The sequence below is a fragment of the Primulina tabacum genome, chromosome 17, assembly GCF_025594145.1.
Source record: "Primulina tabacum isolate GXHZ01 chromosome 17, ASM2559414v2, whole genome shotgun sequence".
Classification (NCBI taxonomy): domain Eukaryota; kingdom Viridiplantae; phylum Streptophyta; class Magnoliopsida; order Lamiales; family Gesneriaceae; genus Primulina; species Primulina tabacum.
The window spans coordinates 25,462,065-25,534,153 of NC_134566.1; the positions used below are offsets into that span (position 1 = coordinate 25,462,065).

Genomic DNA, 72,089 nt, shown 5'->3' on the forward strand with positions numbered 1-72,089 from the left:
TCAAGCTTTTTTACCTAACAAATTTTGGGGTGATTGTATCCTCACTGTCTATTTGATTAACCATCTACCAACTCCTTTATTGTCAAATAAAACACCTTTTGAAATGCTCTTTCATCAACCACCTTCTTATTCCCACCTTCGAGTGCTTGATGCCTCTCCTATGCATATATGATATACTCTTCCACGAAATGAAAAATTTGCTCCTCGGGCAACCAAATGTGTGTTCCATAGGTTACCCAAATCACAAAAATGTTACAGAGTTCTTGATCTTGCTTCAAATAAATTCTTTGTTTCACGATATGTTTCTTTTCATGAGTTCATTTTTCTATTTTCCAGTACCACACCAACTCTTCCCATATTCAATTCTCATGTACCTGACACAGAACATACTCTTCCTCACCCACCTTCAAAAATTCCTTTTCTTCTTTTCAATGAACCATATACTTCTCTGGTGGTTAGACGTTCTTCTCGATTGTCCAGGCCCCCTATCTGGTAGCATGATTATACATGCCCCACCATTGGATATTCCCACTCCTCGGCCTATCCTATCACCAATTAATTTCATACTCTCACTTGTTTCCATCACATCAAGATTTCCTTTCATCCATTTCTCACATTGAGGAACCCAGAAGTTACCACGAGGAGGTGAATGATCTCGATGGCCACTGGCAATGAATACTGAAATTGCGGCGTTAGAAGCTAATCGAACATGGGATATTATCTCGATGGCCACTTGACATCTTGGAAAACAAAAAAGCAATCTATTGTATCAAGATCATCCACTGAGGCTGAATATAGAACAATAGCTATAACAATGTGTGAAATTGTCTGGATGATTGGGATATTAACAGACATCAGAGTAAAGATGAATTTGCCAGCTATAATTCATCATGGTAATAAGGCAGAAATGCAAATAGCAGTGAACCCGTAGTACCGCGAAAGAAAAAAACATATTTAGATATATTGTTATTTAGTAAGAGAGAAAATCCAGGGGAAGCTCATGAGAACAACTCATGTTTCAACATAAGACCAAACAACATATATATATTCACGAAGGTTTTGGGAAGAAACCAACATCATTATTTATTGTCCAAGCTTGGCATATTAAACTTACATTAAGCTTGAGGGGGAGTGTTAAGAGTAAATGGATGTATATGCTAAAATCGTATTTTGATAGAATCACGTGTTTCTTTCTTTGTAGACTTATGTATACATACCCAAGTAACGTACATGTAGTTAGTTTTTAGTTTTAATACAATGGAGAAAATTTTCCCTAGTCCTCTTGTTCTTTGTTTACATTTTCAATTCTCAACAATGTTTTTGTTTTTTTCGTCTTTACTTGAATATGAAGCCATTGATTCCTGCGAGAGCGTGATTTGTGAAGGGTGATTTTTTTTATTAATTACTTTTTAAATACCAAGTGATGCAAATATATATATATATTTAAATAAATGAGGATATATAATTCTCTACTTTGTTCCACATGATGAAATTATTCCAAAATTTTCATGATATAGTATATTATTTTTATAATTACGAAAATAAAAAATTCTTATATTTCTTCAAAGAATACGTTAAAATGAAATATAATATGTGGAATTGAAATTAGCTCTCTCTTTTCTGAATGAATCTTAGAAGTATAAATAACAAGAAATAAACTAAATTTTTCCTACAAATTCGAAGTTAAATAAGAAAACGAAAACAAATCATTGAGATACCATTCATATCTTTATACTAGGAAATAGATAAAATTAATTTCTAAAAATAGATATGGAGCAATCCTAGCTTGGAATTGAGCTCTTTGAATGCTTTTGTCAAGTCACCAAATTTTCCCAAATATAGGTACAATATACTGAAGTAGATCGTTTATCAACAACGACATATCCAGCCTAATACGCATAAATGAAAACCTCAACTTCCTTGTGTGATGTATTTTTGAATAATAGACCTTTGGTGATTGTTTGAGCCCATACAATCTGTGAATCATTAGGGATAGCATAAGGATCATTGTTAACTTGTGAATTTTGAGTCTTTGGAGTTGGATTGGATTCATGGCCTTGATTTGATGGATAAGGTTATTTTTATTTTTTTTCATTTCTCTTTCTCTTGGAATAGATTCGATGTTCACTGGGTGTTGTAGGTTGCACCAGGGATTGAGGTTCTGATTGGGAAACACAAATTAAATTTTAACTTGTATCTGGTTGAGATAATTCAGTTCGATGGAAGGAAAGGGAATGTGACTTTGTTCTGGTTGGGATGACTCTACTATGTTTGGTATGAGGTTAAAAACTAGGAAACAAATGATTGATGAATTTTTGCATACTGCATTTATATCTCAAAATGAACATAAGAAAATTGATGTGGCATTAATTGAATCAAATTGGAAAAATGTCATGCAAGAATAATTAGGACAAATTATATAGAAATAACGTTTAAAATTTAGTTCCCAAAACATCGTATCAATCTGTTATTGGAATAAGATGATTTTTAGAAATAAACTTGATGAAAATGACACTGTGATTATTAAAAAAAAAAGTAAGACTAAAAGCAAGAATAAGGAATATATTTTGATAAATCACTTGCACCAGTAGCTAGATTAGAAGCCATCAGAATATTTCTTGCTTATGTTATGTTTAAGAACTTCAAAGTAATTCAGATGGATGTTAGTGCATTCTTAAATGGTTTATTACAAATAAATGTGTTTGTTGAAAAGCCTTCTATATTTGTGAATCATGTAATACCTAATTATGTGTTTAAATTAGATAAAGCATTATCTGGTTTGAAGCAAGCTCCCGGAGCCTGGCATGACATCTTATCCAAATTTTTAATTGAGCAAGACTTCACAATCGGTACGGTTGATAAAACACTGTTTAAATTCAGTAAAAGTGATCATACTCTGTTAGTTCAAATATATGTAGATGACATTATTTTTGGGTCATCAAACCCCAAAATCTGTTAGAAGTTCTCCAAGATGATGCATGACAAATTTAAAATGAGAATGATGGCCGAGCTGACATTCTTTCTCGGCTTACAACTTAGACAGCTTAATACTGGAATCTTCATAAATCAAGCTAAATATACGAAAGAACTCCTCAAGAAGTTTGGTATGGATAATTGCTCAGCAGCTTCAATACCTATGAGCTCCTCAATCAAGTTGGATAAAGATGAGATTGGACCACATGTTGATGTGTCACTATTCAGAGGATATATTGGTTTTTTATTGTACTTAAGTGCCAACAGACCGGACATCATGTTTGATGTATGCATATTTGCTATGTTCCAAACAAATCCTAAACAATCACACTAATTGCTACTAAACATATATTGAAATATCTTAAGGGTACTCAAAATGCCGGACTCTGGTATCCAAAAGATTCCATTTTCAATTTAATTGATTACTCTGATGCATATTATGCGGTTTGTAAAATAATTAGGAAAAGCAAAAATGGGACTTTTCAATTCTTATTTGACAGACTAATCTCTTGGTTCAGCAAAAAACAAATCTCAATTGCTACTTCAACAATTGAAGCAGAATACTTAGATGCCGAAAGTTGTTGTGCTTAACTGTTATGGATACAACAACAGCTCAGAGACTATAGTGTTCAAGCGGGTGATCTCCTATCTTCTGTGACAACATAAGCGCTATAGCAATTACTTGTAATACAGTACTACATTCAAGAACCAAGCACATTGACTTAAGACACAATTTCATACAAGACCATGTCATGAAGAATGACATCAAACTCGAACATGTCACAACAGATCAAAAAGTTGCAGACATTTTCACCAAGCCATCACTCAGGACTAAGTTTTTTTTCTTTAGAAATATTTTAGGACTAGTAGATTTAAATTGATAATGCATGATCTTAGGGGGAACTTTCAGATTAAGCTGATAAAACAGCAGTCGAATTCATAAGCTCAAATGATCTGCCAGCGCAAGTTGTTCGACAGCTCAAGCTGGTGATCAGCTTGACTTTATCATACAACCCTTATTTGTCAGCAAGTTACCCAATAGCAAACTGACAAAAATGGTCAATTATCTGCATTGTTATGACATGTATCTCATTTAATTTTACACGACACATTTATTTATCACCTTAAATGGTACGGCTCTGATGTTTCAGTTTTTACCTTTCAAATTTTAAAAATTCTCCACAAACATGCTGACAGGTGGACTGACATGTTTGTCTTACATGATCGTATATATCTGTAAGTTTTTCAATTCATTTTCTTTTATAGTTACTGATTATTGTCTTTTTTGTTGATCAAGATTACAAGAATTCGTATTTATCTCAAAGATACTCATTAACAATCAGAATGTATTCATTCGTCAGCAGCGCTCTTCAAATCGACTTCGATTTAGTTTGTCTATTTTTGGATGATAACATGATGACCATTTTCAAATTCTGGAAGCCACCATACTTTAGGGATTTCTTAGCTGCTCCAGACATATCTATGAAGAAGAGTTATCTTGGTTCTTTGCATCTGAAAGGATTGAATATGAAGTTGTAGTCTACACTTTGTCAAACATTTTCCTTTAATCAACAGCAGTTCATTTACACCTTCAGTCTGCCAACAGATGGAATCACATAGTTCAACAAATTGCCTGCCAACATAAGGAATCACATAGTTCAACAAATTTCCATATGCAACCATTGAAGTAATGAAAGTCAAGTTTTTCATTGTCGGGTGCTCCTCTCAGATCATTCAAAAAGAATAAAGATATGAAAATTGAATGCAGACTATTAAATGATATAGTGGCCAAACCCCTGGCAGCAAAGGCAGGCTCATTAGATGCATTCCCAGTGGAAAGATTGGAAATGATGATTGTTATCACTACAGTTATCAAAATCAACTGGTCTGTTATCTTATACAACATATTAGTTGAAATGGTTTCTCATTCAGACGAACAAGAACCAAGACTTGTTCAAATCTGGCAACTGATGGAAAGTTCTCAAGCACATCTTGGACTGTCAACCAATATGATTGTTGATAAGGTGCTAAACAAAAAGTCTATTGATGTTTACATATCAAAGAACCTGATCACTACAGATGATCTGTTGAAGGTCAAGAAAGAAGTTGATGAAGGAAAAGAGAAGAAGAAATCACCCAAGAAGGCACCTGTCAAAATAAAACTAATATTTGAGGTGTCTAACTCGAAAGACATTGATTTTGATCAAGAGAAGCTACCTTTCACTCAAGTCTTCTCGCGGATCCTCGGAAGAAGAAAAGAACCAAGAAAATCAAACTGATAAATACTTCGACAAACCTATCGGACTAGCTCTCATCCCAGGCTGTTCCGATCAAAAAGTTTATACCTGGCATCAAGATAGTGTAAACAAACATTGTTTCTCATGAATCGAGATTACCTCATATTGAACCAAAGCTAAAGAAAAGGGCACTCTTATTGAACTTGCCACGCTGCTCTCAGTTGTTCAAACAGGCATTAATCTGGTCATGCGCGAAGTGGAAAACATAGTTCAGATTCATGTGAAGAAGTTTGATAGATGGGAAAACAACATAATGTTTGAACATTATTCAAATATCAAGACTCTGAAGAAGTTTGAACAGATGACAGCTCAATAAAATCAAATTCTAGAATAGATTGAGACTCGAATCATTCCTGAAGGTCTGAAGAGAAGAGATTTTCTGGCAATGATGATAAGAGAGAGTAGTTTAAAGCTCCTGATAAGAAAAAAAAGACGAAATTTCAATCCTCGGGGACCTAACATATGGCCTTTTTTTCATATCAGGAGCTCTGCAATCATCAGTCAGTTGAAGATGGACACACATGGGTTTTTCATGAGAGTTAATCTGATGAGAACATAGATCCAACGGCCTCTATCTATTGAAGCAATTCATGAAGAAAATTCTTTATGGAACAAATCAAATTGTTCGTTAGAGAAGAAGAAACAATGACTCAAGCTGACCAAAGACAAAACATTTTATCCCTCCATCGATTAGATTCTCAAAGAGGTTTTGCACCAACAACAAGGTGAACAATTTAAGAAAAATCAGTGACCCTGCACTATTCAGAAACTCTTCCTCAAATTTCACAACTTAAAATAGCAGAGATCTGCAGACACTGGACAACACGATTATTCCTGAAATAACTCCATCATCTTTTACAGAAATTGATGCACTTATCACACTAGCCATACCACGACAATCGATAGTAATAATTGATCCCAAGTTTAATTTGCATCCCTGACAGAACAGACAGGTGAATAGCTCCTCAACATATCAATATAACAAATCAAACGAATGTAGCATCTTCAACTCATCTCACATCTTTCCAAACATGTTTCAAATTTTATCCATCATTACTCCTCAAAAGCTATCATCTCAAGAAGAAGATATACCAATAGAACATATCGTTGATGACCTTGAACTGCAAATACCTACATCCATTCAAATAAAAAAAGAAGCGCATGAACTTGAACTGGCACACACTTCTCCACCAATCTCACCTCCAAAATTCCAGGATCAAGATCAAAGATATAATCTAGTTTCCACAATTTTATAGAATGCATTTCATTCATCAATCCCTGATTAATATGCATAATGACATAACTTGATTTAGGGCAGATGAGATGGAATCATCTCTGGATCTTGATATTTTCAAGACAATATTTCTGAACAAATTACTGAAGTACTCAAGATTATGAATATGCACTTCATTCAGATATATGAACTTAAACATACTCAAAACAGGCATACTGCTGATCTTATCTACCGAATTGAAAAGCGAGAAGTTGTAATGGCAGGATATATTGAAACCCTCGGGACCCAGATCTCCGAGATGGTTACGTTTTTACAAGGTGGAAAGAGTGATGTCAAATCTAAACCTTCATCCTCGTCATTTACAAATCTAAACCTCCATCCTCGTCATTTCGACGTAGGAAGCCACATGGTGGAAGTTCTGGTGGTATTGGTCGCAGTCATCATCATAGCAGGTCAAGTAGCACATACAAACCAAGCCATACCCCTCATCAACTGTTCAAGAAAGGATAAATCACAAGATTTAACTTTCACATAATTTTCATAATTTATTGATGCACATTAAGATATGTTATTTTATCTTACTTATAATAGATAACTTAGTTTTGGCATCATCAAAAAGAGGGAAATTGTTAAGGCAAAATTTATATCTAAATTTTGATGCCCAAAAACTAAACCGATCTAACTCAAACTCATATTAATGCAGACTATTAAATTAAACTAAATAAGACTACAAGTACGATGATCAACCAACGTTGTCACCATCTAAATCGAACTAACAAATCAAGTTGTTAAACTATTTTGATCTGATAAAGTTTATTAATTAGCACGACTTGAATAGTAGATCAACTTAAAGACCAGTTTGTCAACATTCTCTGTTATATATGAGTTTATAATAAAGTTGTCAACAAAAATAAACATAAGAAGATCTGTTGATTACTTCTTTCAGCTAGCGTCCAAATATTTTTAAATATCTGATACTATATTTGACAAAACAACAAGAGCACATGACTGTTTCTGCATAAATTTCGACTACTTAGTACATCCGTGAGCACCAGATATATATATCATCATTGGGGACCAACATCTATAAATAAGAAATTTATCAAAATTGAAGAGCTCTCGAAAAAAAAAATATTGCTTTATCAATCTTCATAAAGCATTCAAATCGCACAACATCCCTCAAACGATTCATCTTTAAGTTGTTCTTGCACACACTCAGTTTCTCATAAGATTGATTAAGGATTAATATTGTGTACTTTGTATTCTCCCTTATCTTTTACGCAAGAGCATTGTTGCATTGTGATAATCAATTGTAACTGTCAGAAGATTGTTTCTGAATAGATCAACTTGAAGAAAATGGTGCTAGGAGTTTTAGTTTATTAGGGTTGTGGAACCGAGTTAAAGTGGGTTTGTACAAGTTGTTGTACATATCAAATCTTCTAGTGGAATCTTTCTGGAAAGAAAAGAAGGGGAGACGTAGAAGCTTAGCCTTCGAACTTCCATAAACAACTTCTTGCCTTTTTATTTACTTCTATTTCTTGTGATACTAAGACTATCATCTGTGTTGATAAGTGAGCTTAAAAAAATTGTTGTTTTTGTATATTATACTCACTAAGTAATCTGAGGAGTTTTCACACTTAGAACATGTTTCTATAGTTAAAATTAATCAATTTAATTGGAATATTGACTTGAGTTGTTAAACACAACTTAAACTTACCATTATTTGACATAGTTTGCATGATAGTTATCTTCGATCCTAACAAGTGGTATCAGAACTGTTTGTTCCAATATCTGAATATCTGATATATCAAATGGCCTCCTTTAACAAAATCCATATGTTCTCAAAACTAGAATATGATGGTTGGAAAAACGGAATGCAGGCACATGTATCAGCTCAAGACGATGACATGTGGTATGTCATCACGGATAGACCAATGAAGATTACGTAAGTAATACACTCGTTGTCGTGACATATAGTGCTCCTCAAATGGTAGAGAAACCAAGATAGAATGGACTGCCGAGGACAAAAAGAAAGCAAATCTAGAAAATGTGGCAAAAATATCCTTTATAAGACATTAGATAATATGTTCAATAAAATTAAAGAAATCTAAGAAAAACTAACTCAACTTTGTGAAGGAAATGATCAAACTAAGGAGAACAAGCTGATTGTGACCATTCAAAAATTTGATAATGTCAAGATGAAGGCCGTAGAAACAATTAATGAATTTGATGAAAGGTTCAGCATCATAGTATTGAAGTTGGCAGCTCTTGGGAAGGACTACAACAATAGGGATGTTGCAATTAAAGTGATGAGAGACTTGTCAAGAGAATGAGATGTCAAGATCATAGCCATGAGGGAGTCAAAGTGTTTGAACAAACTCGAGTTACACGATCTATTGGTTGATCTAAAGGCCTATAAATTCGAGCTGGAACCAAAAATGAAGAAGAACCATTTATTCCACCAGTTACAAAAGCACTTGTCACAATAGAAGAATCTTCATCCAAGTCAGCAGTGACGCCATGTCACTATTTTTCAAAAAAATTGGAAGATTCATGAGGAAGAAACGCTCAAACCTTCAAAAATCTAACAAAAATAACAATTATAAGAAAGAAGCAAACTTTTTCTGATCGATTTTTTTTTTTAATTATGACAGGGCATACCATTTCATTGCCCGTTGACTAGACCAAAGAAAGATGACAAGAAATCTTCTGACAAAATAAGAACAGAAAATGAGAAGAATTCTTTAAAAGAAAGAGAGAACAGAAAGTTTTGATATCATAAGAAAGTAAGAGCAAGTGGATAGATTCAGAAACCACAAGCTTAGATGATGACTCGAGTGATAGTGATGAGGAATCAATTAAGTGTCTAATTGCTAATGATGATCTGGAATCCAACCTTGATGAGGTATTCGATTCACTTCTGATGAATTCACACAGACGATATGATCAATGCACTAAATGAGATGGTAATGGATTACAAAAGACTTTTGCAAACATTTGAGAAAGTCAAAGCAGAAAACAAATGTCTGATAGATAAGTCTACCAGCTCAAGCTGTGAACAACTCGATGAACTGGAAAGTCTTAAGAAAAAAGTTAATATGCTCACAACTGAAAATGATAATATGCGGTCTGAAATCCAACTAATAATGATTGAAAAACAGAGGTGGACTAATTTATTCAACACTTGGACAAAGTCTTCTATTTTACTTGAAAAGATGCATGAAGATCAAAAGTAAGCTGGTGACAGATCAGGCTTAGGCTTGTTCATAATGAATGGAACTTTTCTTAAATAAGTTGAAACGGCTCTACTTCTAAATTCATTTAATTTGCACTAGTTTTTTTTCTAAATCATGCATAATTAATTCACCATAAATAAGCTAGCATAAATAATCAAATTAACAGAATTTCATATTGTCCAAAACCATTCGTGCAGAATAAGTAAATAAAACAATAAAAGTCTAAAATTCAACTCAATAAATTCTAGCATCTTAACAGTCTATAAATAAAAGCGATAATTCATAAAATCATCAAAAATATTTAACATATGCGTAATTTCTAGGTCCTCGGGTATGCACTGCGTCTTCCGGATGACTCAACAGTCCACACCTCACGACTCAAAATTGTAATTACCTGCAACCATTCAAACCTAGTGAGTATAATGACTCATCATGCTCAAACCTAATATAGAAAGTACATACATATACAATCATATGCAAAAAAATTACTTTTAATAAAAATAGTCTCTTTCATTCAAACATGAAACCTTCAAAATATGCGACTTTTGAATCATGCGTAGATATGAACATTTTCCATTTAAAATCTTCATCTTTAGGTAAGTCTGATCCTCAAAAGTGACAAAATTCATTTGATTGATCAATCTATAAACCATAGTACTAGACCGTCGGATTCAACGTCCAATTCTTCGGCGATCCTACCGACTATCATAAAAATAACTTCACCGTTCACTTTTTTAACGGATCCATTATCACTGAGATTCATGCCCCCGTTTTCGACGGTTTACTCCCTTTTCACTGCAAGTTCACCATTCCAATTTTCAACAAATCCCTTAATACTTTTTCATCACGATCGATTCACATTTCTCAAAATATTTTTTTTACTATATCATTTCGTAAAACATTCATGACTTTCTATATTCTTTTAAAATTTACAAAAAGATGTTTCATATCGTTCATATACGTCAAGATTGCTAAAAATAGTAAATACATGCAAATACGTTAAAACTTATAAAAATAGCATATATCATACATATATTTTAAAAATTCTAAAAATAACATTTTTCATGATGTGAAATTATTTTAGGAAGTTTCAAACCGCCCTCGAATTTCCTCGAATCCACCGCACACGATTCAACGCTATACGTACCCGGACGACCTTAAACTTTGACTCAAGGAGATGACTCGATTTCAAAAGTTTAAAAACACAAAAACAATATCCAGTAGCTTGCTGAAAATTCAATCTTAGGACCTACGTTTCAAAAACGACTCGATTCGCTTACCGGATGACTCGTTTACTACCGTTTTCGCGTTTTTGGCTAAACAAATGACCAAACTACCCTTCCGACTCGAACCAACCAAAGACCAAACCTTTCTTAACATCCTAAGACACCGTTTAAGCTGATAGAAGTCCCCAAGCCCAAGCCAAAACCGAAAACATGGATTTAAAATTTAACATAGGCTCACTTCGCCCCTTTTTTGTCACGTTCGGGAAATTTACGACTCCGAACGGACCACGGCTCGAAACGACCTTGAACCAGGCCCTAGACCCCTTCCTTAGACACTAAATATTACCATGGTCAGGCCCTTTTGGACACAGACCAGACGCTCAAGGCTCCAAACTCCCCACAACAGCAGCCAGCCGAATGGCTCTTCGCGTGCAGCCGAGGAACAAATGCTCCAGGGGATGGAGCTGCCATTGACTTGACTTTTGGCTCACCATAGACTCTCACAAGGACCCTAAGGCACGTCCCTAGTCCCTGGACCAGCCCTTGAACTAACCCCTCAGCCCCAGGAATCCCCACGCACCAAAATAGCTCCCCATGTGCATGTTTGTGGTGTTCCGGCTACAACTCTCACCCAACCCCTCCTAGCCCTGACCGAACTCTAAACCTTTTCTCAAGACCATGGCTAGGACCCCATGCAGCCCCCATGACCGATGGAGCCTCAAACCACACGATTTCCCCCTCTCGGCCTCATGCGATTGCGTGCGGGGACAGCAGCCCCATACGGCTCCCTATATGACTATTGTCCCTTCCAAAACTTACCCTTAACGACCAGATCCTCACTTGCATCTAATGGTTTGTATCCCTCTTTAGACAATTCCTCAAGACATTAAGAATCTTTGTAAAACATGAGATGCACATGCAATAAACTTTGAAATCAACATCCTCATACACTTTTAACAAAAAAATCAACATTCATGCAATAATATGGATTGAATGGTGCTTGAAAAAGGGTTTGAAAACATGTCTCGTTCCTTTATTCTTACGATATACAAGAGACGGCGTGACGAGAGATGAACGGGACGCAAAGCTTTCTCCCTTCCCCTCCTTCCTCTAGCGTTCGGCCCTTCCTAAGACTCTAGTGTGTGTGAGTTGTGTGTACTGCTGAAGATGAAAGTGACGTGAATGAGGGTGTAGGGTGGGTAGGTTTTATTTAAATAAGTTTTTAAGTTGTCAAGTGTGCTTAAGTTTACATAATGGGACCTATAATTAATTAATTAAATCATTGCTAATCTAGTCTCAATAAAAATTAATTAAATACTTAATTTTTCCACTAAAGAGTCCCATCAATATTAAGAAAATATTTGGTGCCACTTGTTTCTAGTATCTCATGCCCGAAACTACTCATTTTCTAGTAAAAGTTCGTTACCGATTTTAAATTCGTCAATAGATTGTCGTTTTCCTAATTTGGACTGACTAAATATAGAGTTTCTATTTATAACTTTATAAAAGTAGAAACTTTATCAAAATCTTCCCCGGTTCTCTCGCCTTTGCCGTTCATCGCGTATTAAACAGAAAGTTCACATTCATAACATTCGATTAAATGATCATTAAACCATGTAAATAATTAAACATGCTTCTAGACCACTCATTTAAATAAATTTCAAATAATTTTCATTCTTCCATGTGGTTAGTGTGTTCAGGTTTACGGGCGTTACATCAGTAATCAGTTGTGTCTAGAGAAAGTAAGTCTAAAAACATAGATTTTGTCAGCTCAAGCACAATATATGATCATTTAGAACCTGAAATTCAAGTAAGCAAACATGTATATCAAAAAAACAATAGAATGCATCGTGGAGTTGAATATGTAGAACTAGAGAGTTCTAAGTCAAGGTCGGAAACAGACTAAGAAAAATGGATATGATCATCATTTCAACTCAAGTTGTTCTTGTAAGAGTAATACTAGACAGAATTCTATTAAGGTTATAAATAATCATCACTACAATTACAAACCAGTTCAAAAAAAATATAGGATAACTTACATAAGAAAATGCCTAAACAAAGTTTGTAAAGCACACACCACACAATACAAGATTTCAGCAAAATCATACAGTCTATTGGAGACTCGCAATGCAAAATCTGACATGATAATTCAAGTGTGAGTCCCAAAAGGACTAATCTGTTCTGGAACTAAATAGATGTGGGTACCAAAATCATTTTTAATGTATGATTACATGTACAATATATTGAGCTGTTGAAGAAGTCAACATGGTGTCTAGACAGTGGATGTTCAAAACATATGACCGTTCTTATAAAAAAATCATTGACTACCAAGGTCTAAGATCATTTCTGAAGATGACTCCAAAAGTAAAACTGTGGATAAGAATAAGATTACTCATTGTAACATTGTCATAAATGATGTATTATTAATTGAAATTTATATTATAATTTAATCAGCATAAGTCAATTATGTTATAATGGATACACTATAGAGTTCTACAAGCACATCTGCAATGTCGAGACTTCAAAGGGTAAAATTTCAATTATAGATAACAGACAAAAACATATGTTTTCAATTTTTTGTCATATCTTAATAATATTTTTTATTTTTAAAAAACCATCCAAGTCTATTTTAGTATTTTTGTAAAATATATATAATGAAAGAAAAAATTTATGATTCATTATAAAAACTCTATCGATCCTATGCTTTTATGTAATATAATTATAATAAACATAATTAATTTTAATTATTGCATAGAATCTATCTAGTAAATGACTTGACATAAAACATATTTTAGAGTATTAATTAATTTTAAAGAATATTAATAATTTTTTAATAAATTTATAATTCCTACCCTAAATCATGATACCTTTAATTTTTTTATTTTTCAAAATTCTAATGCAATTCACAATACAATTTCAAATTTGAAAATTGAAAATTTCAATTTGTAATTTTAAATTGAATAATATATTTTTTATTTTTAATTATTGTATAAACATATAATGTAGATGTTCACTTAGAGTTATAATTTTTATGATAACTATAAGATATATATCATGTTTCCTATTTTACATAGTATGGTCACAGTAATTTAGTTTACAAAAGCATCACTTATTTTCTAGGGTTCTTTTTTAAATATATGCAAATCAAGGACATAATTGATAATTAATAATGTAAAACTTTGTAAATGGTCCACAAAACTACTCAGATACAAATTGAATCTAGTAACAATAAATAGATGTTAATAATAGTGTAATCATTATCAACATCATCGATATTTTTTTACCAATAAATTTTGTAATTTTATCATTATAAAAATATTAATATTCACATGATGTTTTCCGTTTATATATATATATATATATATATAAGTTGAATTGATTTTACTTTTTAGATATAGATATTAATATAAGTTTAATAATAAGTTGAATTAATTTTACTTTTTAGATATAGATATTAATATAAGTATAGACACATACACACAAAGATATTACTAATAAAAAAATTAAATTGATTTTACATTTATGTCCTCTTTTAGGACTATTCAAATATATATTATTATTTTAATAAATCTCTTGAGATATCTCTATTATCTCCAACGAAACATATGTTTTCAAATTTTTGTTCTTTCTTAATAATTTAGATTTATTTGTAAATAAACATCCAATTATCTATGCACATTCAAATATATGTCATTATTTTTATAAATCACTTCAGATATCTTTCTTTATCTCCAACAAAACATATCTTAATAATTTAATTTTTTTTAATAAACATCCAAGTATCTTTTAGATAAATTTATGCAATAACTAAAATAAAAAAATAAATATATTATTTAATATAAAATCATAAAAATTGTTAAATTTTTAGAATTTTAATTATATCGTGAATCATATTAGAAATTTGAAAATTTTAAATGTGTCGTTATTTTGAAAAATGAATTACCAATTTATTAAAATTGAATTAATATTATTTAAATAAAAATAACATTTCCTTAAATATTTCATGTCAACTTATTTGTAGATGAAGTTTAATAATTATTGTTGACACTAGGTTAATATTTAAATTACAAACAATTTGCATTGAAAAATACTTATAGCATCCTGTCATAACTTGAAAAATTATTGTGTATAACATGTTATTTTCTTAAAACATGATTTAATTTCTGTGGGATATTTAAAAATTAACTTATTCAATGAGATAAAAATAATATAAATAATAGAAAATATTTAATCAATAATAAAAGTAGAATCTTTATATAATAGTGTAGATAATTATTACAAAACAGGGTCAATGGTGTAATAATATTTTCTAGATTAGTTAGATTATTTAATAAATTTATAATTAAATATCGACATGTGAAAGTCGGTTCGCATAAATCCAGGGAACTCACTCCCAAAACATGTACATGAATAGAAGAATAATAAATGAATTGTGGAAACGAAAAATCTTTACTATTTTAAGGCCGTAGAAAAATGAGAAATATTTAATAAAAAAAGGGGTAAAATGGAGAGACCTAAAGGCATGGAAACTATGGTAGCATCTACTTAAAACTTTGGTATTTCAACAATTTACAACTAAGCATTAGTGCATATTATCAGGTATGCCACCCGAAATTACACTCTCGTCGACTGACTTTGGACCCCCACATGATCTTGATACCGATTCAAAAAGCTTCTCAATCTCAGGCGCGCACCTTGTAAAAGACCGGCTCCAGAAATTGTATCGGGGATTCTGTTCAACAGGTAAAAGGGTTGATGATCGATCAATGCAGGGTAAAGGACCGTAGTTGGAAATTCGGTAAATCATTTTTTTGGGTTTGGGGTAAGATGCGCAATATATGATATGAAAGTGAAGTTTTCAGGCCACACTAGGTTTGGTTCGCCCAAGTAATATATACTGCAGCAAATAAACAAAGTGTACCTTGATGAGCTCAATAAACGTGATTAGAAGTCCCCAAGGATGAGGCCTATTAACAATTAGTCGTTCAAGTAGGACCCGGGTGATTTGCTCCTGAATATTTTCCTGCTCAATGTAAAATGAATATATTCATCAGCACCAAATCATCAAATTTTGCCATCCCTAATTGAAGCACTTTCTGAGCACTTAATTTCAAGAATTGACTCTCCCTGTCAAGTATGGCGCAGAAACTATAACGCACCTGATTTGATTCGTTAAACAGGTAAAGAAGGATGAAAGAGAAGTAATGAGTGTGGTTGTTTGGATAGCGTAACTGGTTCCCGATAGCATTCAAGAACAGGTAACGGCCCTCTGAGTCCAGATCAAGTATCAATGTCAGGAAAATGTCAAGAGCAGCACTAACCAAGAAAGCAGTCATGCTAGCCATGGACTGCGGGTATGGTGAAACTCTGGCTTGCGGCTGATGGATGGCCTACATCAAGATTCCAGAAGGTTTTTTATTTTTGAAATGAAAATGGGTAGGTAGGGAGACAAGTATCAAGCATGACGACAAAAGATAAAAGAGAGTATTTCCATTGATATTCTTCTCATTTGCTTACCTGCATTTATAAGGGTAAAACGAAGAAATAGCATACCTGCACCCCAACATAAAGGACAAGAGAGTTCATGAGAGGAACATTGTAACGACTCCCAGACCGAGCTCCTTCAGACGGAGTAAGCAAAATCTTCTGCTTCAACTCAGTAAGAAATGAAGACCCTTGCTGCCTTGTCTGTACATACAAAGACAAAAGGAAAACTAAGAACATGGATATTGAAGCATGAAGTTACGAAACATCTGGTTTAACACTGATCAATGGACAGCTACAAAAAGACGGCATCCCCTCCTTGTTTCCCAACTTGAACGTCGATGATACTCGTACACCACCCAGTACCCACACACTCAAGTCTACCCTATCAATATTGCCTCAAAATTGTGTTCAGTTTCTTCCAAGTTTACCTTGAGATACTCATCCACATCATTCTTGATCTGCTTTGCTTTAAGAGCTGCATCAACCTCAGAGAGAATTCGTGGTGTGTGACTGATTTCCGCCAGTAGGTCAATCTGAAAATATATACTATAACTCGGTTCAGAATTTAATCTACAAGCAAAACAGAATGCATAAAGAATAAGATCAAGTACAGACCTTTAGGTTGGGGGTAGATGGATCCGGCAACCTCATATTGCGAGGGAATGCACTTAGGATTATATTTCGCATCTGTATGCAACTTGGTGGAATGACATCACAGAAGCTGAAATGATAATCACAAAGGAACTCCGGGAAATCATGGAGTAGCACCAACAAGACCCTGAGTGTCCCTTTATAAAGAAATTGTATCTGAATGACATTAAAAACAAGAATTACCAAAAAGGATCCAATGATATTGTCATCTGTCGATAGCAGGAGCACCAAAACAGGAAAATTGTCATATGTAGACCTACCGACTCTCCCAGGTCAGCAAGTCTCAGGAATGGCTCCATGAACTGGAACAAGTCTACAAGAAGTCTATGAAAATAAGGCCATCCCTTCTGTGCATTTACCATGAGTAATTTTGGCATGAAACTTCTATGACTCACTAACTCGAGCCAAGCAAAGCTGAAAGCATGTTACAAAGTTAACTGTGACTAGAAAACACGTGATTTAGTAAAATCTATATCCACCAGCTTGCAGAGAGTAAATGAAGTGACTAGTAACTTGAAACATATATTTCCCAAGAATATGCAGAAGATCAATAATGAAGTGACCAATAACTTAGAATTTGAAGAAAGTACAATAGGTATTGCTCTGAATTTGGAATCAAATAATGTTGGTGTTGTATTAATGGGTGATGGTTTGATGATACAAGAAGGAAGTTCTGTAAAAGCAACAGGAAGAATTGCTCAGATACCAGTGAGTGAGGCTTATTTAGGTCGTGTTATAAACGCCCTGGCTAAACCTATTGATGGTAGAGGGGAAATTGCAGCTTATGAATCTCGATTAATTGAATCTCCCGCTCCAGGTATTATTTCCCGGCGTTCCGTATATGAGCCTCTTCAAACCGGGCTTATTGCTATTGATTCGATGAAAACAAATATTTCACTAATAGAGTAATGTACATTAGTCATTATCTTCTAATAATTAGTAAGGTACAAATTGGTTGTATGTGATGAATTTTCCTCCTAATATTTAAATTCTACCATACATCCCGCACCTTGCACGTGAAATATATGATCTCCATGCACAGTACCACGCCAATCGCTTTTAATATGCATGTTCTAAACTAGAGCATAAACTGAATCATAAAATATGCTGATGTAGAACAAATAGAGAGACCTGAACCCTGGAATCTTGAGAGGCTGAAGAGCATGGAAAGCATTTGCTAAAGCAGTCAAAACCTGCGTAAAAGACAAAGTTAATACCAGCCGGAACTAGCAGACAAACCTCAAAGTTAACATTTTGAAGTATACCCACAATCAGAAACAGACATCAAAGTCGAAGTAAATTCACAAGTAGAATAAGTGATGAGGTGCATGCCACATGCAGGGTACCTGGAAATTTGTGCCATCAAAAACTGGGTCCAAGGAACACAAATCCAACAACCAGTTAATAAACAACCTAAAATATGGCCTGGCATTAAACGAGGATGTCTTCTCTGCAGCATCTTTTTGAATAAACTTCACGGTGACAGCAAGAATCTGCAAGAACCACTAATTGAGTATTAAACCTAGATAAGCAACTAAAACTTTGATTCTTCCATCGTTTGAGGAGGGAAAGATACCTTAAGCAAAAGAGAGAGTTTACTAGGCCCTTGCTCAACAGGGAAAAACTGGAAAATAGCAAGAAATAGTAGTTAACAAACACAACAAGTACTAGAAAGAAAAGTCAAGATAATGATAGAAAATGAGAAGACAGTCAATGAAGGAGAGTAATATATAACCGAAAACATTGAATTTGGATCGCCCAAGAAATTGATGCTACCTTCAGAATTGAGAAGACCAATTTCGCATAGATGTCAATAGCAAGGAATGACAAAGGTTGTCCCACACGTGACTGGGAAGAGCTAGAATTGATCACCTCAGAAGATAAGCAGTGTGACACTGAAAGTTCCTGAAATTGAAGTATGTTGAATTCAAAATTCTTAAATCCATTTATAAATATTGTGACTGAAAATAAGAGGAACTTCACCGTGAGCCGGCGGAAAAAAATGCTCTGAGGTATCATCGCCAGTTAAGCAGGCCCCTCTGCTGTAAGTGTAAGACATAACAAGCGCAAGCTGTATCATTCGCTCCAGGAAGCTCACATATTTGGTACCACTCTGCAAACAGCATGGAGACCTATGCAGACAGCATAACCCAAAGGAGAAAAACTCAGTGTAGAAATATTCTTATAAATGTAATGTATTGTAAAATCTAAGAAATTTAAAGAAATAGTATTGCCCACTCTACGCCAAGTCTTTCTAAAGTGTAATAAAAATTTAACTTTTATTTCTCAAAGAAGCTAGTCAATAAAGCGTTAAAAACATAATTTGATTTGCATATCGAAGCTTGTTTAAAGCTTCCGAAAGACAAGAAAGGAAAGCAACAAATGCCAAACTTCAGAAACAACCTCGCAGTTACACATCAACCCAAAAACAACCAGCTTTCTTGATAGCAAAGCATAAAACCGCATGCAGAAACGAGTCAAATTTTCAGCAGAAGACAGAAAAGAGTAAAGTAGCTTCATTTGTTCTATATCCCCCCATTGGGTATGTTGAGTTGATGAAAGCCACACTCTATATCAAGTATTCTTGTTTTGAATCTAGAAGACAGTTTGAGACTTTAATGGTGGAAATGTTGAACATGAAGTAGTTAATAATATTCCAAGAATCATTTGGCCATAGACGACAAACAAAGAAGATGATGCTAATGCCAACAGCACGGCATTGACAGTGAGATGAAACACTAGTAGGGATAACAATACAGAGGTCACATAGACGTGCTGTTACAATAGATCTCAAGCATGATTTTAAAAGTAATTGCTAAACCCTTGGACATTGTCACTATCACTATCCAGCTGAATATAGAAATGAACAGGGTGAGAAAAGAATAGCACCACGAAAATTGATGATTTTAGAGAAAATCATTTAAAAGGACAAATTATTGCTAGTACCTGCTCATGCAGACCAGCGGGATCTGGTTCCACGGATTCTGTGGCCGAGTAGTCTTCGTTGCATGGCCCAGGTAGCCCAGCGGCCTGTTTCAGAACATAAATTTAATGTATAGGCATAAATATTGATTAATTGAAGGCGAGGAGCTGCAAGAAAAAAACCACTTCAAAAACCTTTTTGTCTTTAGATGATCTCATATTGTCTTCCTTCCCAACAATTACAGTAGGCAAGGTCGTAGGATTTGCAGTAGGGTTCTTAGCAATCTCAACTAGCTGTTGCAGTGACTCGGGAGATCCAGGCCTTGCAGCAAGCTTAAAAGTGACAAGAAAAAAATTGTCAGGATCACATGAGTGATATGTAGTATGCAAGACAAAAATGCAATACAAAAATGGAGTAAACTGAGTGCCTTTGCCAGAGCATCAACAAGATTGTGTAGTTCTGATATCACTTTAGAATCATTGACAACTATTGTTTGGATAAGAGAAATGGCAAATTCCGTGGCAGCCTCTGCAAGATAAACAGTGTGTGTTGCATTAATGTCACTGATATTGCTAGTGGAATTAAGCAATCAGACACATACTATTTCTTCCTGTATCAATTAGCTTTGCCATATAGACGTTGTACTCAGCAAGATTTAATAGTTCACTGCCAATAAGACCAACAGTGATATCCTTATTGAACTTCCGGTCCTCATCTGAGTACATTACCTGTCAAAACACAAAAATATTGAAATAAACACTTGCAGAATGCTATGTTTTATTATGAGAATTCTGAAAGACTCATCTGGGGGAAATGCATATTTGGTTTTGCTTTGGGAAAATTAAGTTGTTACCATAGGTGTCAAATTATAATAAAATTTTAAAATGGTATATTTTGGATTACGCTGGAACATAATGATAGAATATTTTGGGGTATTAGTTAAGAATTATATTGGAAACGCAAGGGTGCGAAAATTTGTTTTGAGGAGAAAAAAATAAACAATAGAATGTACTTGATTTATGGAAAAGGAAATTTATTTAGTATCGGGAAATAGAACCAAATATACACAGTACTTTTTCAAATAAATTAATGCAAACTTAATTTAAAAAGAAGTCGCCACAATTTTATATCGGCTTCTTATCTCTCCATTATTTCACGCCATTTGATCGATGTACAATACTACACACAAATTGGGATTGAATTGCGGCATGAAACCGAAGGTTCAGCATTATAGATCCTTAATATCCTACTGTATTACGATGTGGGAGCGCACAGGGAAATATTTGTGCTGTTCAGATTCATTTTGTGGGCTCCAGAGAAAGTCATCTAGATAAATAATTTCACAGAACTGTTTTGCTTGAAATGTAAGTTTAATATTGTCTAATGATGTTACCAAATCATGATATAAGATATTTTAAAATTCTAAAATCTAATACTTCAGGCTAAAACATAAAGATAACAATAGTCATTTTTGGAAGTAATGAAAGGTTGAATAAAAGTAATGATTTACGTAGGAGACGCGAAAATGCGGAAATACATACATGTTTAAATTTATTTGTGGGGACGAAAAATATTATGAGGAAATGATCAAAACAAGGGTAATACAACTATCAAGTTTGACAAAATAATCAAGCACCAAAAATAGAACAATTTCGAAATATGAAGTAAAACAATCCTAGAACCAGCGTTTGTCAAAGCCAGTCAGTCTAAAAATGCAAAAAACTATACCAAAATACTGTCGCAAAAAGAACTACCAACTCCAAGGTATCCGGCAAGATCATCAAATTTAATTAACTGTAATATAAAATCTAGTGACATACCCAACTAGTGAGCTCCTTAACAACAAGATTGCTAACATCACGAATGGCAGCCAAGATTGCTAGGTGAGCACTGACATGAGCTCGGTTTGCTGCCTTTTCATACAAGCCCTTGAAAGCCTACACAATTATTAGGAATTAACATATCAATATTTTATTTTTTTCAGGTATCAATCAAATAAGACTTCAGAGAATCACACCTCTTGAGCAACTGCCAGAGCAGCCTCATCTCGGATTATGCACCTGAGGACGACAGCAGGAACCTCAGCTATAACTCCCTGCAAACAAAAATAGGTACACTGGTAAAGAATCTGAATCATAAATATAAAAACGCTTGGACTGGAACAAATTTACAAACAATATGTGGGAAGAAACGAGAGAATTAACCCTTTTGGGAGGTAGGTAGTTACCTGGATTTCTGCTTCCTTGGCATCACTAATCAATAGATTTTCAAGCTGAAAAAGGAACAACGAAGAGACCATTATCAATGAATCAAAGCATAACATATTAATTCCTTTGCCACTACTTGGACACTTTATATTTTAACATTAAAATAGTCATCGAATCGATATCAAATACAAATACAAGAAGAAAAATTAGGATACCAAATTTACCTTCTCTGAAATAGTCTGGTACTTATCCAGTGCATCACCTGTGGTTAACAAAGGCTCCAAAACATTGCTTCCAAGATGGTCTGATGCCAAAGTTGGGATAACAGACTGCATCGAAGACTCTGGTTCCTGCAGATGTAGAATCCCACATAAGGTGATAATTTCACAACAGTAGAAGTACCACTTTCATAAAAATATCACTCACTTTTAAATAATTCGAAGGTCCTGTCAAATGCAATTCAGGTGTAGAAGTGAGGGGGAAAGTAGAAACATCATTTTCAAGACTTCGCAGAGTAGGAGTATCAACAGTCGCAATATGTGTGGAAGAAACACTGAAACATCCCCATAAGAGGGGAAATAAATTAGTTCTTTAATTGAAAGATCATGACAAAAAATAAAAGGAATAGAAATTAAAGAAACCTAGGAAGATGGGATGCATTGGCATCTAACTCCTCATAACCAATTTTCAGATGCTTGGGAATGGAGCTAATTCCCGCATTTGCAATGCCAGATGTATAAATGCCAGTAGTTATTTGGTCAGATGTGGATGCAAATTGCCGAGAGAAAGCCCCACTGCCAGATGAAGTAATGGGAACAGTAGGTACAGCATTTGAACCCTGACTGGACCAATTCTGCCACGGCAACCGTGCAAAATCCTATTTAAAATAAACACCAAGGGAATCATCATCAGTATAATCCAATGAACCAATTTGACTGATTTTCTGAGGCATGCGCCAAAGCAATCCACCTCATAAACACGCTGCTGCGAATGTGACAGGCGTCCAGGTTTTGGGCGAAGGGCATCCGGTAAAACACCCGTTTGACCTTGGGCATACATGCTAGAGTCAAAATATGTGAGACCAGCACCCTCTCTATGTTTCCTCCTGATAGTAAGTTGCTGGGCAATTTCCCCATCAATAGTTTGAATTGCCTGCCATGGTATTATGATGCAACAAGGCAACAACAGCAAATAAAGGAAGTCAACTCCAATCCAATAAATATTATTGTTGCAAGAAGTCATTGAAGTTATAATACTAAATCATGCTATCATTATTTGCACAAGTGAATAGTGAGTAGTTCCTGTGTATTAATGAGAGAACCGGCATATAATATTGGAAACCACATCAAAACAAAGTCCTAGAATTAGTGACTTTTTAGCATCTACCATGTTTTTTGTATATTTAAAAATCCTCTTCATTTTCTCCCTCCATAACTCCCACCTATTCACCCCCCATGTTTCCCTCTTTGTCAAGGTTGAACAACATTCTTGTACGAAAGTTTCTAGTCCATGATTTCCATCAGAAAAATGGAACAACAATATATAACATTATAAACACAACATTTATCAGTAGAAACAAAAGCATGCCAATAAACATTAGATTTCATCAACTCAGGTATTAAAAATGAAGACAAGTTTTATCTCAAAGAAAAAAATTGACCAAGAAAACTCAGAAAAAACAGGTAGGCAGTGTAAAGATGTCAAACTTGGAATATTCAGAAACTTTTGTAGTTACAAGGATCATCAATACATCTAACCTTTTCTGTGGCAGCTTGTTCAATCACCGCACAGCCGAGGTCCAGATTGTCATTGGTCACAAGTTGAATTGCTTGCTCTAAAAGTTCACTCGATATGCTCAAGCCCTGAAGCAAACCCCTAAGCTGGCTTGATATTGAACCACGCAAAGGTTCCTGATAGTAACAAAATAAATCTTAAAACACGTGCAATGTACAACCTAGAGAATACAACCCAGTGGAGTCTTACTTTGAACCAAGCAGTGTAGCAAAACTAGTCATGTACAGGTGGGAGGATCGTGATCGTTCTAGCAACAAAGCAGTAGACGAGGTAAAAATCAAGCAAAAGTTGTTTCTAAAATATGGGTGGATAGGAGGGGGACTTGTGTACGTATGACAGAGAGAACTAGAAATGCTAGCTATCTGCTGGAAGTGAAGTTGGAAAGCTTACATTGGCTTTGGTCGAAATTGTGGGAATACATTAACAAACCACAGGCATGTTCGAAGTTTAACCGATTTAGAGGGAAGGAAGCAATATTATCTATGCAGAAAATTGTCAATGGCCAGGGCAGCTATCTAGAAGTCACTAAATTTGTTTGGATGGGCAAGGGGCAGCGCATCGTCATACCAAGTGGTCGGTATGAGGGGGATGGAAACATGGTTTGCCGGAACGGTTGCGGTGCTTGGAACGGCAACTACCGTTCCAGTTCCAATGTTATGTTGCGGAACGGTTGCGGAACGCTTGTATAAAAAAATTAATAAATTCTAAAAATTGGTAAAAAAATTTAAATATAAATTACATCATACTAAAAAATAAAATATATGAAGTTATTACAAATTAATATATCAATACAAAACTATTTTACAATAATAACACAATAAGAAATACACACTAAAAATTATAACATACCAAAGCTAATACCATGAAGAGTGACGCGGAGGAGCGAAATAAGTGTTATATTCTTCATCAGTATCTCGTAGATTAAATTGATTTCGAACATTTGGATATTGACGTGATTGTCCATAGGGATATTGATTAGATTGAGATGACGAAAGATCATTAAAATGGGATGACTGATTTTGTAATAGTGTTTCGTCACGACGATTATAGTATCTGAATCCACGATACACAGTAGAACTATCAGCTGTACTTGAAGATCTATACTCGGGACCATGACGTCCAACACCACGCCATATAGATGATGAAGATTCATTGTATCTATCACCAATATATTGAGACGATCCATAATCAAATCCACGATGTCTAATTCCATGTGTACCAGATGTTGAAAAATCAAATGATCTATCAAAAGAATCGTGTCTAGAATTATAATTACCCTGATATCCATATCCACCTGATTGATATGCAGTCGGATCATACCCAACATGCTGAGAGTCCCAATTGTAACTCATCGATCCATAAATATCTGTCATTTGAATTTGTCGATTTTCCCCCAATCCAAGACATCTTATATGTTCTTCGACACCATGTATGGTTGAGTAAAATTAGCTGAATGTTCTTTATCACTAGCACTAGAGAATTCTGATAAACTTTCCAAGAAACAACGTTGTTCCTCAATTCCAGGACGGTAACCATGATCTGTATATTGTGTTGCATAATAATTTTGATAAACTTCGGGCCACTTTTGGCTCGTCTTCCCTAATGATTTGAACAAAACTCAAAACATGAAAGTTATAGCCTTATATCTTATCTTTCTAATGGAAGTGGTCCTCACAACAATTGGATCAATATACAAGACATTATACTAAAAACCACAACTACTGCAACATTTCCCGTTCCACTCCGCCGTTCCGTTCCGCATCGCCGTTTAATCGCCGCTAAAACGTCGAAGAACAGCGCTACAAAACAATCACCACTTTGCCCTGGAACTTTGGAACGGCGGTCACCGTTTCCGTTCCGCAACGACCGTTCCGACCGTTTAACGGCCGTTCCGGCGAACCATGGGTGGAAATGTGTTGCAAACTATTTGTCCAAATTTATTCAGAAAAAGAGGGGCAATGGAATGCATACAAGAGAAAACAAAAAGCTTTTGGAACAATCACCAAAGACTGGAAAATTCATTCCGAATCCAACCGACTCGGGGAACATAAGACGCCTACGAACACTTTCAGTCGTGCTTGGTTAAGAATTGGAATAAAGCACTTATTATAACAAGGGAGTGTGTTAATATATCGTGGGAATTGGTGCGTGTGACTCTTGGGAAGGCAGTTAAGAGACATTGAAATATTTCCATTTCAAGCCAACAAAGCAGTCTGTTGCCAAATAACGAAGAGGATGCCTCCTTTTATTTGAAATTAGAGATTTTCTCTGGAGAAGAGGGTTACCTTGACAGAGAAATTATTGGGCACGATCGGAATGTCAAGATTTGAGTATGGAGAACAAGTGTGACTCGAAAGTTTCTTATGAAGAAGTTATGTATAGTAAAATTTGTTTCATAGATAGAGGAGCTTCTCAATAATGTGCAAGAACGTATCAAGACCTTAACAGAGATAAAGAAAGTGCAAGAAAATGACAAATCGAGAGAACGAACTTGTGAATCTGAACCTTTGTTTGGAGGTCGACAAATTAAAATTCTTAAAAAGCTAAGTCCTAAAGGTGTCGCTGATTTCAAGAAAGGTGCTATCAAATGAGTGAATAAAATTGCGACCGAAGTGGTACAATGTTCTAATCAAGAGAAGGAAAGTAGGAAGAATGGACAGAAGTTTGAGATTTTTATAGTAGGAAAAGTTAAAGGAACATAGTGGTGCAGTTCTTTCAAGAGATGGAGATGATCCAAAGAATAATTCCTTGAGGGAGGGAATAGAGATGCTAGATGGGGAGACATGGTAAATGGGAGAATCAACTAATCAAGGATGTGATTGATGATGATTCAGATGAAGGTTGTGACTAGTGAATTAGAGTCATATTTCAGCAAGTTCGGATGAGTCGACACCACACTCTTTGGGATTCGAGGACCTAGGGGGCATTTTTGCACCATCTCCGAGCAAGGTATGCACTTTACCCAAACCTTCTTATTTTGACCACTCTTCATTCCCTTATGTTCCATTGTCAATCTCATCGGTGCTTATGGCAGGAGGGGAAGAGGTTCTGGGGGGGAGTGGAATACAATATTGGGTGAAGAGTCGGGTTTATCGGGGAACATCTTCTTAGGGCCTGAATATAGGACGAGCTTAAAAGGGGGAAGGGTGGGTCCGGAGTTGCGGACAGATGAGTTGGAGGGCGAACAAGATTGTCTTTCTAAGATGGGCATAAAGAAGGTGGAGTTATTGAATGGAAAGAAAGTAAAAATGATGGTAGAGAGGAACAATTTTGAGAAATGGTCGTCACAATAGGGTGACACAGTGAATAGATGAAAATATTTTCATGGAACATCAGGGGTGGAGGTTCAGCTACGCGTATGGGATTGATTCATGTAGTTTTAGTTAAGGAGAGGCCAGATTAAGTTGTTTTGCAAGAAATCAAAAGAGAGATGGTCGAATGGAAATTTATTACTAGTGTGTGGGAATCAAGGTTTGTGGAGGGGGTTATTTTACCAGCAGTAGGTCGGTCAGGGGGTATTTTGGTTATGTGGGATCCAAGGGTGAATTCAGTTAAGGACAATTTGATTGGGAAATTCTCGGTCTCGGTCTGCATTCAAAAGGATAATGATGATGATTGGTGGTTTACGGCAGTGTATAGTCTATGCAAACCACGGTTGAGACAAAAAATTTGGGATGAATTGGCAGGATTGAGAGTTTGTGTAGGGAGACATGGTGCTTGGGGGAAGATCTTAATGTTGTGAGATCATTAAGCGAAAAATTGAATAGCCGATCCCATACATCGAGGATGTCTTGCTTTGATTCCTTGATACAGGAATTGGAGTTGTGCGATACACCTTTACTGAATGAAAAATTCACTTGGTCGAATTTAAGGGACTCACCCATTTGCTGCAGATTGGATAGGTTCTTGTTCATGGTGGGATGGACTGAAATATACCCTAGACAAACGGTTCTTCCAAGAATTACCTAGGATCACTTTCCAGTTATTTTGGACTCGGAAAAGATTGAGTACCATCACCTTCTAGATTTGAGAATGTGGTTGAGGCACGAGAGCTTTAAAGCATCAGTCTTGTCATGGTGGAATAATGCAAAATTTCAAGGATGGGATGGATATAAATTTATTAACAAACTCAAGGCTGTGGAAGGAGACATTTGAAGATGGAATGAGAGGTTTTTGGGATGGTGGAAGTGAAATTGACAAAGTTGAGAGAAAAAAGCAGAAAGCTGGAAGAATTAGAGAGTGAGAGGCGGAGATCTTAAGAAGTATCAAATGAAAGAAAGGAAGCAAGATGGTAGTTAGAAGAAATGGTGTGTCGAAAGAATCAGATTAACAACCAAAAAGTAAGGTCAAATAGATTAAAGAAAGGAATCATAATACAAAGTTTTTTCACTCGTTTTTGAACCAACGGAGGAGTAAGGCTGCCATTAATAGATTGGAAAGAGATGATGGATCGATTACTATTGATGTGGATGAAATTGTCTCCATCAATGTAAAGTTTTTTAAGAAGTTGTATTGCAAGTCAGACACGAGGGTTGGGGTATTGAAGGACTGAAGTGGTGCCCCATTGATGGAGAACTGAGTTGAGATCTAGAAAAACCTTTCTTAGAAGAGGAGGTAAAGAAGGCGGTGTTTGAGTGTGATCGATGTAAGACTCTGGGATAGGACGGTTTTATCTTGGCGTTTTTTCAAGAGTGTTGGGATATCGTTAAAAGAGGTTTAATGAAGGTTCTCATTGAATTTTTTGGCGGAATTATAAATGGTGTTACCAATGAAACGTACCTATGTTTGATCCGAAAGAAACATGATTCGATCAAGGTTAAGGACTTCAGACCGATCAGCCTTACGACAAGCTTGTATAATATAATAGCTAAAGTGTTAACTGCAATGATTAAAAACGTGTTGTCAGACACTATATCAGAATCTTAAGACTACTTTTGTTGAGGGAAGACAGATACTCTATTGTTGTCTTATTTCAAATTAACTATTGGAAGAGGGAATGAGGAAGAAGAAGAAAGGATAGGTTTTCAAGGTTGACTTCGATAAAGCATACTACAATGTAGATTGGGATTTTTTGGATTTTGTATTGAGGAATAAGGGGTTTGAAGCGAGATGGAAAAGGTGGATCAAAGGATGTGTATCGAATGTATCATTTTCTATTATGATTAATGGGAGGTCAAGGGTCAAATTTAATGCACAGAAAGGGCTTAGACAAGGTGATCCTTTGTCTCTTTTTTGTTTAACTTGGTAGTGTGTGTTGGGGAGGTTGATTGAAAAAGCTAAGGACAGAGATTTAATCAGAGGGATCGAGGTTGGTAGAGACAAGATTGAGATATCTCCAATTCAGATCATATCAGATTTTTTGTGGAAGTTGTGAGGTCATTTTACAATATGTCTGGGTTAAAAATTAACTGGGAACAAGAGTGCTTTGTTGGGCATCCAATGTGAAGAAGAAGAAGAAGAAGTTGAACAGTTAGCTAAGCAAATTGGATGTGGTAAGGAGAAGTGGCTGATTAAGTATTTAGGAGTGCCTCTAGGAGGAAATCCATTACAAGTTTCGTTTTGGGAATCTATTGACTAAGATGTCGAAAAAGTTGGCAAGTTAGAACGGAGCATTTCTGTCAAGAGGGGAAAGGAAACGCTGATTGCATCAAACGCATAGCCAATTTATTACGTCTCTTTCTAGGGTACCAAAAAGAATAACGGATGCATGGGAGAAAATTTCAAGGAATTTTCTTTGTGATGGAGCTAATGGTGATGCACATAGTCATTTGGTTGCCTGGGAACATGTGTGCAAGCATAAAGATAAGGGGGATTGGGTATTGGGAGTATTGTTTTGAGAAACAAGGCTATGTTGGGGAAATGGAAAATGGAAGTTTATTTTCTGATCTTACCCGACTTTTCAACAATTAGTGAGGATAAAGGTTAGAGAAGGTACCAAAGCTAGGTTTTGGGAAGACAGATGGTGGGGAGATTCTTCTTTTAGGGATCTTTACCCATCTTTATTTCAACTTTCCGCGGTTCATAATATGCCTATATCCTATTTCTCTCACTTTGACAATTCTCGCCTTCCATATCATGGAACTTGCATTTTCGAAGGGTTTCGAGGGATAAGGAGTTATTAGATTTGACTGAGTTATTAGGTGAGTTAGATAGGATAAGGCTGATCAAAGGGTAGATGAAATCCTTCTTTACGTCATTCTTTCCCGATAGTAGCTTTCCTGCTTTTCCGTATTTCTATTTTATTTGAAGGTTTCAGTTCCAACAAAAATCCAAGTATTCTCGTGGACAACGATTCTGGGTAAGTTTCCTGATCTCGGAGATTATGCAAAAGAAGTGGCCCTCGTGTGCTATGTGCCCATATTGTTGTGTGTTATGTCGAAATGAGAGGGAAACGCAAGACCATATGCTCATTCATTCTGCATTCACGAACGGTTTGTGGGCTAGAGCTTTGAAAAAATTGGATTTGGTTTGAGTGGTATTGAAGTCAACGAAAGATTTATTCGCTATGGATCTTGAACGGCTACTTGACAACAGGGGAAGAATTTTTTGACAAATGATGGTTCATGGCATATTTTGGTCGGTGTAATTAGAGAAAAATCGAATAATTTTTTAAAATACAAAAGACAATATTGTCGAGCATTGAGATAAAATCAAGATCAAAATTGCTATGTGATTGGTGCTCATGAAGAATTTCATAATGTTTCAATATCATATTTATTGAGAGATTGGACTTTTGTGTATCATTGATAGGGCAACGAAATTATGTAGTTTTTGTTGACGGTGGATCACTAGTCCACTTATTGTAATTAATACCTTTTAAGTTATTAATAAAATATTGTTTCTTAATAAATAAATAAAAATTATGATTACAGTAATATTTAAAGGAAGACAAGTCTATCCTTACCTTGCATGTCACATGTGCTAGACTCCCAGCCAATCTTGCCACCATCAAATGTGCTGCGTTACGTATGAGGGTTTCATCATGCTCCAAAGCATAGTCCTGTCATCAGATAGAATGAATCTTTTATCTAGAACCTTTGGAATGCACACTGATACATAGATTGTTCAAATGTGTAAAGGAAATAATTCGTAAAAGCAAACCTTCAAAACAAGTTCCTTTGTTGTCTGAGTTGCAATAGAAACACTTCGCTGCACAATGCTGGACACTATCTCTGTGATAGCTCGATCCATGGAAATTGGAAGTACACTAAACCAAACAGAAATTCAAGTATACAACATGAAATACTGATTTTTAATGAAGTAGAATTGAACAATGAGTAAATTCTCTGACCTCTGGAAATTCAAGAACAGGCCCAATGCATGGAGCTTTTTATTGATAATAACTTGCTGTTCCATATTAGAGGCTGGCACAGGAATCTGAGAAAACGAATATCGCATATATCCGGTCAATAAATATTTGCCCACGACAGCTATCCAGCTACGGAAGCAAGAATTAAAAATTTAAGCAAACCTGGTTAACGGAAAACTTGGACTGTACTTGGGGAAGACATTGAGCAGAAGAAAGCTGATCTGTTACTCCCGGACTTGTCAACTTCTCATCGTCAGCCAATGAGCCAGATGTGGTATGAAGGGGAGCCACATACTGATAATAAACAATGTAAAATAACCTTAAAAATCCAAAAAGAATGTGTGCCCATGTTTCATGTAATTTAAGTAACAATCTACAAAGACTCACCTGAGATATGATATGTGAATGAGTACCCGGAAGAGGTGGAGTAACATCAAGCAGTTGCTCAACTTGGTTTAGTGTAGGTATTATTCCAGACTTCACCTCATTTACCATTTGAGGTTGTGAAGATCCTACTTCTTTATTGGAAAAATCAGGATTACCTTCAACTTCTCGAATTTTGTCTTTGAGAAGAGAAGTAGGTGTTACTTCTTTTAAATCTACACCAAGGTTCTTGAACAGGACCTAAAAGGAAATGAAAAGAAGATACCGAGAGAGTTCAGATTAGCACTTTGCCCCTCAAGGAAAATACCACTAGATTTATGCATAAGATTTACCTCTATATCAAACTTGAGATTTATTTTTAAATTAGGCATTGCATAAATCTCAACAAGCAATCCAAGTATACCCATTGTCCAAGGGTTTGGAGGTTGATAAGCAAGACTGTTAGAACATGGTTCTAGAATCTGGAGCAAAACCACAAAATAATGCAACATAATACCCTGATAAAGTGAACATCAACCATAAATCAAAGAGTGATACCTTGGATGTAAAAGGAATGACAGCAATCATAAGTCCCTTCTCATACGCCTGCAAAAATAGTAAATAGTTATTCATACAGAAGAAATCGCCACTTCAAATCAAGAAGGACCAATATAATCTTTTTTTATATGCATCAAAATTATATTAAAATAAGAAAACTGAGTACAAGGAGTCGGATAAAATATCCGCAAAAACACAATACGGGAAAAACTACATTGTTGTCAAAAACATAAAATTTCCAATCCCAGACTAGATCAGAGATAGATAAATGGTTACACTACGCAAGCTTTCTCGTCCAACTAGCAACCCGAAATCCGATCTTTTCCCAAACCTCGTCTATAGACTCTGCTACATCGTTATAAATTATTTTGTACCTTCTTTCAATAGAATTTGCATCCCACTATTAATAAATCCTCCTTCGGTACCTCTCACCTTAATCTTTGCTGCCCCGATATCTCTAAAGCATGCAGTCTCATCACTTATATACAACAAACCACCCATTGATCCCCGATGAAGACCATAAATTCCAAGGTAGACAAAAAATTATAGCCCAACTGCTGCAACATTCGTAAACCATGTCCTTCTAATTGATTTCCGGTATCCAATCCTCAAAAACCAAAGACACCCTTCAATAAAAAAAAAAAAACCTCTCTTCAGGTTCAGAAAATATGAATACTCTGTCGGATTGGAAGGCCACCACACTGCCTTATTAGCTAGAAAAAGAAATCACATACCCTAAACCGATTGAAAGCTGGACACGAAGATGGAAAGTAGATAAAGTCCTTTAACTTGGAGCAGATCCAATGTGCCCCTTCTCGATCTAATTCAAGCACATAACTCGCATTCTCGGTTCTCTCTGACCAACAAATCAAAGACCCCCACATGAACACTTTTTGTTTGATCTTCACTTCTTCATCCCATGTTTCATTCCTTGATGATTGATACACCCTCCGCTGCTGGAACAAATCCCTGCTCGGAGCGTATATCCCCGCTATGTTACTTGAGTTCAGCGAAGCGGAAGAGAGAATCATATGATTCTCGATGAAAAAACCGATCGAAGGCAGCAGCAACGGCAAACAAGTCAAAGAATTTGAAATCCATCAAAATCCAAGCACAAAATAAGATTTCTCAATCTTTGTAGCCCATGCCATTACAGATAATAAATCACCATTGTCCATTTCATATCGATGATCACCGGTGACCGACTATGATGATTAGTTTGTGGCCAATAATATATGACACATCACCTTTAGAGAGAGATGAACAGGAAGGAACAATATAATCTAGGTCACAAAAGAGTCACAGAGAAGATGTCTAAAATCGCATGCTGACGTGAGAAGGAAACATATGAAGATACCTCCACAATCAGAGATTTCGGATCAATCTCCCGTGCCCTTAAAACTTGATTTTTCCCGATAGTAATCTTCCCAAGCCAGCTTCCTAAATTTTTCATCAATGAACGCTCTTCCGAACTTGACTTTATGAGTTCTGACCCTAGAAGTACCTGAAATAAAAGGGAACATTTAAAATACCATTTAAAGGATAAAATTTATGAAGAATATATCTAGGGGTAATTCAAACCTTGCAGTTCTCATAAGTGGCTTGTATAACCTCTTTGTTCAAAGACTTCAGGTTTACTTTATCAAGGAACTTTAAGTACAGATCATGAAAATTTGGCTCAATGCTTGCTCTGTCGATAAAGCAATAAGAATCAACAGAACATTTAGAACTGCCTTCAAAAATTTTCAAATTAACTTTATTTCAGATGGCTTAGGTGAAATGGTAAATAGAGGAAATCAAGGAATAAATTACTTGCAAGTTGCAACTAAAATCCATACAAAATAGTTTTCAGTTTCTCCGTAATAAAGATGTACCAAACATTTATTAGTATGAAAATTAAAATCCTCACCTCTTCATGACCATATACCGAGCAAACCAGGGATAATAGTGCTCATTCAGAATCTCAGTAAATTCTTTAGCTTTAGCCTCAATATTGGCAGCAGACAAATTATTAATGATAAAAGATATCTTATCCTGAATTTCAGAAGCAGGTGTCTGTGCAAAACAAAAGTAGATATCACAAAATAATCAAGAACCGTCGAGGAGCAATTAAGCTAGGTCATAGAACTATTAAGAAAACCAGTCGTGAGTAATGCTATGCAGATGAAATATTAGAATACACCCAGTTAAAAACAATGGCCCAGAAAATAGTTTATGCCTTGTGGATATAAGGACAGTTAACTTGTCACTTAGACAAGCAACAAAGAAATTCAGGAATTGCAAACCAATCATCAAATGGGTCAAATTCAGTAAAGAAGTAGAAAAAGATCAGATGAAAAGGTAGAGATCGGTGAAAAATGGCCTCATGAGCAGGTAAAACTGAGAAGTAAAACACAAGCAATAAATGAGATACCAACAAGAAAAAAGTTTCACCCAAATAATGTATCCCTAACACAACCAAGAAAATGCACCTCTATTGGAATCTCTCTTCTTTCGGCTGCAGTGATAAGAGTTTCAATGTTTAAGGCAGAGCCAAACCCTGTAGAATGAATAAACACGGAATTAAATATACTAAGCTTAGAAGACAACGATAGATGTCAACCAACGCATATTCACAACATATAAGCCAAAGTAGATTTCACATGCTCATAGGGTTATAAATATACTTGCTGAGGTAGCTCGAGATGAACGTGGAAAACCAGGAGAGGAAGCATGCGTTGATGCACCAACAGAACTCTGAGACTGCAATTTCGGCCAATATAGTTTAGCTCAAATAAAACTATAACAAAAAACACCCATTATATGCATGGTACATGACAGTAGATAAGAAATTGTATCACTTGCCTTCTGAATGCTAGCTGTATCACTTGAAGGAGCACCAGTAGCCTGCCCTGCTGCTAATTGTGCTGGCTTTAGGTAATTACATGGCGCCACAGGGGGTTTTCTCTCTTCTAAAGAACTAGTAGATCTTTGGGGAAGTTGGACAGTAAGGGCGACTGGCGGCCCAGTCTGTGAGCTCCCCAGTCCAGATAACAAAAAAGACGAGCTCGGAGTCTAAAAAATGGAAACAGAATATAACTGACAGCCAAAATAACAAGTACAAAATATTGCGATGTGATATTTATAGAAAAATTACATAGAAAATTCAAGATATTATAGAAAATGTTGTGTGAACCATATTCCATCAATAATAGAAAAATTACATAGAAAATTCAAGATATTTTTCTCTTCAAAATAGTTTCTCCGACTTAATTATCATTAAGTTCAACCAACTCAACAGGCAAAATAATGCATACGAATAACCAAAATTTACAGTTTTTTCAGTTATTAAAAAAATTACAGCTTTTTTCCCAGAAACATTGTGATGTGATATTTATAGCTCGAAGCAAGGATGAGACATGAGCAACCACAAAAAAAGAGAGAAGAGCAAATGGATATAAAGCCATTATCATGGAGTCGAAAGTGGCAATCCGTACGCAAGAATAAGAAGAAGATTGTGGATCTAATTGCAATGATTATAGCAGTCTTAAAGAAATATTAGCATTCTGAGCAACGCACAAGATTTTCAGCCTAAATTTTATCAGTAGAATGATAACTGTTGCAACTTATTGCAAAGAAGCAATCCAATTAAAACAAAAATTAATATTTAGCAAGTCAAAAGTCAGTGATGGTTATTTTAGTCATTTAACTACCAAATAAGTTAGAAGATCAACACCAATAATCATTAACCAACAAAATAAAGGTGCTGTAACCAGCAGGAAAGGCATTTGAAATGCAATTCTTGGAGGGGATACCTTGAAGTACATTTCTGTTGAGGAATATCTAGAGATGAATTAACTGAAAATAGTCATAAGCACTAGTTCTAATAAATTAGCAACATCGCATTATTACAAGTAAAAATGGTCAAATTATTTGACAAGCTCGTTTTGGAGAAAAGTAAAATGTAAAATCATGACTCAAGTTTTCCAATTGGCATTTTTTGCATTGACTGCTACTTCATCAATGGCATCGAGCAGGTTGCCTAACATATTTGATCCTTGAAAGTTGAAACAAGCTTAAAATGTTGTGTGTAAATTCAGAGCACGTAACAGAGTAGTAAAACAATATACTACCTCCACATTAGTAGAAGATGGCTGGATAGAACCATGATGAAGCTCAGTAGCGTCATGGACAATGTCTTGATCAGTATGAGCTGCTGAAATCCTAGCGAGTGCCCTCTCAATCAATGTAACAAGGTCCACATTTGTAACACGCAAATGAGATATTTGCAGAATATGATTGCAGTACTGCGGCCACTCTATGAGGCGGTCAACAAATTGTTCCAGTGCCTTAGTCCCAAAAACAAACATCTACATGTTGTAGCATATAAAAGCCATTGGTCGGTTTTTTACTAAAACAATGACAAAAATAAGACGATGAACATATACAAACTTTTGAATCGGCAGGTTTCCGCAGAGCATCTAAAACAGCTCGCAAAGCGATACCGAGGGTGAGATGCGTCACAAGTTGATGTTTGATGAGTGACCCTGGAAAGAAAATTCCAGATCAAGATTTATTTCAAATAACAGCTCACAGTCCTGAAAGGGGAAATCTCTATAACAAACATATAAAAGGACTACAGCATGCCAAGAAAGCCAAATAGCTCAGTACATAGATATTTGCAAAAAAAATGTAGGTAACTTATTTAAGCGAAAACATTTACTAATTTATGACAATTATAATAGCTCAATAAAGATTTCCATGTTGCACTTGGTACGCCAAAAACTCAACATAAATATGGACAATCAGCTGAAAACACAGAGAACACATCAAAGGTGGCATAATATCCAACAAGGAGTAGCACCTTAAGTTGTTTCGGCCACATATTTTAGGAAACAAGGGAACAAATTTGACTAAGCTAGTTAAGCAAGCAATCACAATTCAGAAACAAATTAAATATGCATGAACAAGTTTATGCATATTTGTGAGTCGAAGAATCTGCCTTAAGCGAGTTCAAGAGAGGTTCAACTTTCCTCTAAACAAGAAATCAGGGCGACCATTTCAAAGTCATTCAATACAATCGGTCCAATAATTTCAATTCCACAGATGGAAAGATACAGATAGCTTCATCAGTTTTTTTTATCTCAATTCATGTAATGCAACCCAAGTTTCGTCATGATACATAGTTAAACATATAACTGCCAAGTTGGGTTAACCATTAATGTCTCATCATTTTGCCTGGCTCTAAACTAAGAAATTTTGCATCAAGTAGGAGTACATTTTTCAGGTCGATGTAAAAACGCAGATCTGCTATCAATGCTGACTTTCTTTATGGAAAAACCCAAACAGATGGAGATGTCTTCTAGAACAGTCAGTCTCCTTTTCCAATGAATGTCACAAATGTAAAAAAGTCCTTACCCTCCAGCAATCCAGCATTTTTCACATTTATATAAGTGAAAAACTACTACTTTTGTCGCCATGCCAAACCGACTTTTGAAAAAATGCATAAAACTTCTGTAGTTCTGTTTAAGTAATCAGTTTAGCAAAAAATATACGGATAACACAAAAAGATAATCTAATGATATTCATCTGATAATCAACTATCCAAAGTAGAAGGCAAATTAAATGTTTCCTAAATACATTCTGCCATCTGCATCTGTCATAATGCATTAGTGCCTTAGTAAAATGAACCAGCTAAAATAAGTGATATCTTTAAGTTTAAAAAACGAAAAATAAAACTCACCAAAGAGACCTGCGGCAATTTTCAACTGCCTTTCAGGGTACTTGGAAAAGAACTTGTACTCCTCGAACAGATTAGCAATCATGCACTCAAAAATCAACTGCTCTCTGTTACAAAAAACAGCTTTCTCAATTGAGCCTCAACTTTTAATAACATTTTCAAAGGCTATGTCGAAGAGGTGACATAATCCTCCAATCAATGTATCATTTGAAAATCTAGAAGGCAGCTGATAAATAACCAAAAGCCAACAAAGCTAAAAATCCAGGATCGTAAGCATTTTATCCCAATTATGGAACAGTTAAGATTAAAAGGAATTGCACGTTTGATTTAGGTAAAATAAAGACAAATATGTTGGTTGGAAATTAACCTTCTGTCCGGAGATTCCTTGAAACGAGTAAGCATTTGAATCATCGTATCAATAGCAAGTAGACCCGAAAACATTTGATGGAAGTATGAATTTGCTTCTTTCTCGATATCATCAGCGTAACTATCAGGAGAGGTGGAGTCAGCAGTCCCACCATCTTTAAGTAGTGCATTACCACGCATGGAAGTGGCATGCAATTTTTCCATTTCCTCGGCCAAATGACTGGACGAAGTGACACCAACATGAGACCGAAGGACCTGCAGTTCCATCGTGTAAATAACTAAGGCCAATTAAGATTAAGTTGGAAATAGAAAAGTAAGTGAGAAAAGCAGGACATCGGAACCTTTAAGAAAGAGGGATATGCTTCCAAATAAATATTCACAAGAGCACCAATGGGGTGAAAGCGATCAGAAGAAACATCCTGAGCTCCAAGCTGAACCTCCTTCAGAAACTTGAGACACTCCTAAAAGCATGCATACAATTTCAATTACTTAGCAGTTATTCTATATTACTCCAGAAATCTAAAAACAAGTGGTATAACTGTTAGAGACAGATAGCCACATCAGCATTATATTACTGGTAGCAGATTTATCCAGATCGTTTCAAGTTCACCATTCCTTTAAAGGTCTCAAGAGATGATTTGCTCACAAGTGTTGGGTGAACATGTGTCATAAGAAAAAAAGGGTTACCTCATAGAAAGCATCTTTGTATGCAACTAATTTATTGCTCAACCAGTTCTCAAGATCCATGAATTCTTTCCTAGAAGCAAGGGCAGTAAGTCGAATTCCAAAATAAGAAGGAATCATATCCAATACCGGCAATAGGATCTGTAACAAAGTTAAGAAGAAACATCAATTAACATTATTTGCCACTAACAACAATGAAATACAAAACTAAACATCACTTTATTTATCTCAAGTGTCTGCTTGCAGAGGGAAAGATATTTCGCAAAGCCACCAATCCACAAAATAACCAAAAAAAAATTTAAAAACTAGTTGTAGGAACCCTGCAATAATATGGGGTGGAAGGGATGATATTGTGGTAATATGTTAACAGGGCAGTACCAAGCAATTCTCATATGGCATAAGAATGCATTGAAGCACTACATTAAAAATAGAAACCAGCCAGTTGGTAGTATAAATTGCATTCAACATATGGTAATTAAAATATGAGGAGAGAAGTAAAAATGATATTAAGCAAAAAATGTAAAGCTAATCAGCAGTTAAAGTGACAAGTATTAATCAAGAAGTTGACTGGATCACTAGAAGAAATTTGAGGGACCACATGGAAGCCCTCAAGAGCCATTGGTAATCAATAACGTGAACAAGGTTTGCCTTTTATTGCATTAAACATCACCATCCTTCGACGTGCAGAACTAATGGAAGTTTATTGTGAATTAGAATGTTGTGGAAGAACAAAATTAAGTGAAAAATATACCTTTAATTCCTGGCAAGCATCCAGAATCCTAGTATAGTTGTCAGGATCAATGTTCATGGCATCTATGAATCCTCGCAACAACATGTTTGGGTGTTCATGCCATAGATGAAGTATTAAACTGTTTCCTGAAACATTTTTGAGTACCATAGGAAGAACAGCAGAAGACACTTCATGCTGGATAAGATTATATGCCGTCTGCAATATGCAGGGGTTACTTAATGAGTCACACAACAAAAGGCGTAATAAACAATCACAGTTCATTTAAGATGAAGTACATTCACGCGAGCCATCCCAAGAAGCAAAATTTCAGGGCAGTGATTAAGAGGATTCTTAATAGCAGATCGCACAAAATTTGCATGGCCCCTCTCAGCTAGTTGACATAACACCTCGAGGAGGTCGTGGCAGGTCCAAGCATGATTTAACTGGCCAGATTGAAACTTATGCCCTGTCACAACATCATCGTAGGCCTGTGTAAGAAAAGGGATTGTCGACAATTAGTTATCACAAATTTGTAACCACTTTTAAGTTAATATGCATGGATCAGATTCAATCATTTACACCTTGCCTGCTCTTGAAGAAAAGTTAAAGAATATGATGCATGCAGTCGCAGGTTTTAGCAGTAGCTGGATTCTCGAGAAAACATACCATTTGCCTCTCAGAATGAGCAAATGTAAACACCTCGGGTGGCATTGAGATGGCGTACTTTAAGAATGATAGCTGACCCTCAACATTCTTCCAAATAAAGCCGCAAATTGCATGAAGAGGAAATGGATCCTGAAAAATCAAGTTCCACGTAAATCTTAGTTGTTTTAGATTCAAAGTTGGTCTGCTTTTAATTTTAGTGTTTCTTTTTGTAAAGGAAAATATAAACATTTCTAGTAATGAGCACCAAGGGACCTCCTACACTAAAAAGATGATATTTATATTATGTAGAAAATAAGCAAAACAAATATACATTTCATGAAAGAACATCAATTTCATAAAGACAGTATTGTTAGATTTCATATAGAAGATGGGAATAAAAAACAGTAAGACCAAGTGTGGAGGCATACCTGACATGCATATTTAAACACCGACATAAAAAAGGAAAATGCTGTCTCATTAGGGATATAAAAATTTTCGTGGTCCAGCTTCTCCATGACATTTATCCAGTTAATTCCAGGAGCCTGTGACAAAAATTAGAACTAACTACCATGCAATGAATCAATTAAGTACACCACACTGATGTGAAACATAGTACAGAACTTACGAGCTGCTTTATTGAATCCACTAGTACATCTACATTCCAGGAGTTCAAAGACGGTTGCTCCAAACCAATATTACCACCAAGCGCAGAAAAAAATGTGGTGAACACATTTTGACTGTCATCAAGACCTGCATAAGTTCGGGCAATTGTGCCAAGTATCTTTGCAATGGTGACATCAGAAAGGGGCAAGAATAAAGACAACATTTCTTTGCATTGTGAGAAATTGGCAGTGCATCCATAGCCTAATTCATTCATCATATCAGCCATGCTACTTTCCTTCTCCATTTCTTCTAGAATGGTATCAAAATTATCTTCATCACCTTCGTTGAATAAATCCAAATGCCTGCATTAAACAAACGAAGAAGCGAGAAAGGTTATTTTACATCTCACACACTAGCAAATCAGCTATGAGAGATTTTGACACCAAATCTCCCAAATAAAGTACCTGAAGAATTTTTCGTCACGCAATTCATCAGAAAGGAAAGGTGCTAAGATAAATTGGGATTCCTCCTTCAATTGCAGAAGAGATAACATCTGCATGAATGAATCCACATACTTAGATAGACCTTCAGATTGACTAAGAAACACCAGAATTTTCTGAATTAGCTCAGAAGAATCTGAAGCCATGGGATTGGCACTAAATTCTGCAATCTGACTCATGCAAAAGTTTTTCCCTGTGAGACAATCCACAAAAATGGAATTAACTCAATGCACAATGAAAAGCAGGTTAAGCTCAACAGCTTTATTTACTGTAATCTTTGGTTGTTTATATTCAAGGCCACTTCCACAACCAAATAATTTCAATGCTCATATCCAGGTGGCTAGTCAGAGAGAGTACTAACCGCACATTCTGATCTCAAGGTTTTCTGAATCAGATAAAGCAAGGCCCATTCCAATTTTCTCTAATGGTGATAAGTGCAACACATTAGAAAGATTCTGCAAATATTCTCCATTTGTAGCTGCAGTACTCAATGATTGACACAAAACTGTACTGAAATTAGGTTTATCCATAATATGTTTAAACAATGAAGCAAATAGTGGATGCATCTGCATATTCTTCAAATCTTTCACATAAACATGCAAGTTATCCAAACAGATTTGGAGTAGCAATATGCTTCCTTCAGTTCCATGTGAAGTACACTGCAACATGTAACATTGTCAGAATGATAACCAACAACTTGAATACAATGACATGAAGTTCAAGGGTAGTATAGAGCAAAAGAAAGAAAAAAAGACTCCAACATGCATGCAGGGTTTATTAACTAGGTAACTGCGTTGACTTAAGTGGGTAGGCTCGCATAATAAGATTCATCACAAACTGATTTTTTATAAGAAACGAAATTGATCACAAACAATGTAGAATTCTATAATATATATACAAGGACAGGTATGTTTTACACTCATGATGGAGAAAATATATTTGTAGATCCCGAAGATACATAGCAGAGATTTAAAATTTTGAGACATGGAGCAAATGAATATCTACATTTTCTTCTTATTTCTTACCAAGCTTCAGTAGCATCAGCTTTATTAACTAAAATATCGAGTAGATATGACTTTCACTAAATACTGTATTGGAACTTTTCAAGTTCGCAATCTTGATTTTGATGATAACAAAACTTGTTAATCGTGTTACTAATAATCTACCTTAGTGTGCAGCATCTAGGATCACTCACGAGATGTTTACATCGCAAACTGAATACCCAACTGATCGCACAAAATGAATCAGTCTAACTGATTACGTCAATTGAGCAGTCCAGCTGATTGTCCAGTTGATAGGTGGTTCAACAGGAGAACCTTAGAAGCCTGGCCAGCCGAAAGAGTGTTCAACTGATGAAGAAACCCAGCTGATCAGTCCAACTGAACAAGAGTGAAATCAGTTCAACTGACGAGTCAACTGATTTCACCGGCCCAACTGAAGATCAGTTCAACTGACCAGTTCGAAGCATCAGTCAGAATCTTTCAGTTATGGATGAAGACAAACTCTCTCAAGTGGAATCCAGCTGTACGTGAAGGTACAAAGCCATTATCCAGTCAAAGGACAATAATGGACGTTGCATCAGAGCATTAAAGACAAAACGTTTCAGAAGGGCAGTCGAAAAGTCGAGACACAAAGTCCAAGAAATGAATTCAAGATGCAATTGATACAACGAATGAGTCTCACTGTACGATCAATTTTCCCTCCTATATAAAGAGAAGATCAGTGAAGACTCAACATATACACAACAACAAGAAGAAGAAAAGAAGTGAAAAACCTTTTAAGCATATACGAGAGAAAAGAAAAGGCACGTTCATTGCACATCAGCTTTCAGAAGCAATCAGCCCATTATATCAGCTTAGAGTAGAAGCTTATTTCCCTCAGTGTGTGAGAACATCCTTGTTCAGTTCTCACACACAAACACTCTCATTCACTCAAATATAGTCTTGCACAAAGACGTTAAACTTGTGTATGTAGTCTTTCTCACATAGACATTAATGAAGTGTTGACTTGAAGATGCTGCCTTCAGTCTAGTCTAGGAGTTCAGTTTAGGCAGTAGGTAAGTCCTAGCTGAGTGGGTTTGTACAAGAGTTGTATAAATCAAAGTCTTCTAGTGGATCCTACCCGAGGCGGTAGATGGGTGACGTAGGAGCAGTTGAAGTTTCCGAACATCCATAAACATATCTTGTGTATTTAACTGTTTAACTATTGTTTTCAAACTGTTTGGATCAGTTAGAGTATCCGTCAGTTCAGTTGTCTCCATAACTGAACTGATGAATGCAAAAACTAATATGTCTCTTTTCGGTTATTCAGTTTACATAAGATAAAATGTTTTCTAATATAACAGTCTTCTTCACGAAGGATTACTTCGAGTTTCTTCCGCTTGGTTTTTAACCAAACTCGATTTAATTCATCGGTATTAATATTTTTAGAACACGAGCTATTGCAGCTCATTGGAGAATATTTTGTTTGAAGCATCCCAAAGATGCTCACCAAACGATCCTTCATACTGAAAGCTGAACTTTAAACACATCATTTTTTTTTATCGGAAACTATAATTTTATTAAAGTAGTAATAATTGAGTTTACAAAGCCAGTGGATGAGCGATCCACAGTCCACCCACTGAATAATCAACTAATAGTAGTTCAGAAGTAAATAAAACACCAATCCCTAACTAGATCGGATAAAAGTAAATGTTGAAACACCGGCACACAAGTCCTCCACTTTGCTACTCTGATCGAAGTGCTTCTGCAATTATGTGCTTCCTGATCCATTGAGCGTTTCAGCAATAAACGATTATGTGATTGATACACATCCAGGAGATCAAATTCAAAATAAACCGTGCTTTCTTTTTTTAACAGTATGCATATTTTTATTTTTAATTATTGAAAGGCAAGTTAGATATTTTATATGTTAATATTAATAAGTAAACTAATAGTAGATAAAACTATAACTGTGTATATCCTATCAATTAAGAACTTAAAAAGAACAATTGCTGAAATTGTTCTGGACACGGACATTAAATTCATTTTTTTTTAACTTAAACTTGTAGATAAACTAGTCATCCGACTAAGAATCAATGCATGCAAACTTTTCAAAAAATAAATTTGGATGACATTCCTTAGTTGACCGATGTTTATCCATTTAATGTTTCTTATAACATACTTTACGTGTTTTATCTACTTTACTGTTTTGGAGTGGTATCTTAAATTATTCCCTCATGGTGACAAGATTTGCTGGAACCACCAGCCCAGACATTGAAACCAAGTGCTGTCACGATAACTAGTTTCCCGATTCTCCTAATTTTGGTTAATTTGTTGGCGAGTAAATTATGGGACCATCATTACTACTTCAAGAAGATAGGTGCCACTTGGACCTGGCTAACATGGACCAAAGAGGTAGGTATGACGGACAAGAACTCTGTTTGTCTTTAAAATAGGCTTGCGGATTTTAAAAAAGCATCCACAATTATTATAATCAAAGCAAGTTCTCTCAAAACAGATGTGTCAACAAAACTAGCCCACTACATAACCCACACTGTAAATTGGAATCATAACATACGAAGTAATGAAATCTCATTCAAGTAAAATGTCTAAAAATAAAATAAAATAAAAGTATGCACATGTATTTTGCTTAAGCTTAATCATATAAAAGCGAGCATCAATCATTCCACTAGCAAACATGTTCAATGTATTTTAACATAGAACACGAAATTCAAACAAATCCTCCCCATAAAACACCATTTCATGTAAAGAAACAAACTTCTCCAAATCCAAGAATAGCAAAACGACTCGAACTCGATACTCCCACACAAAAATCAGTCGTCGAGATCCCACTCAACAGCAAGATCAATACCTCATCCAACTATAGAGTAAGAAAATGGATTACCTAATTGAAAAACCGACAATGGGAAACTCATCCGTAGACTAGAAAAACACTCAAACAAATCATCTACATAAACGCGATCATACCTCGCAAAGCTCCAGGAAAATCGATTCGAAGTCGGAGCCCGAATCGGAGTCATCCAAGCTCTGGATGAGAAACCGGATTTGACTAGACAATTTCGATGACAGCGGAATCATTTGGACCAGAATCTCGCAATACTGTAAGTGTTTAGTGAATTTATCTTGAATGAGAGAAAGCTAGGGTTCGCAGAACATACAACTTTGCTGAAGACAATAGCGATAGCGTTATGGTGACATGGGTGGGGGGGGAGTGGGCGTATTTATATTTGGGGCCCACGTCCTCCAGAAACCGATACGCTACTTCTGCTGCGCATATTTACTTTTTGGACCCTTAAGTTCTTGAAAGTTCATGATCAACCCATATACAATTGAATCTATTCTCTATATTTTCATGCCTAGTTTTTTTTTTTTAAGATTTTTCATGCTTGGTTTTGATTGTGTTTATTAGCACTGAGCTTATATGTGTTTAGAGGAATAAATAAATAATACATGTTACCTCGACTGAGATTCCCTATTCATATTTGTTTAGCTAGATAAGTGACCTCATAGAAGTTGAGGCAACTACACAATTTTGCATTCCAAACTTTTCATCAGCTCTTTTGTATACTTGTTGTAACTCTCGAAAATCCGAACACACTAATCACATGCATGCATGAAAATTTATTTGAAATTATTTAAATGAGTTGTCTAGAAGCATGTTTAAGTATTTGCGCGATTTAATGATTATTTAATCGAATGTTAGGAATATAAACTTTACGCAGTCGAATACGCGATGCACGGCAGAATGCGAGAGAACCGGAGACGATTTTGATAAAGTTTCTATTTTTATAAAGTTATAAATATAAACTTAGGACTTATTAATTCAAATTAGGAGAGCATCAAATCTATTTATAGTAAGGGACGAACTTAATCGATAGCGAATTTTGCTAAGAAAATGAGTAGTTCCGGGTGTGCGGTACTAGAATCGAGTAGCACTAAATATTTTTAAATATTTTTGGGACTTTTAGTGGATTAATTATGGGTTTAATTAATTCTTTACTAGTCTAGATTAGTAAGGGTTTAATTAAAATAATTATGGCCATTAACTAACATAAAGCCCACTTAACAATTTAATGATTTAATTAAATAAAACCTACCCACCCTACACCACAAAACTCACGTCCCTCACACACTTTCAGCACACACACACACTAGGTCTCTAGGCGGCCGAACCCTAGAGGAAAGAAGGATGGGAGTTTTCGCGTCCCTTTCGTCTCTCGTCGCGCCGTCGCTTGTACTTTTTAAGAATAAAAGAACAAGGCATGTTTTCAAATCCTACTTTATGCTCCATTCAATCCATATTATTACATGTATTATGATTTTGTGTGTAAAGTTTACAAAGATGATGGTTTCTACATGTGCATCTCGTGTTTTCACAAAATATTTTTGATGTTTATTGAATTGTTGAAGGGGGGATGCAAACCGAAAGATTTAAGAGACAAACTAAATGCCTAAGAGTAAGTTTTGAAGGGATTATAGCCATAAGGGACCCCTCAAGGGCAGCAGACTTGCACGTTAATGTCATGAGGGCCGAGAGAGGGAAAGGGACGGGTTTGGGGTTCCCTCGGCCAAGGGGGCTGCATGGGGTCCTAGCTATGGTCTGGAGGGTTGGTTTGGGGTCCTAGGTATGTCTTGGTTGGGGTCGTACAAGGCTTGGATGGGCTGGAACAAAGCTGAGGCCGAGAGTACGTATCCTGCCGCGTAGGGGCTGTTTTGGTGTGTGGGATTTCCTAGGGCTAAGGGTTCGGTTCAAGGGCTGGACCAGGGGGTAGGTCTGTGCCTTAGGGTCCTGGTGAGGGTCTAGTATGAGCCAAGAGTCGAGCCAAGGGCATCCACAGCCGCTGGTGCGTTCGTTCCCCGGCTGCACGTGAAGAGCAGGTTTGGTGCGCTGCTGATGTGAGGGGTTTAGAGAATGGGGCATCTTGTTTGTGTCCAAAAGGCCTGATCATGGTCTTTTTTAGGGTCTAAGGAAGGGGTATAGGTCCTGGTTCTGGGTCGTTTCGATCCGTGGTCTATTCGGGTTCGTGATTGCCCGAACGTGTCAAAAACAAAAGGCGAATTGAGCCTAGGTTAAAAATTAAATCCATGTTTCAATTTTGGCTTGGGCTTGAGAACTTCCAATAGCTTAAAATGAGTCTTAGGATGTTAATAAAGGTCTGGTCTCGGGTTGGTTCGAGTCGGAGGGGAAGTTTGGTCATTTGTTTAACCGAAAACGCGAAAACAGTTGGAAACGAGTCATCCGATAAGCGAATGTAATTGTTTTTGAAACGTAGGTCCTAAGATTGAATTTCCAGCAAGCTACTGGATATTTTTGGTGTTTTTAAAGTTTTGAAATCGAGTCTTTCTCGTTGAGTCAAAGTTTGGGTCGTCCCAGTATGTATATTGTTGAAACGTGTGCGGTCGGTTCGAGGAAATTCGAGGGCAGTTTGCAACTTCCTAAAACAATTTTATATCATGTTAAATGTTATTTTTAGAATTTTTAAAGTATATGTATGATATATGCTATTTTCAGAAGTTTTAACGTATCTGCATGATTATGCGATTTTTAGAAGTTTTGACGTATACGAATTATATAAGTCATTTTTGGAAGTTTTAAAGAATATGGAAAGTTTTATATGTTTTATGAAATGATAAAGTAAAAAAAAATATTTTTGAGGAATGTGAATCGGTCATGACGTAAAAGTAGTAAGGGATCCGTTGAAAACGGGAATGGTGAATTTGCAATGAAAAAGGAGTGAATCGTCGAAAAAGGGGGCGGTAATCTCAATAATATTGGATCCGTTGAAGAAGTGAACGGTGAAGTTATTTTATGATAGTTGGTGGGATAGTCGAAGAAGTGGACGTTGAACTCGTCGGCCTAGTACTATAGTTTATAAAATGATCAATCGACTGAATATTGTCACTATCGAGGATCGGACTTCATAAATAAAATGATAATTTAAAATGGAAAAGTACATATATAAGCATGGTTTTAAAAGTTGCATATTTTTTAAGGTTTCGAGGTTGCATGACAAAACAATTTTTAGTAAATGTATTTTTACGCATGTGATTGTATAAGTATGTATTTGCTATATCATGTTTAAGCATACTGAGTCATTAGACTCACTAGGTTTGAACGGTTGCAAGTGATGATGATATTGAGTCGTGAGATGTCGAATATCGAGTCATCCGGGATGCGCAGTGCATACCCGAGGACCTAGAAATTCCGCATATGTTAAAGATTTTGATGACTCAATGAATTATTGTTTTTATTTACAGACTGATAGGATACTAGAATTTATTGAAGTGAATTTCAAACTTTTATTGATTTACTTATTCCTCATGAATTATTATAGATATTATGGAATTCATTTATTTGATTATTTATGCTAGTATATTTATGATGAATTAATTGTGCTTGGTTTAAAAAAATCTAATGTAAATCAAATGAATTTAGAAGTAGGGTCGTTTCATTTGTCCTAGTTGATAAAGATTTCAGTCTAGCTACTTGACTTACAATCCTAGAAAGAAAGTTAATTGTTCTGTCATATCTCAAAATTATCATGAATTAGCTTGGAGAACTTCTCACATAGCTTGATATTAGTAGAGAGAAATATAATATCATCAACATAAATTTGAACAAATAAAGCACAATCACATTTGGTAAACGGGAATTCAATTTTATCTACTTACAAATAACAAAATCATGATCAAACAAAACTTAGACAATGTAACATACCAAGCTCGAAAATCTTGTTTTAATTCATATAATGTTCTATCTCGTTTAAATGCATAATCAAGATGCACATCATTCATAAAGTCAAGTGGTTTCTCAATGTGTGCATCTTCATGTGATAAGTCATTAAGGAAGACATATTTAACATCTATTTGCTATACTTTAAAGTCCTTAAATCCGGCACGTGAAAGGAATCTTCTAATAGCCTCAAGTCTAGCTACATAAGTAAAAGATTAATCAAAGTTTATGTCTTCTTCATGTTTATAACCTTGAGCTACTAGTTTAGATTTGTTTCTTACTACAAAACCTCTCTCATCCAATTTGTTTCTAAATATTCATCTAGTTCCAATAATATGTTGATTAATTAGTCCCGGAACTATGTGACAACTTTGTTTCTTTCAAACTGATTTAATTTATCTTACATGACATCTATCCAACTAGAGTCTCTGAGGGCTTCTTCTATGTTAGACTTAAATTTGTTGTGGAGATGCTAGTAAAAGTGGAGATGCTAGTAAAAACCAGTAGATGTAAAATAGCTTAGTACAAACCAGAAGCACTTGTATCGAGCTAAAGACCAGTAGCAGCACTTGTCAAGTACTGCTTCTTAGCTAAAATCATAACTAGAAGGGATACAAAACTCGAAATATACACTAACAGAATTTTGCGTATCTCAAAGTCTTTATATATTACCGTTGATCTATTAACGTGATACTAGCATTTATTGCTTCATTAAATGTCATTAAATGTTGTACGAAAACATTTAAGACGGTTTACCATTTTTAGTATGAACTGAGACTGATTGCTTTGATGTATTCTGCAGGGTCCATTTTCGGCAATAAAGATGAACCACTGAAAAGTCAAAAGAGCCGTTCAGATTTTAACGTTGGATAAAGTCTATATATATGGAGACGAAGCACTTTTCAAGAAGAGAGAAGTGGAACAAATCTAAATCAAAGAATATCATTTGAGCATCGCTAGAACTTTCAGTCATTTCAAAAGCTCAACACCAAAAAAGCAGCACACGCTTCATTGCATACTCTTGATCATTGAGATCATATTGTGCTAGCTATTTTCGTTATATCTTCTCAAGCTATTCACTTCACTATTTCATTGATAGAAGAATTTGTAACTAGAAAAGAGTCTTTTCCAGAACTTAAGATCATTCAAAAAGTTGAGTTGTAAAACTAAGAGTTTCGATAGGCGAAGGGTAAGTCCTGTTGAAGTGGATGTGTACAACTGTTGTATTGTATTCACGAAAGTCTTTTAGTGATACCTTCTGGAAACAGAAGAAGGGGAGATGTAGAAGATTCATCTTCGAACTTCCAGAAACAAACCTTGTGCCATCTACTGTTTTTCTGTTTCACTATTTTTCACCTACTAACCAACAGATCGTTTCCGCACATTATCTTGTGATCTGCTGGTCTTTAAACTTGAACAAGAATATGCTAGTATCTTTAACAGGACTCTAGCACATCATTCCGAAAAATCGGTTAAGTTTGCCGTTGAGTTTATTCAACCCACCCCCCCCTTCTAAACTCAACCCGATCCTCAACAAGTGGTAACAGAGCAGGTTATTCTTGTTCTGAAAAATATTTAACAGACATGGCTCACTTCAGCAAAATTCCAATGTTCTCAAAAGAAGATTTTGATGATTGGAAAATCAGAATGCAAGCCCATCTTGCAGCTCAAGATGATGACATGTGGTATGTCATCACAGATGGTCCATTAAAGATCTTAAAGCCAAATCCAGCTATTGCTATCACCGAAGGCGCACCTCAGATGCTGGAAAAACCAAGATATGAATGGACAAGTGAGGACAAGAAGAAAGCCAATCTTGACAACGTTGCGAAGGACATTCTGTACAAGACACTCGACAAAAATACCTTCACCAAAATCAAGATGTGTCCTACTACAAAGGAAATATGGGAAAAATTGATTGATATCTGTGAAGGAAACGAAGAAACTAAGGAAAACAAACTTTCTGTAGCCATGCAGAAGTTTGAGAATATGAAGATGAAGGCTGGAGAAACTATGAATGAGTTTGATGAACGCTTCAACAGTCTTGTCAATGAGCTCACAGCTCTTGGGAAAGATTTTGGCAACAGGGAAGTTGCATTAAAGGTAATGAGAGCCCTACCCCGAGAATGAGACGTCAAAACGATGGCAATGAGAGCTTCCAGGGATCTAAACAAGTTGGAACTGCATGACTTGTTCTCATATCTGAAGGCATATGAGTTTGAACTTGAAGTTCGAAGTGGAGAAGAGCCCTTAGCAATTCCACCAACCAAAGCTCTCGCAGCTACTACTGCTACAGTTGTCCCAAGTTCATCATCTGCTACTGCTATAGAGAATACTTCTGAGAGAAGTGCTGAACAGATAAGCAATGACGCAATGAAATTATTTGTTAAGAAGTTTTCCAGATTCATGAAAAAGAATCACAGAACATTTCAAAGTCCCAACCGCAATTTCAAAAAGGAATCACCCTCTGGTGATATGGCATGCTTTAACTGTGGAAAAGTTGGACATTTTATTGCTGATTGTCCAAAACCAAAGAAGGATGACCAGAAGAAGAAGGGTGTCAAACGCAATGATAAAAAGACCAGAAGAGACAGAAAGACAATGATTGCAGAAGAAAGTAAGTCCAAATGGGCAGACTCAAGTTCTGAATCTTCTGATTCTGAAAGCCATTCAAGTGAAAGTGATGAAGATGAGATCAAATGTCTGATGGCAAATACTGAGTCAACCTCGACATCCGGAGTTGACTCTGATGAATTTACACGCACTGATTTAGTCAATGCATTACACGACATGGTAGAAGAGTATTCTAGACTTTCTCAATCATTCGATGAAGTTAAAATTGAAAATCAGAACTTAAGAGATCAGAACAGTAAGTTAACTTGCTTGCAAGTAAACAGCTGTAATGATCTACAAGTTGAGATGAGTAAATTAAAAACTGAGAATGAAAGAGTAATAGCAGATTACCAGACGATGCTTTCGGAAAATCAGAAGCTACCGCTACTGGTGAATGCTTGGAACAAGTCCTCTATTTCACTCGAAAAGATGCGAGAGTTACAAAAACAATCTGGAGACAGGAGTGGTCTCGGATTTTGTAATAATGAAGGCACTTCTGAAACGAATACTAAGCCAAAACTGGATATGTGCAAAGAGAAGTACATTCACTTTGTGAAATCCAGTGTGGTACAAAAACCAAAAGTACCTACTGCTTCAATTGAGAGGAATGTAAATCAGATAAACAACAGGATGCGTTATGGTCTGGGTTATGTTAAACCTAAGGAAAGAGTTGACCAGAGTTCTGGATCCAGTAGAGGATTCAACTCAGGAAGACAATTTTCTATGAAGGTTAACTGTAATGCCCCGAAAATTTAAAGGTCCACGCAAACCACATGCATGCAATTATTAAATTCTCTTGTATTTTAATTAAATGATTTAATTGCATTAATTAATTATGTGGTGCATTTTTACATGTTTAAAATATATTTTTCTACATGGTTGCATTAAAATTTATTTTTAAAAGATTATTCGAGTTGCGATCGAGGAACGAAGACCGATGGCTAAAAAAATGAAAAATGATTTTATTAAATAAACGTTTTTAATTATTTAAAATATGCGTGATGCTTTTTTATTAATTTTGAAAATATGGGGTTTTGAGATGATTTTATAAGCCGGGACGTAATTTTTATTGGTGTTGGATTTTTAACAAAAATGCGAGCGTTTTGGCAACCCGGCTAATAAATTCACAAACTTAGTTAAATTAAATTATTTTTAAAATTTTAATTAAATCCTAATCAAGCACTAATGGGCCTAAATTTATGCTTAATGGGCCTAAGCCTTAATTAGTGATTTAATTAGTGTTTAAATATGATAAACTACCCCAAACCCTTCACACAAACTCACGCCTCACTTTTTCAGAATTGTTGCACACCAAAATTCTCTCAAATACACGACACACACGCACCATCACAATTTGGAGAAAAATCGAGAAAAGCTCTAGGAATTCAAGCCAAGGTTCTTGCCCCGTTCTTCGCAATCGTCAACGTATTTTCGTGCGTTAAATACGCAAAGGCACACCATATTCTCCCTTTACTCATCATCACACCATATTATGTGATTTTTTTATGAATTTGCATGAAAACAAGTCATCCAACCTTTAAATTTCGTAGCCATGCATATAGGTGTTCAAAATTCTTGCGTTTTGGTTCCAAAAATATGTTTTTATGTGTTAAAAGGGGCTGCCATGAATTAGGATATGAGTTAGTATGTATTTCCACAAGTTTAAAGGTCTTGAATCGCACACAAAAGCAGCAAACCAGAAACGTTCAAAGCTGGAACCAAATTGATCACTTTTCTGTCATGGTGCTTGAGGGAATCGGTTGTAAGGGATTGGCTACTGGGCTTGGGTCCGGTTGTGACCAGAGCTTGGCTAGGGTTGGTCATGGGTCAAGGGAAGAGTCCTAGCCATGCTAGGACTCGAGACCATGGGCTAGGGAGGAGTCCTTGTTGAGAAGGACTCCACCCGAGAGAAAGCCCAAGGGGCTGCGCAGAATTCAGAAATTTGTGCAGGGAGGAGGGCTCGGCCAGGGGGCTTGAGCTGGGCTAGGTTAGGTCCTTAGGGTCCTAGAAGGATGCTAGAGGGGTTGGTTCAGGGTCTGGTATGGTTTGGTTTAGCTAGGGCCGAGCAAGAACATGAAACCATGAGGAGAAGCCATTAGCGCAGGTTGTTGTGCAGAGTTCAGTGGGTTGCTGCTCACGTCCAAGGGCTTGGGCTAGGTCTGGGCTGGGTCTCGGCATGGTCCAGGGTGGTTTGGGGCAGGTGGGGTCAAGTGGTTGTGGGCTGGAAGTGTCCTAGTTAGGCTAGGAGTCCTAAATATCCTAGGAGAAGCACACACGTACACATGCAGGTTTTTGGGCCAAGTTCCAGGACGTTTTTGGAGCGGGCCAGGGCTGGTTTTTGGGCTGGCTTGATCAAGAGGGTCCCTAGGTGGGTTGGCTAGGTTTTGGCTCAAAGTGGCTGGGGCGTGGCTCGAGTAAATTGAGAGATGGCTCGACGTGTTCGTCGATGTGTCAAAAACGAAAATTTAAGAAGGAAAAATTGATCCAAGGGTCCATGGGGGTGGCTAACGACTTGGAGGGGTAGAATAAATATTAAAAATGTTATATTTAAAATTTGGGATCAAAATAACGAGTTTTGGTTTTATTCGGAATTTAATCGTCGCACGAAACGCTAATTAACAAGTTAATTGAAACACATAGTTTTAAGCCTTATAAAATTATGAAAAATTAGGGTTAAGCTTAAATAATTATTATAAGTCTAAGTTTTTGATTTGGGAATTTTATATTAAGGTTTGGTTTAATTCAGGATTAAAACACATTAATACGTTATATTTAAAGATTAATTTAAAAGTCGTCGAATTAAGCTAAATAAAAATATGAAAAAATTCATGTAAGCTTAAATAATTATTTAGGACATGCTAGAGTCAATTAAATTAAGAAAATTTCAAAAACGGGAAATTTTATGTCCAGGGGTAAAACGGTCATTTTACACCTAGAAATTAGTAAACGTCATGGCAGTGCCCTATTTGCTGTTGAATATGCTAATATGATTATTTCACATGTTTATGAATATTTATACATTGATATATGATTTTTAAAATGTTCATGGATGTTTATGATTTTTAATATGTTAAGTTATGATTTTTAAATGTCTATGATTTTTTTTATGATTTAAATTGGACATTTAAAAGATATGTTGCATGCTTGGTTTCAAAATAAAAATGATATTATATGCATATTTTTATAAGTGATGGAAATACGACATATTGAAGGATGTGAAGGGATTGTGACTACTGAATATGTTGGAAATATCGTGAGGGTTATGGTCCCAGTGGGAGCCCGACAATCGTGTTTCCTTGGATACGGATACGAATACGAATATGTTAATACGTTGGCCAAGGCCCAGTTGACCGGTGAGAGTGTTGCTGGTGTCCCCGCCGCCCAGTACTGTGGTTTCTTTAGATGGATCCATCGCCCAATACGATCAAGAATACGAGTCACAATCACGATCTGAATTCAACAAAAACGAACATGAACATGAATACGAATATGAATATGGATACGAATATGGATATGCATATGAATATGAATACGAATATGAATATGAGTATGTTTATATGAAAATGTTTTTATGCATCATGAAAATGTTTACGAAAATGTTTATGTTTAAGTTTATGCATCTTCATGAAAATGATATTTTAAGTACAAGTATTTTTTACTGTTATATGTTAACTGTATTACGTATTACTTGTTATCAAGGATATGATGGTTGAGTCTTTAGACTCACTAGGTGTGATTGATGCAGGTGGTTATGATAATGTTAATGGAGGTGTTGATGGTTGATCTGACTGGACTGGAGGTGCACATAACCCGAGGACCGACGCTAGTTTTTCGCACTAGTTATTATTTATGATTTTAAGTAATATTAAAGATATTTTTACGTCTTTTATTTATGTTATGAGATATTTTTGAGAGGTTATAGTATGGGCTATACTTTTCAAATAATGTTTTTAGGTTGGTAAAATGTTTGACGATTTTATGCTTTAAAATATTTTCCTTTGGATTTTTAAATGGCAGTTGGATGTTTATTTTTAAAATAATGTCAAAAATATTTTATGGTTCGGCCGATGCTAAGTGAGGTTTTAAAAAAAAAATTATAGTACTTTTTAAGAAAACGAATAAGCAGACGTTTCATTAACAGCTACCAGTACTACAATTCTAGACCTGTTCAAAAGAGATACATGACAGACAATAGAAACAGAAGGGAAGAACAACTTTTTAAGATGCATAATGTGAGAAATAACAGACCCTTCGTTGCATACACCTCCATGGATACCCGAAGTACAAGAATTGTACAAATGTGGGTTCCAAAGGGACTAATAAGGCTTGGACCCAAATAGATTGGGTACCAGATAATAAAATTTGTGTTTGCAGGTACAGGTAAAGAAAACCAAGATTAGTAGCTCAACATGATATTTGGACAGTGGATGTTCCAGACATATGACTGGACAGAAAAGTCTACTATCAGAAATAGTGAGTTGTGTTGGTCCAGAAATAACCTTTGGGGACAACTCAAAAGGTAGAACCGTGGGTAAGGGTAAGATTATCCATGGTAACATCACTATTAAGGATGTGCTCTTAGTTGAAAATCTTTGTTATAACTTGATCATTATTAGTCAATTATGTGATAGTGGTTTTTCAGTAGCATTCCAGAAGCACACTTGCACAGTCAAAAATGCTGATGACTTTACTGTTCTAACCGGAGTTAGAAAAGGCAACACCTATAAAATTTCATGGAACATAGATCATATCATTGCTCCTACATGTTCAGTTGCATCTCTAAGTGATAAACACTGGCTGTGGCACAAGAGATTGAATCATCTGAATTTCAAGTCTATCAACAATCTCAAAAAGCAGAACTTAGTCGACGGATTGCCAGACATAAAATTTGTTAAGAATCATGTATGTTCTGCATGTCAACTTGGTAAGCAAGTAAGATCTAGTTTCAAAAATAAAGGCAGCAAATCATCCTCAAGATGTTTAGAATTATTGCATATGGACTTATTTGGTCCAATTTCTATCATGAGCTTAGGGGGAATGAGATACACCCTTGTTGTTGTTGATGATTTCTCTAGATTTACTTGGGTAATCTTTCTTGCTGGAAAAGATCAAACCAGTAGCCTTCTGATCAAACTTCTGAAAAAGATTCAAAATGAGAAATCAGTCTCTGTCATTAGAATCAGAAGTGATCGAGGTACTGAATTTACTAACAAGGCTCTTGAGATATATCTAGACGAATAGGGCATTCATCATGAATATTCAGCTGCCAGGACGCCTCAACAAAATGGAGTAGCTGAGAGGATAAACAGAACACTTAAAGAAGCTGCTAGAACAATGCTAGCAGATGCAGACATCTCTCAGCGCTTCTGGGCAGAAGCTATTAATACTGCTTGCTACACACAAAACAGAACAATGATCAACAAGAGAAACAATCAGACTCCTTACGAAATATGGAAAGGAAGTAAACCGAATGTATCTTACTTTCATGTTTTCAGTTGTAGATGTTTTGTGCACAATAATGGTAAAAATCATTTAGCTTCATTTGATTCAAAATCTGACACTGGTTTATTTCTTGGATATTCAGCAGTTAGTAAGGCATTTAGAATTTTCAATAATAAAACACTCAATGTTGAAGAATCTATTCATGTTGTCTTTGATGAAGACAGCAGTGCTCCCGAGATTACTAACATATCTAATCTAAGTAACAGGTTAGACAGGGTTCATCTGGAACTAGACAGTGAAGATGATGCAGAAGCAAGTGTTAAGGATATTCAAAATCCAGAACCAGACATTCATATAGCAAAACCAGCAGCTGACACTTCAGAACCAGCAACTGACACTCCAGAACCAGCAGCTGACACTCCAGAACCAGCAACTGAACTTCGAGAACCAGCAGCTGATATTCCAAAACAATCTAATGCTTTGTATGAAGATAATCTAAATCCTTTTATTTGGAGAAAATCTCATCCTCCATCTTTGGTGATTGGAAATCCAGCAGCTCCGCTAAGGACCAGAAGACAAATGATGAATGAATACATGCATACTGCTTTTATTTCTCAAGATGAACCAAAGAAGATTGAAGAAGCTCTTCTGGATCCCAGTTGGATAGAAGCTATGCAAGAAGAGCTGAATCAATTTGAGAGGAATAAAGTTTGGTTTCTAGTACCTAGACCATCTCACCAAGCTGTCATTGGAACCCGGTGGGTATTCAGAAACAAACTAAATGAGGAAGGAGCAGTTGTAAGAAACAAAGCAAGACTGGTTGCACAAGGATTCAGACAGGAAGAAGGAATAGACTATGATGAAACCTTTGCACCAGTAGCTAGGCTCGAAGCTATCAGAATATTTTTAGCCTTTGCTGCTTTCAAAAATTTCAAAGTATATCAGATGGATGTGAAGAGTGCGTTCCTCAATGGTTTACTACAAGAGGAAGTCTATGTTGAACAGCCTCCAGGTTTTTCTGATCATCTGTTACCGAATCATGTTTTTAAATTACACAAAGCATTGTATGGTCTGAAACAAGCACCTAGGGCTTGGTACGACACACTTTCACAATTTCTTATTAATCATGATTTCACCGTTGGTACCATAGATAAGACTTTGTTTACCCTAGTCAAAAACAAGCACATATTATTAGTTCAGATTTATGTTGATGATATCATATTTGGGTTAACTAACCCCAAATTATGTGCAAAGTTTGCTAAGTTAATGCAGGAACAGTTCGAGATGAGCATGATGGGAGAATTAACATTTTTCTTAGGACTTCAAATGTAAGGACCGTGTATCGTAAATCCTGTGTGATTATCGATAATTCATGAAAGTGATATGTGATTATGTATTTGATGTATATTATGACAAGGAAATTGAGAAAATGAATATTGAATATGAATTGACGTTGTAAGAGCTCGATTGGAGAGGCCGGACGCCAATTTAGTACAAACATAAATAATTGTACAGAACGAGTGGCGCCCGGGCGGTAGAAAATGACCGCCCGAGCGCCAAGGTAGAAATTTTGAGTGTTCGGGCAGAACACTTCGCGCCCGAGCGGTAGTTTGTGACCGCCCGAGCGCGGAGCAAGTGGCATTTGGACAGAACATGCCGCGCCCGAGCGCGGTGCATTTGAAACTCGGGGGCAGAACCTCTCGCGCTCGGACGCGAGAATTCTACCGCCCGAGCGCCGAAGCGGTGGAGGATAAGAATAAGTTCTTTTGTTCGTTTTCTTCATTTATCCTTCGACAACTTCGAGAGAATACGAGAGAAAGTGATTTCTTTTATCCGAATCGACTTCGAAACGCTGTCTAAACGCGAAACAAATTATGTATTTGTGATCTTCGCGTCGAGGGCTTCTGACTGAGGTAATTTTCTTCTAGTTCCAGCAGCTCTAAATATTAAAGTGCTGGAACAGCATGTATTTGAAGTTGAATTTCTGATATGTAGTAGAATTAATGGAAGTCGGAATTGAATTATGATATGAATTTGATTTGATATGAATTTTTGAAATTTCAAATGATATTTGAAACTCATATTAATGATTTTGGAGTATGTTAGTGATTGGAATGCGTATGTTATTGATGTAGATAAAGTGCAATATCAATATCTTCAGGCTACATCAACTGGAAATGAAGAATTGAGGTATGTTGCAACCGGGTAACATACGACAGGTATCTGTATTATATGATATATGTCGGATTGATTTGATTGATTGGAATGAGATTATGTGTCTATATGCCTTATTTGTTGATTGATGTGGCATACATGACATTGAGATTGAGATATCGATGTATAAAATAAATGTTTTGTTAACACACATCATTTTATGCATACATCGGTACATGACATGCACGTTGAGCTATGATCATTGGATACCCTGATATGATTTGATTGGATTCCGGGGTTTGTGAACACAATCGCTATGCCGGTATTATATGACCCGTAAAGCATAGACAATTGTGGCCTCATATGATTGGATATGAGATTTGGGATTTGATGGCGCTTTGCCGACGCTATCATACGAGTATCCCATATTGGCCGGTGTGCCAGCTCGAGCATTGATTTGATAGCGATTTGATTGATTCTGACATGTGCTCAGTGGATGGGCATTTGACCTGATACCTCCACGACATACATGCATTGCATACGATATATCATTGTTTAGATATCTGTGGTATATATGATTGGTTGTTCCATACGGAGCTTTGCTCACCCCCAAGGGGGGCTGTTGTTGTCTTTGTGTGTGGACAATGGCAGGTACTCCAGGATATCAGGAGACCGGAGAGGGTACTTCTGGAGGGAGTCACAGCTTGGGCTGAGGTTTTATGTTTTTGTCTTGTTCCCAGTATATATGTATATGTATCTATATACCGGGGCATGTCCCGAGGATATGAGTTGTTTGTATATGATTGATTTTGATTACGTGTGGGCATGTTTATGACGTGAGATGAAATACTATTTTTAGTATTCAAATAAAATGATTTGGGCTCATTGTAAAGAAATTTTAAACTCTCTTTCCGCTGTAATTAATTAACCCTAATCAGATTGCATTGTAATAACGATTAGGAGCTAAGGGTCCCACATCAAATCAAGCAACTTGATACTGGAATCTTCATAAATCAAGCTAAGTATACAAAGGAACTACTGAAAAAGTTTGGGATGGAAGCATGTTCTTCTGCTTCCACTCCTATGAGTTCATCTACCAAACTTGATAAAGATAAAGGGGGAACTCCAGTAGAGGTAACTCAGTATCGAGGTCTTATTGGCTCATTGTTATATCTTACTGCCAGTAGACCCGATATTATGTTTGTTGTTTGTATTAGTGCGAGATTTCAATCTAACCCCAAACAATCTCATTATATTGTTGCTAAACGTATTTTGAAGTACTTGAATGGAACTCAAAATGTAGGCCTCTGGTATCCCAAGGACTCGTCGTTTAATCTTATTGGATACTCAGATGCTAATTATGCAGGATGTAAACTGGATAGGAAAAGCACAAGTGGTTTTTGTCAATTTCTTGGTGATAGGTTGATCTCCTGGTTTAACAAAAAGCAGACTTCCATAGCCACGTCTACTGCAGAAACAGAATATCTTGCTGCTGGAAGCTGTTGTTCTCAAATACTTTGGATACAACAACTTAAAGACTATGGAGTTCAAGCCTCTGAATCACCTATATTTTGTGACAATACCAGTGCAATTGCTATATCGCATAATCCAGTACTCCATTCCAGAACTAAGCACATTGATATCAGACATCATTTCATTAGAGATCATGTGCAAAAGAAGAACATTCGTCTGGAATACGTTCCTACTGATTAGCAAGCAGCAGACATATTTACGAAACCTCTGCCTGAGAATAAGTTTTCTTATTTTCGAAATATACTTGGATTGATAGACTTAACTTAATTATTTGTTATCTTCATCTCAGTTATATATATTGTGGCTTAATTTTGTTTGGTTGTTCAGTCTTAGTTTGCAGAAAATAAAAGCTGAGCGAAAGAAAATGGATTGGGGTCGCTTTCTGTTTCGAATTATGAATGATATGATTCTAAGGAAAGGTACTGGATTTGCTGTGCAAATCAGTAAGATGTTGAAAGATGTGGCTTTCCTGGCACAACAGAAGAGGATGGCTCTTCGGTCACCATGACTTATGCTGATAATGTGCTTGCCTTAAGGCCAAAACCAACAGTTTGTGAATTTGTGGCCATAAAGAAGGAGATTGGGGAATCTCAGACTGAGGAGCAGAAGAAAATCAAAAGAAAAAGAGCTGTGGTTTTGTCTGATTCTGACAAAACGGAATCTGGAGAATCAGCAGCACCCACTCAACAAGCTTCACTGCCTCCCACCCCATCCAAGAAGAAGCCTCGCACCACCATCCGCATCAAGAAAACAGCAGCTCTTGCTGAATTAGAGAATGTTCTTCTTCGACAAGTTTTTCCACCAGTTGTCCCATCCACCAAAGCTAAAGCCGTTGAATCAGGGCCTTCAACTGCTCCAAGTTTCAGACCAACTTCTGGTGTGGTCATTAGAGAATCTGCTACTGGTTCTTCTGCTTTTAAACCAGTAGTCCCTGCTACTTCTGAAAAAGGGAAAGAAAAGATTACTGAGTTGTCTCAGTCACCGGTGGCAACAACAACCATTCAAACAGCAATTGATCTTCATCTGGAAGAAATTGATAATTCAACCAGAGAAGACATGAAATTCTTTGACGATTGGCTCAAGGTTTTTGCTGCTGCCAACACACAAAATGTGATAGAAGCCATCAATCGCCGAAGCTACATTCTGGATAAAATCAAACAGCAGAAGATAGTCACTATTCTAACAACGTTGAAGTCAAATTTTAAATCTACTAGGTCCTACTGCTTTTCATGATCAGAATGTCATTTAAATTTTGTCGGGGCAGCTGACAATTCTATCTGAGCAAATTGTTACTAAGGAAAAGGCTTTTTCTCAGCCTCCAAAATTCAGTGTCACCACTGTCTCCACCATTTTGAAGACTCAGTCAGTTGAGGAACCGGCCAAAGCTTCTTCTGAAGTCAAGATCTCTAGTACTCCTGCACCTCAAGAAGTTCCTACTCAATCATCCTCTCTGATTTCTGTTCATGATCTGGCATCAGGTTGATGAAGTGATTGAATCGATTGTGCAGACTCAAGCAGCACAGGATGACACAATGCCCGTTACTTCTAACTCTGCTGATCATCCTCCAGTCCAATCCATTCCAGAATCTGCAACTGCTACTGCCACTGCTACTGTTACGGCTACTGCTTCTTCATCTCTTCCAAAGGTTGAGCATTTTTCAGAAGCTCATCAAGCTGAAATGGCAACTTTGTTGCATACTTCACCGTCTACTGTTGAGCCATAAGCCATACCTGAACCTACTGCTGATTTGCAGCAACCAAAAGAAAGGACAACAGATCAATCTACTGCTTCAGAAGGACCTTCTGCTGAACCAGAACCAACTGTTATCACTCAAGCAGAAGTTGCACACCCTACTGCTCTTATTATTCTTTCTCTGCAGTCTCCTGAGCGCATCGCCAGAATGGAAGGCATTAAACAACGATTGCTTGCAAGAACCCCTTCACCAGTTGTGGAACCATTTGATTTAGAGTTTCAGATTGATAATCTACAAAAGGAGCTACAGAGTCTTTCTGATATAGTCAAGCGGCTATCTCGTGAGAATGCCGGAGAAATCAGTGGTGCTCAGTTTTTCCGAGACCGTATGTCCAAGGAAATACATAAAACGGCGGAATCTGTGCATAAAATGAATGCTGAAACCATTGTTTTTCGACAAGCTATATCCAGAAGTTCCAGTCAGCTCATGATTACTCAATCTGACATACTTACCCGGCTCACCGAGCATGATGGCCTTTTTCGCTCAATCTCCACCACCATGGACCTAATGGATGCCAAGATCGATTCTCAATCTCAATCTCTCACCGCTCTAAATGATCGAGTTTCTAATCAGGCTCCATATCTGGAGATGTTGACTAATGGCATTTACAACTTATCTGGGCGAATGGATGACTTAATTGCTAGGGTCATTGCCGATGATGCCAAAAAGGGGGAAGAAGATAGAACTGGAGATAGAACTGGAGCGAGTAGCAGCAGACCTCATTCTTCTGGAAGGAATCAAAATCCAGATGAAGCTACTTTCAGAGATATTGGAACAAATTAGTTTTATTTTCTTGTCTTAACTAATTTGTGCTTTACGTGATTTTTTTTGGATAATAACTATTTTTATCTGCTTCGTAATCTGTTTTATCTATTCATCTTAACGTCTAAGGAACATCTAGGTTTTGGCATCACCTACAAAGGGGGAAATTGTTAGACTTAAATTTGTTGTGGAGATGCTAGTAAAAGTGGAGATGCTAGTAAAAACCAGTAGATTCTGGCTTAGTACAAAACCAGTAGATGTAAAATAGCAGAAAACCAAAAGCACTTGTATCGAGCTAAAGACCAGTAACAGCACTTGTCAAGTACTGCTTCTTAGCTAAAATCATAACTAGAAGGGATACAAAACTCGAAATATACACTAACAGAATTTTGCGTATCTCAAAGTCTTTAAATATTATCGTTGATCTATTAACGTGATACTAGCATTTATTGCTTCATTAAATGCCATTAAATGTTGTACGAAAATATTTAAGACGGTTTACCATTTTTAGTATGAACTGAGACTGATTGCTTTGATGTATTCTGCAGGGTCCATTTTCGGCAATAAAGCTGAACCACTGAAAAGTCAAAAGAGCCGTTCAGATTTTAACGTTGGATAAAGTCTATATATATGGAGACGAAGCACTTTTCAAGAAGAGAGAAGTGGAACAAATCTAAATCAAAGAATATCATTTGAGCATCGCTAGAACTTTCAGTCATCTCAAAAGCTCAACACTGAAAAAGCAGCACACGCTTCATTGCATACTCTTGATTATTGAGATCATATTGTGCTAGCTATTTTCGTTATATCTTCTCAAGTTATTTACTTCACTATTTCATTGATAGAAAAATTTGTAACTGGAAAAGAGTCTTTTCCAGAACTTAAGAACATTCAAGAATTTGAGTTGTAAAACTAAGAGTTTCGATAGGCGAAGGGTAAGTCCTGTTGAAGTGGGTGTGTACAACTGTTGTATTCACCAAAGTCTTTTAGTGATACCTTCTGGAAACAGAAGAAGGGGAGACGTAGAAGATTCATCTTCGAACTTCCAGAAACAAACCTTGTGCCATCTACCGTTTTTCTATTTCACTATTTTTCACATACTAACCAACAGAACATTTTCGCACATTATCTTGTGATCTGCTGGTCTTTAAACTTGAACAAGAATCTGCTAGTATCTTTAACAGGACTCTAGCACATCATTCCGAAAAATCGGTTAAGTTTGCCGTTGAGTTTATTAAACCCCCCCCCCCCCCCCCCCCTTCTAAACTCAACCCGATCCTCAACATTCTATCTTTTTATATTCAATTTTTGAGATGAAAGAAACATGCAGAAACTCTTCTAGAATTTGTCTCCTAGTTATATGAGGTGCAACTATGTTATAAATGACCAGCTCAGGTGGATATTTCTTTTCTACCGGTAGCTAGGTCCAAGCTGATCTGGATCTTGCTATTGATTAGATTGATCATTGATTGCATCAGCATGATTTTATTCTCGAGGCTCTTCTGGCTGGCTGTAAATTACTAGCTTAACATCTCTATGATTGATTGGATCTTCTAGAACATCTAGATTTGTTTATGACACTGCTCTAGCTATCATTCTCAAATCTTTCTCACAATCATTGTCAAAATAAAATTACTTAAATCATGCACATCAAGACTTTCATTAGCTTGACATATAGTTGATTCATAAAAAACAATGTACACATATTATTCAATAGTTAAATATTTATTACTAAATTTTCTATATTCTTTACTAACAAATGTGATAGGATCGATTCGGGAGATCATCGTTGAGCTACAATAGCTCGTTTCTTGAAATATTGAACATCGATGAATTAAATCGAGTTTGGTTTTCAAACCAAGCGGAAGACACTCGAAGTAATCCTTCGTAAAAACTGATTAAATATTTTGTAGAGCATTTAAAATATATGCAAGTTGAATGAGTAAAAATAATTTGGTTGAAGCATTTTATCAAACACGTTGTATGCAATATTTTGGTATTTGAAGAACACATCAAATGCTTCAACAATGCATCCTTAAAACAATTGAAATAATAAGTAAATACAATAAATAAATAGACACGAATTTGTTTATAAATGTTCGGAGACTTGAAATGCTCCTACGTCAGCCCTTCTTTCCTTTGGAAATGATTCAATAGAAGATTTTGATTTATACAACTCTTTGTACAAACCCACTCCGGAAGGGCAGCACCCAGCTACAACTCCTAGCACTCAAAATTATATGCAGCACCTCACAATCAGCATATTATTTAATGTCTTATATGCAAAGACTACAAACACAATGTTTTTCGTCTTTGTGTAAAGACTAACTCAAATAATATTTGAAGTTCAACTCTCTTGTATATGTGTGAATGATTGCGTGTGAGGAATTTATTTTTTACAATGTACATCTCAAATGTATCCTCACACAAGAACTTGTGCTCTCAACTAGCTGATTTTTTCATTCTAACTGCCCATGCTTTGAATCATTTTCAAAAGCTCTTGTTTGATCTTCAATATGTTGTATTTATAAGCCCCAACAATGATATATACGTTAGACACAAGAATATGACCGTTTGGAAAGTTTCTGTACTGTTTCTGATATTGCAACTGTCAAATTCGCCTTGATGTACATTTTTCCGACTGGTCAATTCTGGTCAACTCAACTAGTCGTTCAGTTCAACTGGTCAGCAGCTGGTTCGGTTCAGTTCAGCTGGTTTAGTTGGTCTGGTTCAGTTCAACTAGTTCAGTTCAGTTGGTCAACAGCTGATTCAATTCAGTTCAGCTGGTGTGTTGAAATCATCCTAGCTGATTTCAGTTTGTGCAGCACCAGTAGCTTCATCGTCATTTATCGGCATCTTAAGCTTCGATTCAGACTTTGACTTTTGAAGATAATTTGTAGATCATCGTCTTATATTTCCAACACATACTGAATCGCTTCATTTTAATAATCGAGCTGAGAGATATGACCAAAACACCGCAACTGCTCATACCCAACTGATTGCTATTTTCGTGCAATCAGTTTGGTAATTCAGCGATCCGTTAGACCTTGATAACATCCGAATTTGTCCAACTGACGTGAAATACGACTTATTTCAAATTGGATTTTCAGATCATTACACTTGGCAGAATGTCATTTGAATCATTCAGTTGAGAGATATCATCAAAATACCGAAACTTGCCAGAAATTCAGTTTGTGCAGTATTCAGTTTCGGTTTGCTTCTTGTGTTAATAACTTCACACTTGAGTAAATATGTTAGAAAAATAATAAAAAGTTTCGTTAACATCAAAATTAAGATTGCGAACATGAAATGTTCCAACAAGATGAATAGCCAATAAATATATCATCATCATATTTATAATCAAAGGTAGTTATGTGAGTTTTATCATTATTATTAGTATAGAACTTGCAACCAAACGCTTTGAAATAGGAGATATCAGGTATAAATCCATTACATATCTCATATGGAGTCTTATTATGCTCCTTGTTTAGCATTGATCAGTTTTGAGTATAACAAGTTGTATTAAATGCTTCTGCTCAAAATCTTTGAGAGATCTCATAATCGACTATCATGTTTTAGCTGCTTCTTTTAAAGTGTATTTCATTCTCTCAGCAACACCATTTTGCTAAGGTGGTTTATCAGCAGAGATCTCATGCTTGATTTCTTGTTCATATAGGTAAGATGATAAAGTTTTTGTAAACCCATTGCTCCTATCATTTATTATCTTATTTGTCACAATGTATTTATCCTTTTGAAATCGTTTTAAAACCTTGACCAGCTGGACACTTTTCTAGTATTGGTATGGCACAAGTAAAACTGAAATAATCCACAATCATCGGAGTGTATCTCATTCCTCCTACGCTCTTTACTGTATATGACCAAAAAGATCCATATGAAATATATTCAAATATTTACTTGAAGAGTTCTACCCTCTAATTAAAAGTAGATATCAATTACTTATCAAGCTGATATGTAGTACAAATCTTATATTTAGTAAAATTTATATTCGACAATCCAGCCACCAATCCTTGCTTACTCAGATTGAAAATAGACTTGAAGTTTAGATGATTCAACCGCCCATGCCATAACCAATTCTTATTACCATAAAAAAATAATAAAGCATGTAAGAGCTGCAAGTTTTTCGTCTTTAAAACTAAATTTATAGGTATTTTGTTTTCTTAATTCAATTAACATAATATCACCATTAGCATATTTTACAGTGCAAGTATGTTTGTGGAACTCAACAAAGTATCTATTATCACATAAATGGCTAATGCTAATCATGTTGTAGGAAAAAAATTCAACTAGCGGTACATGTCTAATAATAACTTTGTCATAAATAATCTTACCCTTAACAACCACAGTCTTATCCTTGTGATCATCTCCAAATATGGTTCTTGATCATTTGCATTCAATGACTTCAGACATCAACTTGACATTTCTAGTTATTTATCTAGAGCAAGCACTATCTAGGTACCAAGTTGATTTTTTAACTAACACTACAAGAAAATATTCCTTCAACAACACTAAAAAGACAACAGTTTTTTTATTATAACCGTTGTGTTTTTTCTTTTAACAACGGTTTCAACAAAAACCGTTGTCGTAGCCTAAAAAATCCGCTTATAAGACAACGATTTTTTAAAAATCGTTGTCTTTGATGTGTCTACGACAACGGTTTTTAAAAATCGCTGTCTATGAGCGGGTTTTTTTGTGCTACGACAACGGTTTTTAATAAACAACAATCGCTAATAGGGATGGTTTTACCAAAAATCGTCGCAAATTGTCTATAAATATTCGCGTTTTCGGTCCATTTTCCTCAACATCGTCCACATCTACGATAAATTTTTTCCTCTTAGACGATTTTATTTTCGATTTAGGGTAATTATATTCGCTTCGATTCTTGGTAAATTTCTAAGTGTTAGTTCAGATCATGAATATCACTAGCTTAGTCAGATTGTAAGTTTTTTTGGTAGATTTATTAAATTATAAAAGTAATTATTTTTATTTTACTTAAAAAAATTAGCGACGAATTATGTCTAAACCGTCGCTAATTAGCGACGGCTTAGTCAAAAACCAAGTCAAAATCGTCGCTAATTTTAGCGCCGATATATCTTAAACTGTCGCTAATTAGCGACGACTTAGTCAAAACTCGTCGCTAAAATTAACGACGGTATATCATAAACCATCGCTAATTAGCGACGGTTCATTTGCGATGATTTTTGAAAAATCGTCGCAATACGATAGCTACGACAACGATTTAAAACTGTTGTTGTTGAATACACTTTCAACAACACTGTCAGTTACAATGATTTTCTGGCAGCTATATCCATTGTTGTTTTGTGTTTTTGTTGTAGTGAACTTCTTCTTTTGTAACTGTAGTCATTGAAATACACATTTGGTACCCAATTCTAGTCGGGTTTTGATCAGATTAACCCTTTCAATACCCGTACTTGAAATAACCTAATTTGTGTATCGGTGTGTGTATCCAAAAGAGTGCAAGATTGTGCATAATCATGTAGAGTCATGTGTGGTGTTATTTGTCTTACAAAATATTGTTTAGGCCTTTAATATTTATCATTCATTATGTGTATCTTCTGAATAGTTTGCATTTAAAGTACCAGCTAGGTATACACTTCATAGAGTTATGTCTGGATGGGCAAGGGTTTTTGCGAGATCAGCTCGATGTGGTATGGTAACCATGACCAGCTGAGCCTTGTCATCATTTGATCCATGTCCGGATAAACTTAGAATTCTCTGGTTCAACATAGTCAAGCAATTTACTGAAACGACCTCGATTTTTTTTTCTAATCTTAAATCATAGATTCTAAATTACTAAATAAAATAATTTATACAATCATGAATCATCATAATTTAACAATTTAAATCTCAAGTGCATAAAATAAAATCATAAATCATCGACTAACCAAAATTCCTAAATCGACCTTTAAAAAGATCGGCTAACAATAAAATTAAGCATAAAAATATCTCTAATAAAAATCATTAACATAATCTTTAAATCATTTGCTAGTGCGGAAACATAAAGGCCCTCGGGTGTGTACTGCTGCACTCGAGCCACTCAAGCGTCAGCACCTTTCATAAATCATCCAAGCCTGCATCATACAAATCTAGTGAGTCTAAAAACTCAACACGTTCTAAACATGGATATCAAATAATACATATACATTCACATGCATTAAAGTCATATTTTTATTTAAAATATCTTTTGAACATAATAAACCATTTAAAATTGTTAGACTTAATTAATTGTGGTGATGAGAGTCAAAACCAGTAGGTCACGGTGGCTATAATCAGAAGACAGTATAAAAGCAGAAGCTCTCGTATCGTATTAACAAAACAGTACTCTTCGAGCACTTAAACGGCCTAGAAAACCAGAAGCAGAACATAGCTTTAAAAGCAAAACTTAGCTTAAGCAGAAGTAACTTAACGTCTTTTACTTTATCGTTACGATCTTAAATGTTACCGTTACTTTACCTAATACTAGCATTAATTGCACCATTAATGTTGTTTAAAGACATTTAAACGCTCCTTACTAGTTTTGGTATGTAACAAGACTGATTTCTCTGAAGCTTTCTGCACGACCCTTTGTAGGTATTAAAGCTGATTTTACTCAGGAGCCTCAGAAGTTGTTTTTTATTATAGACGTTGGACTCAAAGTTTTATATACATATAGAGGACAATCCTTTATAGAAAATAAAGTTATTATCATTATCCACGCAACGATTATTCCAACGTGAGTTTTGAGCTATCATCAACTACTTATCTTCAAGCTCAACATACAGAAAAGCAGCACACACTTTATTATTTATATCTGATCTTCTGAGATCATATTGTGCTGCTGTTTCGTAAATCTCTTCAAGCTAAACACTTTACTATATCTTATTGAGAAGAGTTTGTAATCTGGGGAAGAGTCTTCTCCAGAACTTTGTTGTATTCGTTTTACTAAGTTGTGTAACTAAGAGTTTCAGTAGGCTAAGAGTAAGCCCTACTGAAGTGGGTGTGTACAAGTGTTGTACTTTAATATCCAAAGTCTTCTAGTGATATCTTCTGGAAACAGAAGAAGGAGAGACGTAGGAGATTTTATCTTCCAACTTCCAGTAAACAACCACTGTTCAACTGCCTACTATTTATTGTTTCACACCGTACTCCATCGGATCGTTTCCGCACTTATTATAGTGATATGCTGGATTTACATTCGAACAAGATCAGCTATAATCTCTAACAAGATTCTAGCACGCTTTGAAAAATCGTCCTACAAGTGGTATCAGAGCAGATTTTTCTTGTTCAAAATATTTACAACAGATATGACACACTTCAGCAAAGTACCCATGTTCTCAAAAGAAGATTTCAATGAATGAAAGATCCGGATGCAAGCTCATCTTGCAGCCCAAGACGATGACATGTGGTTTGTCATCACAGATGGTCCACTGAAGATTTTAAAGTCTAACACTGCTATTGCTGTTACTGAGGGGGCACCTCAGATGGTTGAGAAGCACAGAAGAGAATGGACAAGTGAAGACAAAAAGAAAGCTAATCTTGACAATGTTGCGAATGACATTCTCTACAAAACTCTCGACAAGAACACCTTCAGGAAGATAAAGATGTGTCCTACTGCAAAAGAGATTTGGGAAATAAGTTGTCTATAGCAATGCAGAAATTTAAAATCTCAAAATGAAAGTTGGAGAAATTCTGAATGAGTTCGATGAACATTTCAACAGTGTAGTTAATGAGCTAGCAGCTCTGAGGAAAGAATATCGCAACAGAGAAATAGCACTCAAAGTAATGAGAGCTTTACCAGAGAATGAGATATAAAAACTATGGCTATGAGAGTATCTAAAGATCTGAACAAGTTATAACTACACGACTACTTTGCAGAATTAAAAGCCTATGAGTTTGAACTTGAAGTGTGAAGTGGAGAAGAGCCCTCATCAAATCCACATACCAATGCTCTTACTGCTACTGTTACTGCGGCAGTTGTTCCAAGTGCATCACCTGCTACTGCCATTGAAATCACATTTGAAAAGATTGCAGAATAGATCAGCAACGATGCAATGTCTTTATTTGTGAAGAAATTTTTCAGATTCATGAAGAAGAATCATCGAGCTTACCAGGGTCCTAACCGAAACTTTAAAAATGATTCACCATCTGGTGACATGGCGTGTTTCAATTGTGAAAAATTCGGGCATTTCATTGCTGATTGCCCGAAGCCAAAGAAGGATGATCAAAAGAAAAAGGAAAACAGGAGGACTGACAAGAAATCCAAAAGAGATCCCAAAGCGATGATTGCCGAGGAAAACAAATCTAAATGGGCGGATTCTAGTTCTGAGTCTTCTGACTTAGAAAGTCATTCCAGTGATAGCGATGCAGAAGAGATCAAATGTCTCATGGCAGACACTGAATCAACCTCGACATATGGAGAGGTATTTGACTTTGACTCTAATGAATTTACACGAATTGATTTGGTTAAAGCACTGCATGACATGGTGGAAGAATACTCGAGACTTTCTCAGTCATTCGAGGAAGTCAAAACTGAAAATCAAAACTTAAAAGATCAAATCATTAAGTTCACTTGCT

At 35.9% G+C, this 72,089-nt stretch overlaps 1 protein-coding gene across 1 annotated transcript; it reads right to left on the reverse strand.

Moving 5' to 3' along the window:
- Positions 1 to 15,317: 15,317 nt before the first annotated feature.
- LOC142530935 (uncharacterized) lies at positions 15,318 to 45,704 on the reverse strand. The gene is given in 52 exon segments (XM_075636870.1): positions 15,318 to 15,698; positions 15,888 to 15,989; positions 16,126 to 16,356; positions 16,520 to 16,654; positions 16,882 to 16,986; positions 17,069 to 17,260; positions 17,365 to 17,518; positions 18,236 to 18,297; positions 18,451 to 18,597; positions 18,681 to 18,728; positions 18,881 to 19,009; positions 19,088 to 19,128; positions 19,131 to 19,236; positions 20,051 to 20,134; positions 20,222 to 20,359; positions 20,455 to 20,555; positions 20,629 to 20,755; positions 21,848 to 21,964; positions 22,045 to 22,122; positions 22,255 to 22,299; positions 22,459 to 22,584; positions 22,661 to 22,787; positions 22,876 to 23,111; positions 23,204 to 23,386; positions 23,992 to 24,144; positions 30,933 to 31,028; positions 31,130 to 31,235; positions 31,320 to 31,405; positions 31,500 to 31,631; positions 31,725 to 31,961; positions 32,054 to 32,182; positions 32,259 to 32,306; positions 33,616 to 33,762; positions 33,840 to 33,948; positions 34,168 to 34,313; positions 34,730 to 34,797; positions 34,925 to 35,000; positions 35,103 to 35,312; positions 36,371 to 36,607; positions 36,690 to 36,784; positions 37,981 to 38,084; positions 38,345 to 38,598; positions 38,685 to 38,804; positions 39,031 to 39,168; positions 39,779 to 39,973; positions 40,054 to 40,245; positions 40,424 to 40,552; positions 40,831 to 40,944; positions 41,028 to 41,367; positions 41,470 to 41,698; positions 41,867 to 42,164; positions 45,474 to 45,704. Coding segments are annotated over 52 exon segments (7,263 nt in total). The 5' UTR covers positions 45,585 to 45,704; the 3' UTR covers positions 15,318 to 15,548.
- Positions 45,705 to 72,089: the final 26,385 nt, after the last annotated feature.